Below are 72,089 nucleotides of genomic sequence, written 5' to 3' on the forward strand. Positions count from 1 at the left end.
AAAGTAAATTAGCAACATAATTGCTCATGTCAACCCTTTTGGGGAGTGACCAGACTACATTCTTAGCAAGTACAGGTGTAAGGAGACATGACTTGTAGCTCTAGCTCTCCCACTAGCTCTGTGTGGCTTTGGGCAGGCCACTTCACCTCTCTGGGTTTCAGGTACCCAATCTGTAAAATAGAGTTGGACCAGACATTTATAAGGTTCCTTCTGCCTCTTTAAATGTTATTGATTCTGTGAAAACATTGCATGACAGTGAAAGTCATGGTGGCATTAAACTTCAGAACGCTTTGAGAAAATATTTAGGAAATTAGAGAGCGTTATACCTAATATTTTTATTCTTTCTGGCAACAAGAAACTCATTTTGTTCAGCCTCATCAATAGTTTCCTCTCTTCTCTGAATTATGCATGATTTATGATGAAATGTGGAAAGCTAATTTCCCCCTGGTTTCTTGTTTTGTGTGAATAAATGATCCTCTCAGGATTTCCGTATTAATAACAAGTTCCCACTGACAAAGCATTCGCCATAAAATTTTCTTTATACCGTAACAACAGCTTGAGACAAAACAAAATAAAGATATACTTGGTATGTTTGTTTCAGAGAAGCAAGGGAGACATGGCCAAAAGCTACATGAACTATGAAAAAACACTGCCCCAATACGAATTTGCAAGTGCTCAACTTGAACTAAAAAGCAGACAACCAGCAAAAGAGCTTTTTCTTTTTCCTTGATAATTATTATATGGCTATAAGAAAATTCCTCTAATGTCAATTTAGTTTATTTCTTGGCATAGCTTTTGTGTTTGGTAACTCTCCATTGAACATAAATGAAAAAGGACACACTTAAAAAGTCACAAATAGCTGGCTTGTGACTTTGTGCTGAGAAAGGAAATATTTTAAAATTACATTATCCAGCAGAAGAACCTAATTACACTTTCCATTTCTAGCCTTGTTCTTCTGAAAGAAAGGGTTTAGTTTGCTTCCTTAACTGGACTTAGATGAAACTCTACAGGGGTTTACAGCAAGTCCTATTATTCTTGGATGATCTTTCCATAAGAGTGGGGAAGGTACTGAAGCCAGAATGTCAGGGCTGTCAAGGGAAGTTCAGCTAAAACTCCCTTCAACTTGATTTGGAATACATTCCCATGCCGCACTGATTAGCAAAGATTTTAAAAAACTTTATAATATATAAGGCTGACAAGAGTATGGGGAAAGGGATATTTGAATGTGCTGTGGTGGGTTCCTAATGCCCTTTCAGGAGGAAGTTAGATAATGTATATCAAAAACCTTCAAAAGGTACACCTCTTTTGATATAGCAATTCTTATGGGAATTTTTCTTAGGGAAAAATATGGAACAGGTTGAAAGGGATATTTATTGTAATGTTATTTGTAAATGTGAAAAAATTAATTGTGAAAAACCTGCTGTCTTCAACAAATGGTGCTGGGGCAACTGAATAGCCATATGCAAAATAATGAAGTTGGGCCAAAAAAAGGAATGACGTCCTGACACATGCTACAGCATGGGTGAATCATGAAACATTATGCTAAGTGAAAGAAGCCAGACACCAAAAGGACAAATATTATCTCACTTATATGAAATGTTTAGAATAGACAAATTCATAAAAGCAGAAAGACTGGTTACTGGGGCTGGGGGGAGGGAGGAGTGGGGAATTATTCTTAATAGGTACAAAGTTTCTGTTTGGGGTGATAAAAAAAAGTTTTGGAACTTGATAGTAGTGATGATTGCACAACATCGTGAGTGTAATGAATGCCACTGAATTGTATATTTAAAAATGGTTAAAATGGTAAGTTTTATGTAAACAACAACAATAAAAACGTAATGTCTGATTAGACTAACATCAGTTAGGCCAGTATTTCTCAGGGTGTTTTATCAAATGTGAATCAGTATGTGCCCTGAAGAATTAAAGAAGGGAGAGTCCAGGGGGAATCCATGGTTAAGTAAGTTTGGGAAACTCAGACTCATTTCTTTAACATTCTTGAAAGCCCAAGAGAGGGGATATGGTATGAAGTATTTTCAAACTGTTTAAGCTACATTCTCTTTTGTGAGTTACATCTTGTGGGATTGATGTTATGTAGAATAGCCTTTGGGAAACATTGGGTTAAACAAATTGCAGTACATTCTTTCCATGGAAATTTCGGCACCCATTAAGAATGATGACATGGTCGTATATCACTTGATGTGGAAAGATGTTTACACTATATTGTAAAGTTAAAAAGCAGTGTGATTAATGGGATCTCATTTTTGTTTTTAAAAAGTATATGTATATATTTTATATGGATATATAACAGAAAAAAGTCAGTAAGGTTATATGCCAAAATGTTTAAGTTACTGGGAGGTGGGAAGATGGATGATTTTTATATTTATTTGCTTTTCTCTTAGTTTGTCTGTATTTTCAGATTTTTCCACATGGAATATCTATCACTTGTGTCATCAAGAAATAATAGAAGTAGGCCAGGCGTGGTGGCTCACGCCTGTAATCCTAACACTCTGGGAGGCCGAGGCGGGAGGATCGCTCAAGGTCAGGGGTTCGAGGCCAGCCTGAGCAAGAGTGAGACCCTGTCTCCACTAAAAACAGAAAGAAATTAGCTGGACAACTAAAAATATATAGAAAAAATTAGCCGGGCATAGTGGCGCATGCCTGGAGTCCCAGCTACTTGGGAGGCTGAGGCAGGAGGATCGCTTGAACCCAGGAGTTTGAGGTTGTTGTGAGCTAGCCTGACGCCACAGCACTCTAGCCCAGGCAACAGAGCAAAACTCTGTCTCAAAAAAAAAAAAAGAAATAATAGAAGTTAAAATAAATATATTTTAGAAATTCATATGCAGTTATTAATTATGTGAGGGTGGGAGAGAGAGGATCAGGACTCCCTTACCTCTATTTGAACTTTTATTGGAGGAGAGCGTTTCAACTGTTGGAAAGTTCTACTTATTTAAAAATTCTTCCCGATATTGAACTAAAATCTACCTTCCATCCTTTGGTCCTAATTTGTTCTAGGGAATGCCATAAAATAAGCAAAACCCACCTTCCCTCCCATAGATGGACTTTAAAATATTTGGCAATGGCTACCATGTCTCCACAAATTTTTTCTCTTCTAGAGTTTCCATTCTAGTGTTTTTTCTCTGAGATGATTTCCAGACCTTGTTACTATCCTGGCCATTGGCTTCTGAACATTTTCTAGTTTATCAATATCCTTAAAGTGTGGCACCCAGAAATGACCATAATGCTCCACACTTTTTTTCACATCTCATTATCAGTTCCTATGAAATTGTGGTATTATTAGAGTCCCCTGATTAAAAAAGTGATTTCAGAATACTTCCCAGTTCAGTATGACTGTGCTCCGAATCCTATCCTAAGATTATAAGAGAGACATTCAATTATCTATTTGCCCCATCTTTTAATTTCTAAAGCTATATAGATGGATAAAACATTCCAGATTGATTCCTCATCCACTCTCCTGCATTTTAAAACATGTTAGTAGAACTTTTTACCAAACACTGAAAGGAAAGTGAGAGAGCTTCCATACCGATGGGGAGGGCAAGGAGTTCCTGTAGTCTGGGCTGAGGAATTTGGAGAAACTCTTGTCCTATCCCATTTTCTACTCTTTGTCCCAGTCATTGGTGCCAGCTTTTCTAACTGTTGATCAGTATCAGAGCTGAGTTAGACAAGGTCAAGGCACATGAAGCTTGATTGGCCTCTCAATCGAGAGGGACTTCACAAGATGACAGTAACAGGCCAGGGTTCATGGTGATGTGTAGAATGTCATTTCTTGTCCTTGATCAGCTCCCAGCTCTCTTGCCCAGTCCAATGTACGCATTGTTCTTCTTTCCAGCCTAATGAGTCCTTTGCTTTTGATTATTTTTGTCATTCCTCCCACTTAGTAGACACTTTTTAATAGAGCCTGATAAGCTGTATATACGAGCTCCAAATAGTACTGAGCCCAGTGATTTCTGCCATGCATACGTGCCTGCGTGCATAGTCTGTTTAAAAGAGTAATTGGTTAATAATAGGTACTGCATCTTGGCACACAGTTTATACAGGATGTTTAACATTTAATACTTGCTAAGGAGAAATAACTTTAAATCTTCAACTTCTGAGGAGTTTTACATTTATTCAGCTTTCAAAATCAATTTTATTGAGGTGTAATTTACGTTTTACAAATTGTACCCATTTTAAGCTTGCAGTCAAGATATAGGCCATTCCCATCACCACAGAAAATGTCCACTGCCCCTTTGCAGTTAATCCTCCTCCACTCCCACCACTGGCTCCAGTCTACCACTGATCTCCTCTTCACCACTGTAGATTAGATTTCCTTTTTATAGAATTTCATATACAAGTAATCATACAATATGTACTCTTTTGTGTCTGGTTATTTTTGCTTGAAATAATGTCTTCGAGATCCATCTGTGTTGCTTTCTTTATCGGTAGCTCATTACTTTTTATTTCTGAATCGTATTTCATTTTATGTATATGGTGCAGTTTGTTTATCCTTTCATGTGTTGATGGACGTAGTTTAGGTTGTTCCCATTTGAGGGCTATTACTAATAAAGCTGCTATCAACATTTGTGTTTAAGCCTTTGTGTGAATGTATATTTCAATTTCTCTTGAATAAATACCTAGTAGAATTGAAATATTATATGAGTGCATGTTTACCTTTATAAGAAATTTCCAGCCTGTTTTTCAAAGTTATTTTACTATTTTATGTTCCCACCAGTAGTGCATGCTCATTTATGTAGTTCGTATATGTACCTCATTTAAACAATATTTTGATTTTGAGATCCTACTTTTCAAAAGCATTTGTCGTGTTAAATGTTTTTTGAGAAAAGAAAGCCATCAATGAGGGTGAGGGAATATGTTTAAATATGTTTGTTTTATCAAAAATATTGATCAGATTATTGTGTTTTTGAAGAACTTAACATGTATATCTTGGGTTTTGGTATTTGTCCAAATGCAATTATTCATCACTGTTTCAAAAGATCAACTAAAGGGCATACTTCCTTCAATAGAAAATCTAATGCTGGCCGGGCGCAGTGGCTCGCGCCTGTAATCCTAGCTGTCTGGGAGGCTGAGGCGGGCGGATTGTTTGAGCTCAGGAGTTCGAAACCAGCCTGAGCAAGAGCGAGACCCCGTCTCTACTAAAAATAGAAAGAAATTAATTGGACAGCTAAAACTACATAGAAAAAAATTAGCCGGGCATGGTGGCGCATACCTGTAGTCCCAGCTACTCGGGAGGCTGAGGCAGAAGGATCACTTGAGCCCAGGAGTTTGAGGTTGCTATGAGCTAGGATGACGCCATGGCACTCTAGCCAGGGCAACACAGTGAGACTCTGTCTCAAAAAAAAAAAAAAAAAAAGAAAGAAAATCCAATGTAATTTAGAAAATGACCTGACTTCCTCTAGAGGCTCCTAAAATTCTTAGGAATAGCTCCATATGACTTTCCACTTCTTTTGGTTAACTTAGAAATTTAAGATAAATCATATTCAGTTAAAGAGAAGTTATGACTTCCCTATGTCCCAGTGACATACTAGACATGTATGTGGCCTCCCTAACTCCCTCGCTTACTGGCAGGAGAAGAATCTGACTTCATAGATACTTGCCAGTATCCTATTGGTTAGGGTCTATGGGTATCTGGAAAGCTATAAAACATGGTATCACCTTTTGGATCTTGGTGACAAGAAAGGAATAAAAAAATCAAAGTGAAATAGAATAGTAGATGTACTTGGTCTATTTCACCATACCAAAGATGTAAGGGTTTATAAGGGCACATGTTAGCAAGCAACAAGCTTTTTGCTAATCTCACTTTACCAAATCAGAACTCTAGCATAAGTGCCAGGGTTGTCTGAGTGTTAGCTGGGACTCCCCAAATGTGGGCAGGAGAAGGAAGTCATTTGTATACTAGATAATGTAGTCCCACATTCACCAGGCTATCAGCTAAAGGAATTTGGTATCTTCTTTCCTACACTGAGAAATCAGGCATAGTGGGCTTGCCATCCCATCATAGATGGTGAGAACCAAACAAATACAACATTGTTTTTCTTTGTGGCATAGGAGCTACATAGCACATCCCATCCATGGGCTATTTGGTGTCATTAGGCAATGCCTGCTCTGCACCAGAGATCTAACTAACCCCTTCTGCTCTTAGCTTTTTTGTTTCCATGAGAAGCTTTTCATTGGTCTCCAATTTCCTCTAGGCCATTTAAAAATCTTTACTCTACACAAAGGTTCATCTTCCCTTTATAAACCGAATATTGAAGGACTGCCCTGATGCTCACATTCCAGGGTTACTACATTATGTTGAATTTTTCTTGGTTGTAAACCTTTCAAGGGACTTGGGTTCATCTATGTGATTTTGTAGAATTTTCATTATTCAATGATAACTGAAACCAGGGAAAGACATATCTTGGTTTAAAGTCTTTGAGAAGATAAGAGTCCAACATTATTTCCTATGAATGAAAATGGCTTTTGGGTTCTTTTTTTAGATACAAAGCTGACTTCTGAGGAAGTTGGGATAGGCTTGAGAGACTAAGCAGGTTAATAGGACCTAGGCATTGTCTCTCTACTGCTGTATTATTTATTGTTAGTTATATTCTGCTTCTTTCACAAAAGGACTTGAATTAGAGACAACTGAAGTTGATAGGGCTTGTCTTTAGTTTCTTTCCACCTTGCTTTCTGCTGCTTCTTTCCCTCCAGGTGTGCCACCCCCCACTGGTATCTACCTGGTCTGCCCTCTTCCGAAAGGGGCCTGTGCTCCTGAGGCACATCATCTTCCCCTCTTCTAATCAAAACTCCCTTCCTAGCAAGTCTGAAATCAATCTGAACATTCTGATTAAAGTTATTCATAGGAAATTAAAGTGACCAATAAATTTAACTCTGGGGAGAGGTGTTTGTATTTTAAAGCAGTAATTTAGTTTTCATCTCAATCATTGGCATTGAAGGGGGTCAGGGAATGCTGTAACTGGGAGCCTCTGTCCCCTCTGTAAGTCTCCCTCAAGCATGACATGGAGTGGGCAGAAGCCAGTGGGCCCTTCTCTCCTATATCCTCATTATTGTCCCCATATATTTAGGAGGAAACTGAGGTTTGGGAAGGTTGATTTCTTTACCCAAGTTTCCTCCTAAACCAGTGGGGACAATAATGGTACCCACCTCACAGGGTTATTGTGAGGATGAAATTGTCTGCTGTACATAAAACACTAAGCTGCCTGGAAAATAATAAGTACACAATTTAGAAAGTGCTTGTTATTGTTTGTATTTACAAACTGATCTCAAAAAGGAAGGGAAGAGGCCAGTGCTAGGTATCCTCAGTGTCCCTTTCTAGACCTTTATGGCATGTGATACTGGGTTTCCATTAATGCTAGTGTTATGGACTTTCCTTTAAAATAAATTTAAGTAGGGAAGGTAAGTTGATGTGAAGAAAATCATTAGGTATCAGGTATGAGGTTGTATGTGGATATGGCAAAGTGGTGATAAATGTAAGTGAATGCCTACTTTAGTGATTCCTTATTGTACAATAAGTTCAAAGCCCATACTCGGGTGGCCACTCTATTTCATATTGCACCTGCCTTTCCCTACTCCCAGCACTCCTGACCCCCTTTGGCCTGTTCTACTTTTTCTTTTTTCTATAGGACTTAGCACCTTCTAACAAACTATATAGTTGTTATTTTTACTGTTTGCCTCTCTTTGCTAGAATATAAGTTTCTCCAGGACAGGAATCTTCTTCCATTATTGTTCAGTAAGTGAATAAAGTATCTATTAATAAAACAGTGCCTGGTCTGCAGTAGGTGGTCAATAAATATTTGGTGACCAACTGAATGAATAACTGTAGCATTCACAGTCCTTCATCATCTGGTCCCACTCTGTTTTCTAGCCTCACCTCTTGCCATTCTCCCCTCTGTGTCAACCATGCTAGCAGTCTCCCATGCGTACCATTTGAGCCCCCATCTCTGTGCCTTTTACTCATACTCTTTCCTCTGTCCTGGATAAATAATCATGGATCTATGCAAAGATCGAGTTATAAGAATGTTCTTCACAATCTGGGTTTGTATCAGTGAGAAATGTTAAACAGCCTCAATATCCATCAATAATTTATAAGTTAAAGAAATCATGCTAACGTACTTGGTGGAGGGAAGTTTTGCTATATATATCAAAATTACGAATCCACATAGCCTTTGACCCAGAAATTCTGCTTTTAGGAGTTTATCCCACAGAGATACTTGTTCATGCACCAAATGAATGTGTGTTGGTGAGTCATTGCAGTGCTTTAGTCACTCCTATTAGACACTGCAGTGACAGAACTCATTAAACTATTATGTAGAGCTATATTTATTGATGTGGGATGACCATAATAGCTAACATTAATTCAGCTTGCTATGTGTCAGGCACTGTGATAAGTGTTTCTATATATTTTTATCTCATTTAATCCTCATAACAACTCTGTGAGCTAGTTACTATAATAGTCATCATTTTACGGAAGAGGAAATGGACTCACTCAAAGAAGTTAATTTACTTAACCAGGGTCTGACAATAAATCAGTAGCAAAGTGAGATATCTGAAACATATTATGACAAAACAGTATGTATACTATTATTCAATTTTTTAAGAAACAAAAAAGATAGATAAATGTATATGTGTACATATAAAAAGATTGGAAAGAAATACATCAAAATGTTAGCAATTGGATGGTGGCATTGTGGGTGCTTTTTATTTTCTCCTTTTCACTTGTCAGTATTTTCTGATTTTTCTATCAAATGTTGAGGCCAACATGGAAGAAGGAAGTGAAGCCAGAAGGCACACGAATTACTAAATTTGAAAAGTCTAGTGGTAATGCGGAATGATGACACAGATATGAGGGAAGTGTTTTTAGGCTGAGAGGAAAAAACTAGTGGGGAGGGAAAGCTTGCCCAAAGGGCAAGAGGATGGCCCCTGGGGCCAAGTGCAGGAGAAGGCAAGAGAAGCTATTGCTAAGGGCACAAGTGGGAGGGGGATCCTGGAGGAGGATGTATGTCCTTGCCCTGAGGCTGGGGTGGGGGGATGGCCAGGCATGGACTCTTATGCAGAGAAGTGGGGAAGATGAGGGGGAGAGGGGAAAATTGAGGGAGTTCTTGCTTGGTAACCTAGATCCTGTCCTTGAAATCCAAAGCCAAGCTCTCTACTGAGGGGTCTGGGGCAAGGGCAGGGAGGATGTGAGGAAAGGGAGAGAATTTGGAACAATCGCTGAGAGAAATTTGATACAGATATATAAAAGGACTGCCTTGCAGCCCCTGGGGCCCAGCTGAGGCTGGCTGGCCTGGCTTTGTAGCAGTGCCAACTTCATGACCTTCTCCAGCAAGAGGTGGCAGCTCCGGAGCGGGCGACAGAGAGAATGCATGGTGGGGTTCTCACAGGGCTGGGGATTGGCAGAGCAGGTGCTGCCGAAGGTCAAGAGGAGAGTAGGTCCAGGCAATCAACGCTAGCAGAGCTAAAATGGCTGATGGCAGGCTGACTTGGAAGGAGAAAGGGAAGCCAGGTGGCTACTGATGGTCTGTGGGAAAGGAGAGGGGAAGAGGGACAGGCTGGTAGCTGTGGGGCCCTAAGAGTGGCAGAGGGGGACCAATGGGAGGCTGAGGTCGGAGTGCTGTTTCTGAGTTTGAGATGTTGAAGTAGTCCCGCATGGGACCCTGGAGCAAGTGGGAAGGAGCAGCAATGAAACTGCATGATAAAAGGATGTAGGTAGCATTCAAATAACTCTTACCTGATGGAGGGCCATTTGGCAATATCTATCATAATTACAAATACACATTGCCTTCCAGCCAGCAATTCTACTTTGAAGAATTTCTCCTGCAGATACACTTACTTGCTTTTGTGAAACATGCAATGTGTAAAGTGAGTCATTACAGTGTTATCTGCAGTGATTTGATTAGTTTAATAATGTTTCATAAAATGGAATGCTAGGTAGCTGTAAAAAAGGAGACTGCTCTTTACGTGCTGAGGTGGAATGATCTCCAGAATATGTTGTTAAGTGGAAGAAGCAAGATGTGGAACAGTGTGAGTAGTTTGCAATCTCTTTACTAACATATGTATAAAATATCTCTAGAAAATTATTAAAAAACTGTTAATATTGGTTGCCTCCAAGGAGGAAGAGCTGTTGGCAAGTGAGCAGGAGTTGGAAGGAGACTTTTAATTTGTCCTTTTTTTAATTTTGGTACCTTTTGAATTGTGAGCCATGTGTATATATCACTTACTGAGAAAATAATTAAAAACATATCATATATAATTTAATATCTTTTATAGATATTAAATCACTAAAACAAAAGTGTAACAAAAATTTCCACTGGAGATTTGCTTCATACCAGTCAGCTTGCTGGGGTAATGGGTGGGGATTTGGATGAAATGAAATTGATCATATGCTGATAATTGCTGAAGCTGGGTGATGGGTGTATGTGGGGGTTCATTTTCATTTAAAACATGAAATTGCCATTTTTATAGGTCAAAAATGGTGAAATTTCAGCAATTTCATGTGGTTTAAGCTAATGCTGTTCTCACTATTTTTGTAAATTTTTTATAACACAAAAGTTTAAAACAACACACACACAAAAAGAACTCCCACTAGGCCTTTGCAAAGAACATTGGTGTACTTTCTCATCCTGGCTCTTGTATCCCGTAATTGAGTGGAAATTCCCATTCCCACATCGACTTCTGAAACAGCAGTGCTGCCTTGCCAATTTCCCTTTATTATGGAACCCAGTACTGTTCTCAGGATTTTTCCTATTAACGACAATCTCTCCCTGTCCTGTTGTGTGTTAATTGGCTACTACCTTATCCTTATTGTTGGTAAAGCTCATCCTGTTCTCAAAAAATCACTTTTTGAGTTTCTTATGATCACTTGACATTCTCTTCCTGCCTTGAAGTCTATTATTAGCTACCCTAACTAATGTGGGGCCACGCCCTTATCCAGGTTACTTGTATTCATCCATCTGGGGGCTGGTGTCTCTCGGACATTCAGTATACATCACCGCAAAGGTCATCGGTAAGCACACTTGTGTTCAACCTTTCAGCCTCAAGCTATTTTGTTCATGTCTGTGCTTCTTACGTTACCTCAGAGGCTATAGCAACCTCAGCCTGTCCCCCGACACCTGCTAATCCGTGCCTTGTTGTCTGTCCTCAGGAGGCAGGTGGCTTCCTCTTGCTGCTTACAGGCCCAGGCTTCCTCGCTGTGTCCCACAGTCTGTCAGCCATCTCTGCTTGCGTGTCTCACTGGCACGCTGAACTGAATAAGTTTTGCCAACTCTAAGCCTCCTCTTTCCCTCCTCTGTAGAGAGCCCCTCCGACACCCTTCCCCAGGAAGTCTGGATTTAGCATACCTCCTCTGTGTGCTCACAGCATGCTTTATCACCTGGAATTGAACTTGACTATTTGTCCCTCTTGCCCTGGGCGGTGTGCTAAAGATAGAGACCATGTCCTGTTCTCCCTTGGATACCTCACACGCAGCACAGCGTTGGGCACATAGTTAAATGTTCAAAATAATATACTTTTTAAATTTTAATTTCAAATACTTTCAACTTACAGAAAATTGTATGCAAAAGTAGTAAAAAGAATTTTCACATGCCCTTTATCAAGATTCATCTGTTGTGAACATCTTGTTACGGTTGCTTTGTCATTCTTCTCTCTCTACGCACACACATACATGCACACACATTTTTTTCCTGAAACACTTGATAAAAAGTTGCAGACATCATGTCCCTTTGCCCCTGAATACTTTAAAGTGTGTTTCCTAAGAACAAAGACATTCTGTTATATAAACGCAGTAGAGTTATTGAATTTAGGAAAAATAACATTAATACAGTACACTATTGTATAATCTACAGTTCATATTCAAATTTTAATTGTCCCAATAATGTTCTGCATAGCTTTTTTTTTTTAAATACATGATCCAGTCTAGGATCACACATTGTATTTAGTTGTCATGTCTCTTAATTCTCGAGTCTCCTTAAATCTGGAACAGTCCTCAACCTTTCTTTGTCTTTCATGACATTGACATTTTAGAAGAATACAGACCAATTATTTTGTAGAATATAAATATCCCTAAATTTGGGTTTGCTTGATGTGTCCTCATGATGATAGTTGCAATACGCATTTTTGGCAGGAGTGAAACATCAAAGGCACATGATGGTTGTTGGTGATGTTAATGTTGATTACTTGGTCAAGGCGATGTCTGCCAGGTTTTTCCACTGTGAAGATACTATTTTCTTTTTGTATTTAATTACTAACATATGGGGAGGTACTTTGAGCCTATGTGAAGATTATATTCTCATAAAAATTTCACTTACTCATTTTAGGATCCATTGATGACTCTTTCCTGAATCAGTTATTACTTTGGACGTTGCCAAATAGTAATTTTTCTAAGCAATTCATACGTCATGCTTTTAAAAGGCTTATTGGGAAAAAAAAGTAATACCTATGCACTGATTAAATGAATCACCTATCTGTCCTACAGAAGGGATGCCTCCTTTGCAAGGACAGTAGCCTCTGGTTGGCTGCAGGGGTGGAAGAGTCTAGGCAGAGACAAACTGGCAACTTTGGCTCTGAAGCACGTGATACTTTATAGCTCTTAGAAACCTTGGATGAGGCTGGTTCTCCTGCGGCCACCCTGCCTTTATCAGGGCCCAGATGGACTTCATGGCTTTCCTAAGATAGTCTCCATTGCTGAGGGCTAGCAGCAGCCTGTGGGTCCCTGTGGGTCCCATGCCTGCCTGCCCTTGCTATTTTCCATCAAACTTGAGAGCAGAAAGGGTCAAGGGGGTACTCTTGCCTTTCATTTTGACTTATTTGAAAATATGAAATATAATTTGGAATTCCACACAAGCTCTTCTGTCATTCTGGAGACCCACATTTTGAGTCACTTGGATCAAGGCATCGTTTTCATGTGGATTCATGTACAAAAAGGGAAAGGGCACAATGACTACCTGGAGAGCAGAGCGAAATGCACAGCAGGGCTATTTCTGTTTGGGGACTCTATTAGTTTCCTGGGGCTGCCCTAACACAGTAACACAAACTGGGTAGCTTACAACAACAGAAATCTGTTTTCTCACAGTTCCAGAAGCTAGGAGTTTGAAATCAAGGTGTTAGCAGGGCTGTACTCCCACCAGGGCTTGTAGGGGCGGATGGTTCCTTGCCTCTTCCAGCTTCTGGTAGCCCCAGGCATTCCTTGACTTGTGGCTGCACAACTCTAATCTCTGCCTCCATCTTCACATGGCCCTCTTCCCTCTAAGTCTGTCCGTGTCTTTGCATGGCATTTTCCTCTGTGTGTGTGTGTGTGTGTCTCTGTTAAAACTTACCTCTTCTTATAAGGACACAAGTCATATTGGGTTAGGACCCACCCTAATGACCTTATCTTAACTTGATTACATCTGCAAAGACCCTATTTCCAAACAAGGTCACATTCACAGGTTCTAGAGGTTAGGACTTCAACATATCTTTTGGGGGAACATGATTCAATCCATAACAGGGACCATATCTGAAATCCAACTCACTTGAGAACACAAAGTGGAATGCTGTTCTGTATAATGCTTAGCTCAATATAGCAGAACTCTTTGTCTCCCCTGCTCACTTTGGTTTTGGTTGGCTTGCCAACATGTAAGGAAGGAAAATAAGATAGGCAGAACATGCTCAGCCCTCTTGAAATAGACTTAGGACATAATTTTCTAGTGATCACAAGCTATTCATGTAACCATTACATAGAGGACAATAATAAAGAGGAACCACAGTGTACAGAGCTCTGGCCCCTGCATTCCCTCATATAATTCTAATAATTGCTTTATGATATAAATATATTTGTCAACATTCGACAGATGGGAAGCATGAGACCCAGAGAGGCAAAGTTACTTCCCACAGGTCACACAGCTACTGACGTAGTACATTCTGTGCAAGGCAGGATCATGTCTGTGATACATAGAGCCTAGCCCTACGATAGACACTCAGTAATTATTCGTTGGCTGAATAAGTGAATGAATGAATAAATCTGGGACTACAGCTCTGCTCTTCATTGCTCTTTCCACTGTACCTCACAAATAACTGTAGACTGAGGTGTGGTCCCGAGACAGTGATTGGGTTATAGACCTTCTGAATTCTGTGGCAAAAAGCATGTCAGTCTGTAATTGCTTCTTGTTCCTGCTCCATGCCTGATAAACTGATCAAGAAGCTGTTTTGTCAAGATACTTAAACCACTGGCTTCTAATTTTACTTGAGCTGCATAACATTTGTCTAAAATTATGTGTGCACTAAAGGCAGGCCTTGTCACAGGAAGAGTTTTGCTATAACAATGTATCAAGGAAGTAAAGAATTTAGCATGTTACCTTCATATGTTTAAAATGGAATGATGGCACCCGAAGGATGGACATATTTGAAACTCGGACTTAGAGGGGGCGGGGGGGACAAGGGCAACATACGTAACCTAAACATCTGTACCCCCATAATATGCTGAAATAAAAAAAATGGAATGATGAAATTCTCATATGCCCATTTCGGGTCCCTATCAGCATCACTGAGGCAGCCAGGGAAGCTCCGTTTAGCCTAGCCAACAAGGACTCATTGACACACTACTCTGTGCCCAGCCCTAGGCTAGGTACTAGAGGGGGAGAAAGAAGAGAAAGAAGATCTCTCAAGGAGCTTCCAGTCTAGTGAGTGATGTTCCATCCACATGGCAAACAATGAGCAGAGCAAGGAGAAGGCTAACATCTGCTGAGCATCTGTTAGGTGCCAGACACTTTACAAACCTTGTAAGGCAGGTTTTACCCCCCCCCATTTAGCAGATGAGCAAACTGAGGGGCAGAGAGGTTTAGACAACTTGTCCAGGATCATGTATCGAGTAAGTAGTAGAACTGGGATTCAAACCCAGGCCCCTATAGCTCAAAATAAGAGAATACTGTAAGACAACTGATAGTCAAGTGCTAGCTTGCATGGGCCAGTTCAGATGTACTGAAGACATTTCAGGGAGATGCATGGAAAGTATGAAGGCCAAGATGTGGCCTCTGGGAGACAGGGTGTGTCAGGAATCTGACAGCCCGCGCCAGTGCTCCCATCCCAAATCCCTTTATAACCTGCCCTGTAACAACCACCTGTTCCCAGTGAAGGGCTCAGGCTTTGTCTACCTCCTCTTCTGGTGTACTTGGGGAGGGGAGGAGAGGAAGATGGTTTAGATTTCTACGTTCAACTCAAACTGCCCCCTCTCTGAGGCTAGCTGAACTGTTATTCTTTCAAGTGTCTGACCTCCTGGGCCAATTTCTCCATGTGTCTCAACCCCCAAAGCACCTCTCCCTCTGAACTGAGAAGTGCCTCTCATTTCAGAACTATAGGACCCCACACCCTCCTGGCCTGCCCCTCCCCACTTCCTATTGTTATCCTTCTATTCACATCAAAGGGGTGAAAGGAATTTAACATGTTTCTGCTTTTCTTCTGTCGCAGGGAGAAGAGCTGGCTTAGTCAGATATAGAAGTTTCTCAGTCTGCTCGAGCCACTACCAATGGATTAACTCCATCTGAAACATCAGATCCATAGATAAAATAAAAGAAAGGCACGTGCATTCTTTGACTTTTTTTCCCAGTGGAGAAGTTAAGATAAGGAAAAGTTTGTTCCTAAGTCTGTCATTCTAGTTCCCATGAGTCAAGGAGTTATGGTGTATGGGGTAGGCTTCTCTTGAAAGAAAAATCGGATAAATGAAGGGTTTTGTTGGGCCCTTAAAAGAAATACAGGATTGTGCTTGAGGGTTTTTTTAAACTTTTTATTTTGAAATAGTTATAGATTCACAGGAAGTTGCCCTTCACCCAGTCTCCCCAATGATTACATCTCACATGATTATAGTACAATATAAAGGCCAGAAAATTTGACATAGGTACGATACATGTGTCTGGAAGGCTCACAGAAAATTCCAGAAATCCCCTCGTAACTACAGATTCATAGTCTATCGTCTAGCAATTGGGGCCTTTCAAATGAAACTGGTTCATGTGTGGAATTTAGTTCCTGGTTTGATTAGGAATGTGTATCTATGTGATGTCTACAAGGCTCATTCCATGAGATCATCCAAATTGGAGCCTGACTCCCCAGGACTCCTTTGTGGATAGGAGAGCTTTACTGGGCACTCTATAGCCCACGTAATACCATCAAAAAGTAATGAGTCACAGTCATGCTAAGACTGGGAGGCGCTAGCAGAAGTGAAGCCATGGGCATGTCATGGCTAGGGTCAATTTGGATCCCCCATTCTCTCTCCCTTGGACTCTTGACATCTTTCCACTTTGCACGAGCTTTACTTGCTCTTCATTTCACAAAGAGCACCATGCTCTCCCTCAATTGGACAGCAGCACATTCTCAAAGCCAGGCTCAGACCCATTAGGATGGTACGCTTTAGAAGAAGTGACTTCAAACTAATGTCTCCCTCCGCGGCCGCCCCAGAGGTAGAGGTGGGATCAGGAATCTGCCTCTGAGCCAGGAGACACTGCAGTCTGGGCAATAGGGCCCCAGTTCCCTGCTTTCTGAGTAGGGACCCCTGCTTTCCCTGAGGAGAGGAGAATAGGAACAGCGAGGGAGGGAAGGAAGAGAGAATGCAGCTGGCTCTGTGCCCTCCAAGTGCCATTGCTCTGGGTCCACTTCACAGCCTACAACCAAAGGCCTTCAATATGCATGATGAATGCAGCTTCTTGTGTCTCAAGGTTTTCCTCCTCACTAAACAGCCCATCAGTGTGACTTCCAGTGTAGTATCCAAAGTGAAAGATACTTCCAACTAATTTAATAATCTTGATAATCTTGTACTCAGCTGCTTTGGGTTATTTTAAGGGCTCGTTTTTGTGACCACTTTTGTGCCATCTTTTTTTTCAACCTATGCAAAGTGGAAAGAACATAGGGCTAGTGCGTGGTCTGAATGCTGGTCTTGGCTCTGCCTCTGACTCGCTGGGAGGCCTTCTTGGAGAGGGCCAGTAACTTCATCTTTCAGAGCCTCAGTTTCCTCAGCTGGAAAAGAGGGATAAACAATAACTGCCCTTCTGATCTCACAGTGCTGGTCATTGAGATAAAAAGAAGGCCTAGAAAAGTCTTTGTAGGGAAAATATAGTAATTAATACATTATTAAAAGACCGCTAAAAATACTCTGTTTTAAAATGTTCTTCAATGTTTAGAAAAACATTCTTGGGGAGTGGAGGGGAACAAAAAAAAGTAAAACATTCTTAAAATAACTCTTAAAGCCTTATCTATAATATTTTACCTTAGGTGTTTTTTTGTTTTTGTTTTTTGCTTATTTTAACTCAATTCCTAGTATTGTTCATTACATTTTTCAGTACGAGGGCAAGGTTGGCCATAAAATATTATTAAATACATTAGAATGTGGGATAAAGTGATCCAGATAATTATTTACATGGCAGAAGAGATACACTAAGAATTTTATTTCATACATAAAGACAATTAGCTTTGTTGAGCCTGTAGGTTTATTACTTTTTAGTAGGATTACTATTTCACAACAGCAAGTTGTGTCTAGGTCATTTGGTCATAAAGTAGAAAGTCAGTCATAACCCCTGTGGTGGCCTATCACCAGGCCAGTTTGAGAAACTCTTCACCTGGTCTTTTTTTGAGAGGGCAGATTGCCCTGAACTGGATCCCTGGGGCTTTGAGCTGAGAACTTCATCAGATTCCTGCTAGAGGCTAATTAATCATCAAATCAGCTCATTGCAAAACCAAGTAGCCGTGCTGATCCATTAATGCAGGTCCCCAGAGTCATTAGGGCAGCAAAAGAGAAGGAAATGGTCTAATCCCCTCCCAGGACTAAAGGGGAGAAGTTCCTGAGATCTAATGAGTTCCTGCTAAACTGGGGGGTGTGCTCCAGGAATTATGCTTTTTCTACCTTTCCAGTAATATTCCTTTCAAAAAGCTACCCAGAAAACAAAAGGGCCTATTGTATTGCCCAGCAGCGCTCAAGCATTTAAGGCTCCCTTCTTGGTGTAAGCAATTCAGTACTCATGCAGAGCTACAGGCTAAGGCTGCCCACCAGGTTGGAAAGTGAAATAGCAGTCATCTACCTGCCCTTCCTGCCTATATGATGTCAAACTGGTCTAACTGATTTCTTTAAATGCATTTACCAGTTATTTCGGTCTATAGCAAATCTTCTCTTTGTTCAGGGAGAGCTGGTGGTTTGCAATTTGGTTCATATCTGGGTCAACAGTTACTGTCAAGAGGGAGTAACTTTGATAATTGCTCAATTTTTTTGCTGATTGCTCTGAAATATTTAGCTGTCCACATGATGCCATAATAACTGGTTGAAAAGTGAAAAGGCCTTTAAGTGGAGCAATTGATTGCTTGCATGGTAGCAAACAATCTGGTTTTCTGCTGTTGTTGCTGAGATGACTGGTTGTTTTTGTGTTGCGTATGCACATACAATGTCAGTTTCTTTTTTTACTGAGTTGCCCCAAAAGTTAACTCCCTAACCAGAAGGAAGCATGCTATAAATCGTAGACTGAAGCCAGACAGACCTAAGTTTATTAGCTGTAGAATCTTTGAAAAGCCAAATAATATCTCTCTGCTGCAGTTATCTCATCTATAAAGTGGGCATGGTGATATCTGCCTTGTAGTATTGTTGCAAGATTATTAGGAGGCTAGTCAGTGTCTACCCTATGCCAGGCAGTCAGTACTTCTTAATTTTAATACAATCTCTGGGGATCTTGTTAAACTGCAGACCCTGATGCAGTTGGTCTGGGGTGGAACCGGAGGCTCTCCATTGCTGGTAAGCTCCGAGGTGACACCCTTGCTGCTGGGCCACAGTCCACACTTGGAGCACCAAGGGTCTAGATATCATTTGGAAAGTGCCTAGCATAGTTAGTGCTTAATACTAATACCTTGCCACCCCAGAACAATTCAATCACTCATTTAAAAATGACTGAGAAGAAACCCCTTTTCCACAAAGTAACACCAGTCTACCAATAGCTATAATTCCCATAGCCTTAACAAAAGTCGTCTCATCACGATTGGCCATGGTTAGTAATTTCTGAAGGCAGGTAATGGATACATAGGAGGAGTTTATTATACTATTCTCTTGACTTTTATAAGTGTTTAAAATTTTCCATAATAAATTTTTTTTTTTTTTTTATTGAGACAGAGTCTCACTCTGTTGCCTGGGCTAGAGTGAGTGCCGTGGTGTCATCCTAGCTCACAGCAACCTCAAACTCCTGGGCTCAAGCAATCCTGCTGCCTCAGCCTCCCGAGTAGGGACTACAGACATGCGCCACCATGCCCGGCTAATTTTTTTTTTATCTATATATTTTTAGTTGTCCAGATAATTTCTTTCTATTTTTAGTAGAGACGGGGTCTCACTGTCACTCAGGCTGGTCTTGAACTCCTGACCTTGAGTGATCCACCCGCCTTGGCTTCCCAGAGTGCTAGGATTACAGGCGTGAGCCACCGCGCCCGGCCCATAATAAATTTTTTAAGTTAAAAAAGAAAACCCCAACGGAGGATTTTTAGGGCAGTGAAACCACTCTGTGTGAGACTGTAATGGTGGACACATGTCATCATACATTTGTCCAAACCCATAGAATGTACCACACCAAGAGTGAAACCTAGTATAAACTATGGGCTTTGGGTGATGATGTGTCAGTGTAGGTTCATCAAGTGTAACAAATGCACCACACTCTGGTGCAGGATGTTGATAGTGGGAGAGAATATATGGGAACTCTTTGTACTTTCTGCACAATTTTGCTGCAAATTCAAAACTGTCAAAAATAAAGTCTATTAAACAAAAACCACGAACAGAAAACATGTATTTCCCAACAGCCTGAGAAGATACAGGTAACCTAGTACAGAGATTAGCTCCAAAAACATGTTCATTAGGAGAGTGAGTACTTTCGTTTAAATTCTCCAAATAAATCCATTCCTAACCTTGTCTCCCATGACTTATGATTGTGCAAAAGTACTTTACTGTGGGATTTCATCTCTGTGTGTGTGTGCGTGTGTGGGTGTGTGTGTGCCATGTTTGCATTCTGTTTTCTATCCCAGGGGTTAGCACACTTTTTTTTAACATTAGCACAGCTCACACTTCATATTGTCAAGACAGATTTTGCGTTTTCTCTACCTTGGTAGACTAAAAATCTGTGTACATCCACATGACATCATTTCATTTCCTTTTTTCACTTTCCCCCACCTACTCAGATCACATTCTGAGCTACCTAGCTTACGTGTTCATTATGTCAGTGATTCACAAAGCAATCAGCCAGCTAATTGGAAAATGCATTTAGTGACCTGGACATCCCCCATCATCATCTTCCTTGAACTGGGCCCAGTTTTTATTAGGTGTTGAAACTGACATAGCCCAAGGTAGGTGTCACTTTAATTTGCTGAACATCTTTTGATTAACCAAGTGATGAGCAAATCACAGAAAAACTAAATGAACCAAATAAAGGAATCAGCCAGCTTGAGTTTAGTCCATTTGCATTTTTGTTCTCTTGGTCATATAAAGCCTCTCCAAACCAGTGTCCTAATTTATTCCTCCTTTTTCTGCCTATGGCTTGCTTAAAGGGTCTTTGATGTGGTAACTGGACAAGGCTTCATCTTAATGCCCAGTAGCTGGCTCAACCCTTTGTTATTCTGTTTGGTATTTAATCCTGGATACTAATGTTCTGCTCTGGTATGTTGTTTATCACTTCCAGATTATAGGTGTAGCAAATATTTTCCTCATGAAATAATCACCAACTTGACATTCTGCTGCTGGGATAATAGAGCAAGGCTCTCTAGGCCCCTCCATTTGAACCTTATGATGTAGCTATATGGCCCCAGTTCCCCCCACCTCCCAACTTCCTTTGGGTTTAAATTGTTCCTTTTAGGCATGCTTTCTCTAAATGCCTGGATTTTAGGAGCCACTTGAAATCTTCAATCTCTTTCATAATAGCAAAGTTTCAAAACCTTAGTGTCTATTTCCGTGTACATGTGGAAACCCTGTAGGTACCTCCTCAGCAGCTGCTATAGTCTTTCCACTTAATTGTTCAGTGAGTACTGAGGAGACATTTGTTTCCAGAATCCCTTCCAGAAACCTGAAACTTTACATGCTGATTTTGTACAACTCCTTTTGAAGTAAACCCGGGTGGCAGAACTGTGCTGGCCTAATGATTTTGAGGTGGCAGAAACACCTGCAGTGACAGATAATTACAACTATTGTCGTGTCTCTTGCTGTGTGTTTCCTGTTTGCTAGCTGCCTTCAGGATGAATCATATTTGTTTTCATGATGACAACTACTTCTTTACCTCTTCCCTGATTAAACTTTGTAAAACCTGTGGCCCCTTGGCTAGCTTGGTTCTTTCCTTAAGAGCCAGTGTTCATCCCTTTGAATCATGGCAGTAGTTTCCTTCACAGTAGGCAGGAAACAATGGCATACACATCATAGTCTCAAATATCTCCCTAGATATTGTCGCAAAACAATTCTCCTCACCTCTTGGCACACTCATCCTTGCCTTTTCCTGTGAACCCAACTCTTCTCTGTATGTGAATCAGTCACCCTTCCAGAGCCAGCTCAAGTCCCAGGTCTCCTACTACTCACAAAACTCTTATCATTTATATATAAAAGAAGCAAGTACAGGTTGAGCACCCCAATCCTAAAATCTAAAACTTTTTGAGCACCGACATGCCACCACAAGTGGAAATTCCACACATGACCTCATGTAATAGGTTGCAGTCAAAAGGCAGGTGCGCAAGTTTACTCTGTGTCCTCAAGGGAAAAACAAAATTACCTTCGGGCTCTATGTATAAGATGTATATGAAACATAAATGAACTTTGTGTTTCCATCCCCAAGGTACCTCATTACGTGTATGCAAACATCCCCAAATCCGAAACCCGAAACACTTCTGGCCCCAAGCATTTTGGATAATGGATACTCAATCTGTTTATGTTTTTGCATGAAGAAACACTAGAAGCATATTTAAATTAATAAAAGTGGCCACTTATAAGGGGCTGGGGTGGATAGGGATGGTGAGGAATGATTTTTCACTGTATACCTTTTTATAGTTTTTGATTTTTGAAGTATATGATTGTTACCTATTCGAAAAGTTAAATTAAAAAATGAATTAACTCCCTTGGTAAATTAAGAAACAAGACATTTCTAGCTGATATATTTCACTGTTCATTTTTTCTTGCTTAATTAACTACAGGAATAAGAGACAACTTTAGGAAACAGAGCTAAAACGTTGAGCTCCTTAGAGGTAACCCAAATAAAATGTTTAAATCAATACGAAACTCAGGTCTCCATTTTCTTTTATTTTTTTAAAGTAATTTCTGTTCTTTACAATGTGTTATCACACACACACACACGTGCACGTGCGCTTGCACACATGTGCACACACAGAGGACTTGAGATGGAGAAACAAGGATAGCCTCCAAACACAATTTTTTTTACAAAGTTTAAAGATTACATTTATGTGCTTTTCAGTCATTACACAATGTACAGACATGATCCATTTAATGATGTATGCTCCCCAAATGGTTAAACAATGAGGATTTTCTATGAAAGACTAGACATAAAAGTTTTTAGAAGCAGAGTACTGTTTCCTACAAAAACCAACCTTGGGCATACATTTAAGTTTACATATATTCCTTGAGAATACTACAGTAGCAGTGCATAAATTCATCCTGTAAAAAGATCTGAATGATTTTCAAGAAACTCTTAATAATTCATTGTGCTTTCAGATAAAAATCCTAAGACAAAAGATCGGTTACTATGACGATAACAGTTAAAACTGCATATATGTTAGAGATCAGAAGAGGCTATAAAGAAATGTAAATAAGTTGTGCTTAGGGGACTTTTTTGGCAAAGTTGTTTTAATAATAAATAAAAACTTAAAAAAAATGTCTCAGTGACTGATATAAAATAGACACAGCTATCAAGGGTTTTCTATACTTGGCTTACTGTTTAAAGGTGAAAAATCATCTCTATGTAAATCACCTGGTATCTGGTAATCCCAGTCTGGGCAAGTCACAGGCAGGCAGGCAAGGAGCTTGGGACAGAAGATAAAGGGATTTTTCCCCTATTAACATAAAGCATTAACCAGAGGTAAAGCCAGGGTGAACCAACTAACTAAATGCCTATCTTCCTTTAGAACTCTTAGACCAAACAGAGATGTCACTCTACTTCTCTGAGGTTTTTTAAAAAACCCATATACTTGGTGTCTGGACCACAACCCATTCTGTAGTTCACGAGATGAATTAAACATGTCCTGTTTTCTGTGGAACCCTGGGTAAGCATGATCCCTTAGTACCTTTTTTTTTAATCCTCCACACATTAACTATAAAACTCTTATTTTAGAAACACCATGGCAACTGTTTATAACGATAGAGGGCAAGGTATAATTTATGTAGTAACAGTGATGTTCTTAGGTAGGAAATAAATGTAATTTTATTTTTAGGCTGGTCAGTTTGCTGTTTTAGGTCTTTAACTTTGAAGGACACACGACCCTTAACAATCAAAGTAAATTAGAAAAAAAGATGAGAAAATAACAAGTGTTTTAATTAAAGTCTTTCATACAACTGGCATAAATATAAAAGGGATTTCTTCAAATAATTTCCTAGGTGTCACTCAGAAGCATCCTTGCTATCTGTAACATAATGTGCTGGAGTCCTTCAAATAAAATTATAGAGTAATTTAAAATATATTATACATTTGCAATCATTTGAAATCATTTAATAGCTCGTAGCATGTTAATGGAGTGAAAGAGATAAAAGGCAGTCCACATTCATATTTTCAAGATAAATTTACTTCAGAAGCCAAGTGAAATCCTTGCTCATGTTCTAAGTATAGCCATTGTAATAAGACCTGAAAGAAGAAAAATGGAGAACAGTTAAAGATATGCATTTTATACAATCTTCCATTCAATAAGCAATTGTTTGGACCTCAATGAGCAAATGAGGAGCCAGGAAAAAAAAGAGAGAGAAAAGAAAATGAGCAAATGAAACATAGCACATAGGCAGGCACCCTACCAAGAACTCAAAGTCAGTTTGAATTTAGTTGATATTATACAGAAGAAATCCAATTTACAGCAATGGGCAGTCACTGGATAGATTTAATTAAATCACTAATGTCTGGCCATAGCTAATCTATCCATCAAACATACCTCCTACTTTATCCAGTCACATCTACCATAATAATAGCAGTTGTGCCATTTGAAAGTGTGGATAAAGCCAGCAGACTTTGTCAATAGAAACATTAAGAGTCTATCTGCATCCCAGGGCCCTAGGGCCACAAAGAGACAGAAGCATAGTAGTCCTGCTTTGCTTTTCTCCTTTGAATAGACTCCATATATAAAACAAACAAAAAAAAAATAGCAAGAATATGCTCAGTCCTAAATGAGTGGTAACGACAAAGAAGTACACAGTAGGAGAATGATCATGTAGGAAGGAATGGAGCAGTCAGAAAAGTTGACCCCAATGGTAAAAGCTGAGATAAGCCTTAGAAGATGAGAAGGCATTTCAGGTGAAGGACCAGGGCTTTAGAGGAGCTTTTCTGGAATTAATGAATAATCTAACAGGCTGCATGCGTGGATTTATAGAGGCAAGCAGCTAGACAAGATTAGCTCAGATTGCAGAGAGTCTCAAATGCCAAACTATGGAGTTATACTTCATCCTGTGGACTGTGGGGAGCCCCTGAAGGCTTTGTAGTAGGAGGTGATTGTGAAACCAAAACAAAGGAAATCAATCTGACAGTAACGTGATGGATGGTTTTGGGGAAAAAAAATGGGGAAAGAAATAGGGAGAGAAGGAACACAGTCAGAAAGTAGGGATACAATTTAGAAGACAATTTTAAAATAGAAAAGAGAGAGTGTGAGAGAGCAAGAGAGAAAGCGTGAGCGCACACGCTGGGGAATACTGAGAGGGAATACAGAAAAGAATTGGCATCTAAGCAGAGGTGAGAGGAAAATATGAGGAAAGAGTCATTCATCACCAGACCCTAATCCTTAAAACATGGAAGGTACTGAATAATTGTTTGTTCAATTGAAATCATTAAGTATAATATTTCAAGCCAGGATGACTGAAAGAATGATTGAACAGGAAATAAGGGAACTGGCTTAAAAGAGAAAGGTTCATGATATTTAAAAAAGCAGCATTCTTTATCATTATCACTATATGCACTTTGTCTAAGTGTTTCCTAGGAGCAATTCCTAAAAGTAGAAATGCTGTATCACAGAATATATGCCTTTTATATTTTATACATGTTTTATACCATTTGAAGTCAGCAGAAGGAAAATAACTGAATACAGTATTCGGTACTAGATAAATAAGCTGAAAAGAACTAAATGTGAGCCAAAAATTAAATGTTCAAGTACACCTGACCTCAACATGCACTTGAGGCAATCTTTCATCTGTTCTTCCTTAAGAAGAAAAAAACCAACCTCCCCCCAACATAAAGCCCTACATATATGCCCCAAATGCACCTTTAAAACCCTTACCTAAGATATAAGCAGCCACTAATTTTTGATTCACACTTAAGTGGAGGTAGAGAGGCACCAGCGATTCCATATCCCCCAGCGTAGGCAGCATCAGGGCTGCAATGCACACCACTCCCAGGAAGATAGTTAGTAAACTAGGTCCTGAGGAGACAGTGCTGTTTTCTGTAAAAAGACAAAAATCTCTGAGCTTGCTTCTAAAAACGTTAAGACGAAAGTTCCTTCACATAAATTGGCCACCACTCACCAAGATTCTGATTTTGTCTAAGTTCTCTGACTCTTTCCCCATTGATCCCATTCCTTGGGTACTTATCTGCTCGACTAATCTGGAAGCCCATGACTTAACTTCTCTGAGTCATTACAGGATGGAATGTTGCGATGGCATTGTGAGGTAGCGAGTTCCTACTGAAAAGCAAAGTGGTCACCACCACCCCCATCCCACCCTAGTCAGTGGAAAGTATTTGAACATGTATCATCAATGCATGCATATTTATAAATTATATGCATGAGTTCTATACTATTACACTTTATATAAAACATACAAATAGAATTTTTTTTTTTTTTGAGGCAGAGTCTCACTCTGTTGCCCAGGCTACAGTGCCGTGGCATCAGCCTAGCTCACAGCAACCTCAAACTCCTGGGCTCAAGCGATCCAAACAGAATTTTTGTAAAATGTGCTAAAATACATATAAATAAAAGTTCTGATATTTTCATCCTGTGCCCCAATGGATTCTTTGTGTGTACTCCATTTGAGCCCACTACACAAGAGCTCTACTATCTCCTGGAAATATCTCAGGGAGGTCTCTAGATAGGTTTGAACCTAATAACTGCATCCTGCTACCAATTTTGAAAATGTTAGGGCACCAAAAAACAGCACTATTGGAACATTATAAAGCTGCCTATGAAAGTGTTTGCCCTCTGCTCTCCCATTTATAGCAAAGAAGAAAGCAGCAGAAACAATAGCTGGCAAATATGCTAAGGGAAATAAACCAGTCACAGAAGAACAAGTAACTGCATGATCTCACTGATAGGTGCAATCTAAAGTACTCAAACTTGGCTGGCCGTGGTGGCTCATGCCTGTAATCCTAGCACTCAGGGAGGCTGAGGCGGGAGGATGGCTTGAGGTCAGGAGTTTGAGACCAGCCTGGGCAAGAGTGAGACCACCGTCTCTACTAAATATAGGAAAAAATTAGCTGGGTGTGGTGGTATGTGTCTGTAGTCCCAGCTACTAGGGAGGCTGAGGGAGGAGGATCGCTTGAGCCCAGGAGTTTGAGGTTGCTGTGAGCTAGGCTGATGCCACGGCACTCTAGCCCAGGCAACAGAGCAAGACTCTGTCTCAAAAAAAAAAAAAAAAAAAAAAATCTGTCAGGGAATTCCGGAAGTAAAAATAAAGAAAAAACATAATAAAATAAAATACTCAAACTCATAGAATCAGTTTAAAATGGTGATGGCCAGGGGCTGGGGAAGGAGGATAATGCAAGTTGTTAATCATGGGCATAAGTCTCAATTATGCAAGATGAGTAAGTTCTAGAGATCTGCTCTACAACATTGTCCCTGTAGTTAACTAATACTGTATTATACACTTAAAATTTTAAGACAGTAGATCTCATGTTAAGTGTTCCTATAATAAAATAAAATTTTAAAAGATTTAAAATAAAATTCTGTAGTCAGGCCTGCTAGTCTACAGTTCTGGCTGCCTGTGTACCATACATACACCCGTATTTTTAAGAAACCAAATAATAGCATTTTCTATTATGTAGTGTTTCCCATACCCATCCTTTCATTAAAAGCAATAGCCAACAGCAACACAATCTTTGTGTTTTATTAATGAAATAATGCTGTTCATTCTATTATTAAATGGAGCTTTTCTAAATTATTAATATCTTAGCTGTTGTATGGAGTTTAATTGAACTTTTGCTAAAGCCAGATAGGTGAAAACAAATTCAGATTTTATAGTGATTATTGCTTGGGATGAAATAATAGCAGAAATATCTAAAAAAAAAAAAAACCTCAAGTCTTATTTTAGTTAATAAATGAAGTAACCTTATTTTTATATATTAATATGTTGCAAACTGTTCACTGTAAACCCACAATAAAGATAATTTCAAAGAATTTTTCGTATTTAGAGAAATTTCAAAAACATTTGCATAAAAGCTTGAAATTTTTGAAAATGGTAAGAGCTTTTTTCCCCTGGTACTAGATGACTGTTGTAAAAAAGGTTATAAAGAAATAGAAAACATAAAGGTGCCTCTGTAATCCCATCCTCCTAGAGATAACACTGTTACAGCTTAGTATATATCCTTTCAGATTTCATAAAGGCCCATATAAACATGTAAAAGAATTCTTTCACATAAATGAGGCCATTTTATACATACTGTTGTATGTTTTTTCCCCTCACTTAGAAATACATCTGAAGCTTTTTCTATGACAATATATAAATATCCATCATTCTATCAGATCCTTGTAAATGCCTGCCTGGCACGCCACCTCATAAATATTTATGATTTAATCAATTCCCAGTTGATGGGCTTTTAGGTCATTTTCAATTTTTTATTATTATAAACAATAATAAAGAGCATAATTTTCTTAAGCCAGAGGGCACAGATTCAAACAGCATAGTCATAGCAGTTTGTTAATAATGTAATTAAGATAAACCTACTAAGATTCAGCTGTATCTTTTTAAATGCCTTTTCAATAACTTGGGCTCTAGTAGTTTATGAAAGTATACTTTGTGGGTTTCTCTTAATTTAACAGTTAGATCTTTGTTAAATGAAAAAATCCACAAAATATAAAACTGAATTTATACACATAGGCAAGGTGTGGAAAATGACACAGAACACTTATATAAGATTTATTAAGTGCATGGAATTATAGGTGTTTTGTTTCTTGAATGTTACTGCTACATGTCTTTTATACAACAAACTTAAGAAAATATTTCTCATTTTTACTGACTTTTCAATACATTTTAAAATCCAAATTTCTCATGATGTAGTCATCAACCATTTTCCAGCTAATGGTGAGTCTCGCAACACTGTTGCATTTCTAATACTTCTAATGACACGATTTTGTTGAACTGTTTTCTAAGCTAAAGACTTGCAAAAACAATGATGTTGAAAAGCCTCCCAGAAAACAATCTCAATTTATTTCAACGTTTTAGTTCAGAGAAACTTAATGAAAAACCTGAATATTCTACATACTGGAGACCACACACAAATCACTATAAATGTAATAGACAGGTGAAGTTAAAAATATGACTTTGTCAACAGAGACTAAATCAGTCATCATTATGCTCTAGTAAAGAAGAAAACTTTACTCAACTTACTGGCAGATTATTAGACACACTGGGGTAAATACCCATAAACAGGACATGTTGGCCAGGACTGTGAATGGGGCTCTACTGTGGTATCATCCTTCCTCTACAGAGGGGCAATAGCCATAGAAACCTGGTAAGCCTAAGAAAACCAATCCCATAGACCCTCACCAGACCTGAAATCCAGCCTTCCTGACTCAGCTCATTCACACGTTTGTTGTGTAACTTACTCTGTGCCCGGCCCTGTGCTAGGTGCTGAGGACACAATGGGAACAAGACAAAAATAAGGTGCCTACCTTCATTGAGCTTCCTCACAGTAATGGCTTAGAGATCCTCCCCCCCAAAAAAAAGAGACCACCACATTGTTATGCCAATATCACCCATCCTCATTCATCTACCTACTCCAATTTTACAATTAGAAAAATTCTTTTTTTTCTTCTTTTCCTTTGGTTTTTTTGTTCCACTATAAGAAGTATAGAAAAATTCTCTAATATACTTTAGATACCAAGGTTCGCTATAAAAATGATTAATACATACTGTAATTATTGATTTTTACCTGAATTCTAATAAATTAAAAAAATAAAAGAAATAAAGTTCTCCTTACACATACATATACAAATAGACACACAGACATATACACCCCTAAACCTTAACCCTTATTATTTTGGCTCTTATACCAGTCTGTTAAATATAAAACTGAGCTCCAATGACCACTTTAAATTATGAATTTAACATCAAAAGACAAATACCCATTAAATGGTCTTTCTTGTTCTAGAGGAATCATTTTAAAAGGGGAAACTTGCATTTCATAAATAAGTCAACTTTACAATATTGATCTGACAAGGTGACATTTGACAGAGGTTCTCTTTCAGCTTCAAAGGATGAAAAGCTGGTCCTGTCACTTAGTAATAGTTGCTGAGAAGATAATAGTATTTTAACTACTGTCTAGTCCCTAGTCCTGCTATCACCAGAAAATCTGGGCCCTCCCTACATGGCCCGAGAAGAGATAGCTGGCAACAGTAAATTAAAGAGGCACCACTCTCTATCTTATTGAAATAAACATTCTATCCTGGAGAACGTTTAGGAGATTAAAAAATAAATAAAAGAATCAACCATTCTAAAATGAACAAATCGATATGGATCTATGGATTAATGTAATGACAAGTAGATTTTTAGAAAATCCCTCATATATCATGTTGCAATTTCAAGGACAGCTGCTATCACATTCATATATCATTATCAAAACGTTTCCGTGTTTTTCTATGGAAAATTTTATCTTCCTCCTCTTATAACAGGTTTGTAGGAAGATAATGAGAAGTCAAGAAGAAAGGGGAATAACATCCAAAGAGTTGAATACGAGGATAGTGTCAATGTTGAAAGAATATATCATAACACTTTTGAGTATCTAAGCTGGAAGGAAATGAGGACTGGAGAGGGATTCAATTAATAGCCCACAGGGGATATTATAATCTACTTAGTTTAATTAACTTCAACTTTAATGAGATTTTTTTTTTCAAAATAATATGAACAGTGCACTAAGCTTGGCCTATTGCCAAACACAATATCTCTCCTCCTTTGAACTAATTAAATGAGAAAGGATATAGGAAAGTCATAGAAACAAAAGTATAGAATTGCCAGATTGTACTAGCATCATAAAGTATGGTGCATACAGTCTCAGATTTATATTTATAGATTTAAATCTAGATATATGTAAAAGGCTACAGCAACATTTGCCCTCTCCTTGCAGCCTAGTCCAGGGAGGGGCATTCTCTCCTCTGAAAGTCCAGCTCTAGACTTCTTGCTCTATTTCAGGCACTCGATTCTCTAGGTTCAGTTTTGAAGTAGTTGACTGGGTTTAAAGTGGCAGATTATTTTTCTAGTAATTCTTCTTAGCTCCACTATTTAAAATAATTATTATAAATAAATAGCTAAAAATATGTAAGACCTCAAAAGGGCTTTAAAGACAACCCAAAACTACCTGGTTGAAACGACTGCTCAAAAAATAAACCTTCAGTTAAATGTTCCTTTATTCTTTTATCCTCTTCTTCCTTTTGTTGTTCTTTTGCAGATGGAAGAAGAGTAGCAACCACCTCTTTCCTTCCCAAAGCTTTCCTCTGGCTTTGCTCGGAGACTTGGAGACGGAATTTGTCTATTACACCATAGTGACAGGATCGAACATCTCTATGACGAACCACACTGAAAACAGCAAAAAAATAGCAAATGCTCTTTAGGTTTCTGGGGCCTGTCAAACAGAATGCAGCAAGATATTTCAATACAGTAAAACAATATTAACTGACTATAACCAAACAGTCAAAAACAGAAATTTGTTAAGATACCAAAAAAAGAAAGAAAGAAATCATAGTATAATCCCAAACAAAATAGGTAATTCTGAAATATCTGATGAAAGCACATACTCCAAAACATAGAATAAAAGTCTTAAGAATGATAGGTAAAGAAAACTCTCTTTAGCTATGATTTTTTTCTAAGTATCTGTGTACAGCAATATTTACCAAATAGGAATATATGAAATTGTTTCTTCTCCACAAACATCTCATAAATTTCTATTGCCACTTACTTATTGTTCATGTAACAAACCTCACTCTAGACTTAAAATTGAATTCCATGCATGCATGCAGGTAAAAATAAGCAATTGAATAAGTAAGTAATCCACCATGACCAATGCAACAGAAGGCTAACAATATACTTCTGTATTTCTCTAAAGAGAAAAGAGTATAAAGCACTGTAATTTTTGTTTTTTGTTTTTTTTGCAATTCCATTTATTTCACTTCATTCTTACTAGGGAACACAAAACAATTAGGTCGAAGGTAACATTTATTTGGCAAGAGACTACATTTCTTTGGAATAGTCCTTGCATATTGTGTACTGAATGAAAATCAAAAGAAATGTGCAAAAACATGTTCTCAAAGGTAAATCATTTTATGGCTTTGAGCTGATGAAAATGTATTCAAGAAAAGAATTCTGCTCATTCTCGCAGAAGATTTAAACAAATACAGTGTATTTGGTAGCTTAAATTAAGGCTGGTCAATGGATCCATCTGGCCACCACTAGTTCTAAAGTGAAAATTAAACATGAACAGCTTGAACAAACAATCATTTTTTCTGTTACTCTAAAATGAAATTATCTGGAAGAGCTCAGATAACCTTTTACAGATGAGTAGTTACACACTTGCTTCCTGTTTATATAGAGTACATTCCAGGCTTATTAGCTGAGTCATTTCAGATGAACTTATATTACTATTGTTCCTAGACTATAGTACTATTAGTTTTCCAAATGTCACTATCATAGCAAGATGATCCAAAAAAGCTAAATTCCCTATTATAGATGGAGAAATTTAAAGGAATAAGTCAGAACTTTACCTTCATAAACATCCCTGCTATGACTAAAACCACAACAATGAGAAAATGTTCATCAAACTAACACATACTTTAGCTCCAACATGAAATATTATTAAAATATTTGGTTGACCTGTTTTGACTCTTAGAAACTTCTTAATAGGAATTTTGACAGACAAACTTTCAGCAAAAATTCAAAATATAATAAATGCCTATGTGGAAACAGCTTCAATAAAAAGATTTTTTTTCAAGTTAAAAACATAAACATTAACACACTGAAAACGTGTTGCCAGGAGGCGATCTTGACTTACATGTCCACACAGCACTGAGGCTTCACTGCGCCTGCAGCATCAACGACAACATACTTATTTGGAGTAGTGCACAAGACTGAAAGAAAAAGTCACAATGGCCATTAGCATTTTTTAAAAAAATTAGTTTCTACAAGTAAAAAATTAGTAGGGACCATTTAAAAATCCATAAAATAGACCTGGGAGACTCACCTTTGAACTTTAAGGCAAACTCATAGGGATTATACAGAGTCAACACTTGCTTATGCGTTGACTGATCATCTGCATAAAATATTAGCTCCGTGGGAAACACAAAAACAGGAAGATTTCCTTCCACTAACTCTGGTTGTCTTTTTTGTTGATGCATTGACACTGAATCCCCCTTGCTGCGGCTTCTGTCTTTACAGTCTCAAATCTATTTTGGACTTTTCTTAGATTCAGTTAAAAACTCCAAAGCATTTTGGCAATCTAGAAATAGAAGGAGAAAGAAAGAAAACTGAATGATACCTGTTTTCATTAATCTATAGTCCCTCCACAAAAAGCATGTTTAACATGCATTAAAACAGGTCTCCAAATCATTTACATATGCCTTTTGACTTTTTCTCTTACTTATATAACTTTTACCAAATTATCCAAGAAGTTTATACATGTTCCTTTCACATTCAGGATCTCAACCTATGATAAATTATATAAATACTCAAAGGAATAAAGAAGTATTTCTCAAATTAATCATCCCCTTTCAAAGAGGTGAGATCCAAGGGGACATCAGTCCTTTTAAACCCCATATATATTTTTGTGAGACAAGGTATCATTCTGTCAGCCAGGCTAGAGTCAGTGGCATCATGATAGCTCAACACAACCTCAAACTCCTGGGCTCAAGCGATCCTCCTGCCTCAGCCTTCCAAGCAGCTGGGACTGCAGGAGTGCACCACCACGCTCAGCTAATTTTTCTATTTTTTGTAGAGACAGGGTCTCACTCTTGCTCAGATGGTCTCAAACTCCTGGCCTCAGGCAATCCTCCCGCCTTGGCCTCGCAAAGTGCTAGGATTACAGGTGTAAGCCACCAAGCCTGGCCAGATTTTTTTTTTTTTTAAGAGACAGGGTCTCACTCTGTTATACAGGCTGGAGTGAAGTGGCGTCATCATAGCTCACTGCAACCTCCAACTCCTGGGCTTACGCAATCCTCTCCTGCCTCAGCCTCACGAATAGCTGGGACTACAGGCATGTGCCATCATGCCCAGCTGATTTTTTAAAAAAATGTTTTAAGAGATGGGGTCTTGCCATGTTGTCCAGGCTGGTCTCAAACTCCTGGGCTCAAGGGATCCTCCGGCCTCGGCCTCTTAAAGTGCTGGGACTACAGGCGTGAACCACCATGGCTGGCCAAACCTCAGGTTTTTTTAAAAAGTAGAATAAATTAATTATCATCACAACTGATTTTACGTGAGTCAATCAGAATTCCTAGAGACTGAAAAATAAAACACAAAGTTTCCATGATTTCTAGGAGAAAAACATGAGAATCACTTTTACACTCACGTCAACAATGCTTTATTTAGTGCCGTCTTGACAGCATGGGTGGGAGAGTTACTCTTTTTTCTACTGAAACCTAAGACAAGCTAAAATGCCTTGGAAACAGGACGAATAGCCACATTTGCAAAGCAGTCCTTGGAGTTTTCTATGAAAATTCAAACTCAGTATTGAGTAGGCTTTGGCATGCCAGTGGCAATGTGCCTCCGCTCCTACATCAAGTACACATGTTTTGTGCGAGCTATTTTCTTCCAACTTCAGAGGCCTTTTTGGATTCCCTCTGGGGTTCTTGAGTATGTTCCAGATAGTTGTGGCTGACGTAAGTCTGTCTGACTGATAAGTGTGATGTTTCTGTATTTCCCAATCTTATTTTAGCCAATATTCTTATTTAGCAAGCACCCTAAGTGTGGCTTTTGAAAATAAAATGCAAAAGCTGAAACATACAATTAGAGAAAATATCTGATTTTCACCCTGTAGATCACACCTTTAAAATAGGCTGTAAACCGCTGAAGTTCAGGTCCTCATACATTCAAAGAGAAATAAATGAATAAATTATTTGGTTTTACCAGCTTTCAGGACTCATTATGCTCTGATTCTGTTAGTGGCCTTTCCAACGTCTACCAAATAGGATCTGTATAATCATGTATGCAAATTTTCATTCTTTTCTTTCAGCTGGACATCTATTATATGCCAGGAACTACGTCAGAAGCCGAGCAGAGATACAAAGATAAACGATGTACAGGCCTTGCCCTCAAGAAGTTCAAGTGTAATTGACGACAAAAATACTGAGGCAACCTCTATTATAATGCATTCCATGGTATATGAAATGCTAGGGAATCAGAAGACAACACAAGTAATTCTACCCGGGAGAGAGGCCAGGAGATGAATTTGAGGTGGTCTTTAAAGAAAAGAAGGGTACATGGTTATATGTTGGGGGGTGGGCATTCAGACCAAAGGAACAGCATACGCAAGGCATAGAAATTTGAAGGTGAAAGGGAAGGCATTTAGTCCATTGGCTGTCTCAGATAATGACTTGGCTTGATAGCCATATATAGCATGCATGTAATTCAGAACAGTGTTGGATTTTTGTGGGTTTTTTTTTGACTGAGCTGAAAGTGCCTATCAACATTTTTATTAGTAATGATCTGTAACATTTGTATAATTCATAACAGATGACAAACTTTTTATTAATTACATAGACCAAATGGATTAATATACTGTATGTAAAGCTCTTAGATAGGACTTTCTATAAGCAAGGCAATGTTCTAAGTGTTTGTTGTTACTATTATTTAATTATAAAGAGACCAGATAGATAAAAAAAAAACAAGGTCGGAAGGCCTCCAACCTCCTCGTCTGGTATTCTTACCACTATACCAAACTGTTCGTTTCAATAAAGTAAAACTAAGATTATTCTGAAAAGCATCTGATTAAATAATTCTAATTTTGCATTTTTAATTTCTTTCTTTTGCTCAAAGCCATACACATTTCTATTTGGATAATGTGCCCTCAGAAGTTTGGCATATCGTTTTTTTCAATAGAAAATAATAAGCCCTATAATTACTTTTTTAGGAAGCTTGGCTATTAGGAAGAAAACAATCAAGTTTGATATCACTAAATAATATGTACCATCTAATTCTAAAATTATCAAGATGAGAATTTAGCTTAGGATAAAAGGTGGCATCTCTAATTTGTGGGGGATAGGTTAATCAATAAATGTTGGTTAAACCAGGTATCCATCTAGAAAAAAATAAAGTTGGATTTATCCTTTACTCCTTATATCAGGGTAAATTCCAAACACATCAAAGCTTTAAATGTAAAAATAAATAAATAAAACCATAGGAATTTTTTTAATAATCTCAGGCTATCTAACAATGACATAAAACCAGAAACCAAAAAATACTGATAAATTCAACTACATAACTTTTAAAATTCTGCATGGCAAAAAACTGTATAAGAACATTTGCAAATCACATCACAGGCAATGTCTAATTTCCCTACTAGATGGAGGACCTACAAATTAAGAAAAAGACAACTCAATTTAAAAGTACATACAATTATTGTCAAAAATAAAACTTAAAAAATGAGAAAACTATATTTCATAGAAAAGGGACATAAAAATTGTTCTTAAACTTACAAGAGGATGTTTAAACTCATTTACAAGGGAAATGCAAACTAAAGCCATACTGCAATAAAACTTTTTACCTGTCAGATTAGCAAAAATCAACATTTTGATAGCACATGGTGGGAGAAATCAGGCACATGCTTACATTGCTGGTGGGGATGTGAATTGGCATAACCACTCTACCTGCCAAAATCAAATGCACACATTCTCAGAGCCAGAGATTCTACTTCTAGGGAATTATCTAGTATACATATTCCCCTTATGTGAAAGGTTTTCTTTATAGCACTGAGGATTAAATAAAATGATTTATGTGAAACACACAGAACAGAGCTTGGCACTCAATAAGAGCTAGTTGTTGTTAGTAGCAAACGACTGGAAACAGTCCAACTGTCCATTAATAGGGGATTCATTAAATAAAGTGTGGCCTATCCATTTGCTGGGATACTAGATATCTGTCAAAAAGAAAGACAAAGCTCTTTGTGTAGTTGGACATGGACTTATCTTCAAGACGTAGTGTTTACTAAGAAAAGCAAGGAGCAGCGTGCAGTGTGCAGCATATGCTACCATTTGTATGAAAAAGGGAGAAAAATGAATGTGTAAACCTATTGTCCTGGATATGGATGAAATCTTTGGAAGGATACCGACGTCTGTTCCTGAGTGTCTAGGGAAGGGAGGAAGTTTTGTCTGGATATCTCTTTGTGTCTTTTGAATTCTGAACCCTGTGAATATTTTTGAAAAAATAAAAAAGATCGAATTACACAACAACTCTAGTAGGGCCGAATTTGAAAAAGGTGCCAATTTTGAAACACAAGAGAGAATTTAGAAACAATGTGTGAAAAATCTGTCACTGCATTTTCTAATTTATGATCCTCTAATAATATATTGAAAACCTTAAACTGTATGTTAAATAGAATAATTTCGATTATTTTAAATAATTTTACACACAACAGAAACTCATAATGAGGAAAAACAGAGGTTTATTTAAGATGACTTGCAAACTTAAGAACATGTACAACTCTAATATAAAACTATCTATTATAAAAGAGTATGAGATGGTTCATAAATCTGACCAGGAACTCAAAATTAACCACACAGACAAGTGCTAAACTCTTGGTTCTAACTTTAAGGAGAGGTTAGTTGGCGCGGGTCAGAGTAGAAATTTTGCTAACTTTGAATAATGGCACAGAAATTCTTACTCGTTTAATTTTTAAGCTCTCTTTTTGAGCTGAATATGTATACATTTTCCCATGAATCATGAATAAGCTATCTCCTTGTCACTATTTTTATTTCTTTTCTCTTTTTTCTTTTTTGTAAGTTCTTAGCGTCTTCCTTCTCTGCTTTAATCCTTGTCACTATTTCTTTGAGACAGTGTCTCACTCTGTCACCCAGGCTGGAGTGCAGTGTCACAATCGTAGCTCACTGGAACCTCGAATTCCAGGGCTCAAGGGATCCTCCTACCTCAGCTTCCCAAGTAGCTAGGACTACAGGTGTGCGCCACCACGTCTGGTTACTTTTTAAATTAGGGTCTCACTATGTTGCCCAGGCTGGTCTCAAACTCCCAGCCTTAAGTTATGCTCCCACCTGCTGGGATTACAGGCATGAGCCACTGTGCCCAGCACCTTGTCACTATTAAACAAGTGTTTAATCATTTTTGAGCAGTTTACTATTATTTCTTTTCATATCCCTGTTCCCACTTATCAGTTATCTTGGCTAGGATACTGGCTAGGATATAAGTTGCCTCCTAAACTCCAACCAGTGGGAATTAGGGAAGAATTAGCACCAGGCCACCAGAGCAATATTAGCCACTGTCAACAAACATAATGAAGCATAACACCTGCCTTTAATTGATGGTTTTCTGGAGACTAACACTTTCTCTTTGCTCCAGTCCATATTACAAAATGATAAAGTGCAAAAATCCTGGGGAGAGATTATATACTAAGCCGGTAAAACCGTACTGCAAATCGGTTTATGAAGTTGCTTTCCAAAAGTCAAGTGCACACCAAGTCAAAGAATGTTAGCTCTCAATCTTTCTCATTTGACAGATGAGGAAAGCAGGCCCAGCAGGATGGTTAAGAGACTTACCCAAGGTTGCACAGGGTGTTGGTGGCAGAACTCTGGTGTCCAGGCTCACACTTCCTTATACAGTCATCATCTCCTCTGTGTCTCAATTCAAAAGTCCTGCCCTCCTGATGCTGACTACCACACATGCCTTCGTCTCTAGAAAATTTCTCTGCTTTTCAAGATCAGAGTTCTCAAAGGATGATCCAAAATTCAAGTTACAATTAAGTCTGTATTGCCTTGTAGTATTTCATTTTCAGTTTTATAAAGAAAAATCAAGAGACAATTTCACCTACTGAGTTGCACACACTTTCTTTTCCTGATTATGAAACAGCTATGGCTGTCAGTAACTATTCATTAAGGCATTAATAACCATGGTTTGCCCCATTCTTCCTCTCTGGACAGCAAAATTTTACTCATTCTTCAAAGCCTAGTTCAAATTCCCCCTCCTTGCACTGTCCCCCTACTACTCTGATCTACACGGATCTCACCAATTTTATGATATTTTTAATGTACTTACTGTACAGGTTGAATATTTCGACATTTGTTTTGTGTGCACTGACTCCTCAATCAGATTTCAGGTATAATGCCATATTGGTTTTTGTAGGGTGGTTTTGTTTGTTTTTGTACCCCTCATAGACCCAAGCTCAGTGCTGGGCACTTAGCAGATAGAGAGCTTATCAGTTATCCTACAGATGTCGACTAATAACTGTCTCCTCCATCAGGGAACATGCCTCCCCCTCATAGCTGAACACATTTTGTCCATAAAAGACAGGCAAAGGATCCTAATTAGAGGAACAGTAAATCTTAGGTGGCTGCTTGCCATGGGTTGGGGTAAGAGGAGAGCAGAGAGAATCAGCACTCCCAGCTGCCTCTCCTCCCCCCTTCCCTCCTCCTGTTTCCCTCTCATTTCCCCTGGCTCTTCAGAGCTGCAGGCCAGCAGCTTTTAGAAATCTGAGGCTCCAACATACCCCTGACCTTACAAGCAGACAGTGCAGCAGGGAGCTGGTGATACAGGAAACTGCGTTGGCCTCCTCCCCTGTATCAAAGGCACAGAAAATCAATCCTGAATGAAATTTGAAAGAAAACCTATGTGTGTACACCACCTTGTGACCAGTTTGCAAACTACTCTCCCGCAAAAAGAAGCATAAACACTGAAATCTCCACACGCGCTTCTCCCCATCGGTCCAAAGAGACCAGTACCCCAAAGTGTTGTGATTACATTCTGTTTTCCTCCCTTTGCATTGACCAGAAGAAGGAAAAATAAGGCTTTGACATAAACCTATCAATTCGATTTTATCACCACGGATTCAAAACTTAGAGACTGTTCGGGAGCACAGAAACCACCTTCACAGCATATTCTCATTTGCACCCCCCCACACACCTTTTTCTGGAAAGAGAAGGCTGCAAGAAGAATCAAATGAAATAAGTGGTCCTTGGGGATTCTTGTCCTGACGTGGTCCAAAGTTTGAAAACAGCTAAGGATGATTCAAAGTAGAACCTTCCCCAGAAACTAGTGACCCATCTGCTTGGCCACAATGTACCAAGCTACTTAACTACCTGTCTCTGGCTCTTGCTGTTTACTCCCTTTTATCTGGGCACAGGGACTATCTGTTTCCACCATACTTGGTGCAGTCCTTGCCAATGGCCAACTAAATTCTAAAAAGTTAAGAATAAATTCCTTTCCATTAGTCCCATTTGTATTAAAACCTCTTTCCCTCCTATTTAATAAACTCAGCTCTCTTCCTCTTTGAATTTACAGTATTGTCTATTAGGGTTTTTAATGGGTGGTATGTCCTTAAAGTCATAACAAATGATGTTATAATGTTCATTTTATATTTTAATGTGCATTGCTCAATAATAGGCAATTTTGTTTTTATATACTTTGTAGGTTTTTGGTATAATTTGCTACCTTACTAATGGGATTGACTGCTACCTATAAATGATAGGTAGTGATAGGCTAGTCCATATTCAAGATGTAAAAGTTGAGTAGTATATGTCTTAAGATTAAAAAGAAATACCCTACAGTAATGTCTTTTTGAAAACACTTCATTTTTTAAAAATGTGTTATTTCCAACCTGGTTATAATTAATGTTATTTCCATGTTAAAACATCCCAATATGTCTTCAGTTATTTCAAGGTGTGCAATTCTGAAAGCAAAATCCATATTGATTCACTATATGAAATATATATGTTGCTACATGTAGCACTCTCAGAAATTTTAGAATCGCAAATTCATTCAACAAACATTTACTGAGCACTTATTATATACCAGGCACTGTGCTAGGGAATATGGAGAAAAGGTGAAAACACTGTCTCAGCCCTCCAGAAACTCAGTCTAGCTGGAAAAAGAGATATAGAGCAGTAATTAGGAGATGTGAGAAGTGTTAAACTGCTGATATATACAAGCACTCTGGGAGCCTAAAGAAAGTTATCTGCCTTAACAAACAGGAGTTTGTAGTAGAAGTGGAGAGGGGTAAATTCCAGGAAGAACATGTGTAGAGGCATGAAAGGCATGCTTAAAATGAGCTTTGGCATTGCATATGGTTAAAAAATAGCATATATGGGGAGAGTGGCAAGAGATGAGGCTGGAAAGGTAAGTTAGAGCCAGATTGTAAAAGATTTTCTAAGCCAAGTTTGGGGGTTTAGACTTGATTCCCCATGCTGGTTGTTCTCAAAGTGCGGTGCAGGGGCAGCAGCAGCTGCTTCACCTGGGAGCTTGTTAGAAATGCAAATTCTTGGTTCTCACCCTAGACTTGCTGAATCAGAAATTCTGGGATTGGGGCCCAGCCATCTGTGTTTTAACAAGTCCTCCAGGTAATTCTGATCCACATTAAATTTTGCAAACTGCCGCAGGCAATGGGAAACCTCTGAAGGATTTTAGGCAGGGAATTGACCCAGTAAGATTTGAAGTAGGAGTGGCTGCTATTGACCAATCAAGCACAACAGCTGACTCCTGAGTAGTTACAATAAAAAATAAATAACTGTTGAATGAATGTGGCATAAAGAGATGATGAAGGCCTAGACTAAGGCAGTAAGAATGGAGAGGAAACAGCTTTTAGAGATGTTTTAGAGGTGACCCAAGTTCAATCAGGTGACTAGGATATATCCATGGAAAGGTGTGACTGAAATAAATGGTTTTTATATAAAAGAAAGTTATACTCTTGTCAAATATATATATCAACCTCTATGTTTGAAAGAAGTAGACTGCAGAGCCTCTAGAAAAAGGGGAGTTCAAGAGCAAGTTCTAGTGTTTCCACATAGCCAAGAGCAAAGGGTGCCTTGGTTCATATATGAGTCTTCTGGTTTGCTTGGCAGTTCTACTTCTCACTGTAAGTTAGTCAATTGGCATTCATGTTAACAGAAGTCTTTTGTGAGTTTGGTTAGTGTGAATCAATCCCTGAGAATGACTGATAATTTCTGGACGCGCAGACAAAATTCAATTTTGAACCCGGACAAAATGAAAACCAGACGTTCATTCTGGTGATCTAACCAAGCTACTGCAAAAGTGAGATACTGCTACAGCCTTCCTTTTTTATTCTAATTTCATCACTAATCACATAGTCTGCTTAATTTAGGAACAAGCTGGAATGAGTGAAAGAATCAGACTTTGTACTATGCCCTGAAGGTCAAGAAAGTCAAGTAGAGCTGTTATTTCTAATTTTGGAGACAGGATTTAGCCAAGGCCATCTTCAATTTCCTGATGAAGAGAGAGAGAGAGAGGTACAGGTCAACCTATATAGTTAATTTACCTAATGAGAATTTTGCAGGGTGTAATTCCTATTTCTATTAGGACTCTGGATATCTGGGCTTATTTGACCAACTTATTTTGTCCAAGAATAGTTCCCAATCAAAAAATGTACTGTTCTATGGAATTTGAAATCTATAGGGGACCCTGGAGAATAAAAAAACCTTCATATTACAGATGAAGAAATTAAGGGCCTCAAAGAGTCAATCACTTAAAATATTTATTGTAGGGCAAGATTCTCCAGAATGCTACAAGGTGGCAAAACAAGATTCAGAATAACACTGGTAATTTGCTCCTCTGTTAAGTTTTAAGCAAAATTTAAAATGCCTCTCCCATTTTAAGGTCCAGTCTACAAAAATAGTTTACTTTCTTAGACTTCGTTAAGAACAGAAAAAGAACAGTAGCAAATTATTTATTTTATTGGGTTATTAGGGAATGATTTTTTCTTGTAATTTCTTGTTTTATGCTTTCAGAAAATGGGGTTAAATGTAAAAGCCCTCTGAGAAAAAAATTAAAAACATTTGGATAGAAAATGTGGGTGAACAATTTAAGAAACATGCATTATCTTATAAGCTATTTGTTCTATTTTCTATCTTTGCTTATAAAGGGATAGCTTTCCACTGAATACTGTCCATTATATTTAATTATACATTACATGTATAGGGAATCCATCACAAGTGCCCCTCAGATTTGAAAAATTCCTGAAGTTCAAATATCCTGGTATTTGATTAAACCTCTGTTGTTTTGAGAGTTCTAGAAATGCTTCAGAAACTAGTTTGATCTCGAGTCCTATTTGGGTAAGTAGACGTGAACAACTTGAAAGACACATTTGGCCCTGTTTCCTGTTTTCCAAACTTCCCACTGCTTTATACCAAATATATGTGTAATGTAAAAATTGGTGTCTACTCCCTATTCAGTATTCTGCATACGATATTTTCTAGGCAAAGACATTTTCCAGTACTCAGGGGGAAGTGTGGACAAGATCATCATCAAGAATGTATTAAATCCCATGTGTGCCTTGCCTGAAAAAGTAGACTTTTCCGCTACTGTCTGGAATTCACATTAAGAACGCAATGCCTTCCAAAAGCACAGGACTGCTTTTTAGGCACGATCCAAAGGACCCTATTTTTCAGGTTTGTATCCTCTTCTCATTTCCCTCAAAAATAAAAAATCTGAGACCGTTTTTACTTAATATTTGCCCTCTTGTTCCCCGACGTGAGATCTCTTCCATTCTACTGGAGCAGAAATGCTACTTCAGCCCAGAGAGGGCAGATGTCAGTTACTTTCCCGAAGGGGAAAACCACACAGAACATTGATTAAGGGCTGGAGGGCTGGGGAGGGAGGATAAAACGGTCTGTCCGAGGACTTCAGCTCCACCTGATTGGGGCCCAGCCTTCCAGCCCTCGTCCCCACACCGGCCGGCTCCATGTGAAACCGGTCATGTGAGCATGTTTACAGCCGAGCAGCTGGTGCAACCATCAGGATCCGTGCGGAGGTCCAGGGAGGGGGAAGGATTCAGGCCACGTACCCCTGCCCCCTCCCCCATTATTCCAGGGAGGCGTTCGCTCTCCCTCGCTGCCTCTCCACCCTACTTTCATCTCCCTCCAGGCAAAGAGAGCAGAGCTGAAGCCATCCCGGGACGCTTGGGTCCAGCCCTGCTGATTTCCTTCCAGTTGCTCGCCGGGGGCACCGGCTGGGCTGGAGGAAGGGCGAGACGGTGTCACCCCGAACAGGGAGTCAACCTCCCTCCCCCAGCCCTCCACACTACCTCCACCGAAGAGTTGTCCCGGGAGCTGCATCCCTGGGGCAACCGAACTCCGCCGGGCAGGCACCGGGAGGCTCCCGAGCCTGCCTTCACTCAGGCAGGAGCGAGCCACACGCCGGCTGGCCAGACCCCAGGGCCGGGAGTCGCGGGCAGCGGGGCCACTGACAGTCAGAGACGGGGCAGAAAAGACACCCCTCCGCCTCCTCCCCACCGCCCACCCGCATCCCGGCGCCGCGGAGCCCCGCTGTCAGTCACAGAGCCAAGCTCGGGCTTCGAGTATGGGTCATTCTTTGGGCGGGGGCGCCCGCTCGGCCACGTAACTTCCACGTTTCCCCGAAGTCGGAGGAAGTGGGTGACGGGATGGTGGGGGACTCTCACCTCGGAAACACCGGCTCCTCGGAAAGCAGCTGCGACTGCTCCTCCGCTCCTTTGTCAGTGTCTCTAGGCTGCACTGCCTGCTGGGATACCGGAGGACTCAAATGCCACCTCTCTCCGCCCTCGAGGATGAGCCGCGGCTGGGGGGAAGGGAGAGGAAGAAGAGGTGGAGCCGGGGGCGGGGCCGGAGCCCGGGGCGGAGCTTCGGAATTGCCACCTGGCTTCTTGGGCTTCCCTCCTTTGTGCTCCAAACTTCTTCTTTCTCTGGCTTCTGACCTGGCCCTCCCCTCCCGCCACCCCTTGAGGAGACTGGAGACACAGAGGGCCGTCTTTCTGCACCTGTTAGGCAGTCACCCTTGCCTCCTGCCGTCACTCCCTTACATACATTCACCCAATGAGGTACCCAGGGCTAGTTGATTCCACTTCTGAGACATATCTTAGTGACCACCTCTTTCTCCACTGTATCCTCAGCATTACAGACCCTGTTTAGACACCATGACTTTTTGCTTGTATTAATACCTCTGCAGTAGCCTCCTGTTTGGACTCTCTCCTTCCACTCTTACCTCTGTCTAACCATCTCCCAGACAGCAGCCAGAGGGATCTATCTAAGATGTATACATGTGACATCTGCTTCAAACCTTTCAGTCTCAGGAGTACCTACAACCCCTTAGCATGATGTACAAGGTCCTCTGGGCCCACCCAATGGCTCACAGCTGTAATCCCAGCACTTTGGGAGGATTCCTTGAACACAGGAGTTTGAGACCAGCCTGCAACATAGCGATATCCTATCTCTACAAAAATGTAAAACATTAGCTGTGCGTGGTGGTGCAGGCCTGTAGTCCCAGCTACTCCGGAGGCTGAGGCTGGGCGATCACTTGAGCCCAGGAGTCAGAAGTTGCAGCGAGCTATGATCATGCCACTGAATTCATCTGGGCAAAAGAGCGAGACTCCATGTCTTAAAAAAAAAAAAAAAAGTCCTCTGCAATCCTCTTTTTTTAATTGATGAATAATAGTTGTACATATTTTCAGGGTTCACATGATATTTTGATAAATTCGTATAATGTGTAATGATCGAATCAGGGTAATTGGGGTACCCATCACCTCAAACATTTATTTTTTTCTTTATGCTGGGAATATTTGAATTCTTCTCTTCTAGCTATTTTGAAATATACGACAAATTACAAGGACTCCCCAGGTTATGGATGACCTGGCTTATGGTGTTCTGTATAAATGAAGGGAATTCAGGAACCACTTTCTTCCGTGCATGTAAACAAACCCACATAGCATTAGCAGTTCTCTGGGGCAGCATCTTTACACTAGCGGCTAGTCTCATAGATAGATAGAGAAGCAGCCGATAGAAACACAAGAACACAAAGAATCAATAGATCTAGAATCAAGAAAGTTCACGACAAAAGAATTAGCTGAAGCTTTTCCTCTCATTGAAGCAGGATTTGCTAAGCTTGAGGAGCAAGATTCTAACATTGAGCAGTTTGCAAAGGTTTACCATGCAGTTAGTGAGAACATCAGCTGCTACAAGGCCATTTATGATGAAAAAAAGAAAAAGGCTATGCAAACAACCCTAGATACCTTTTTCAAGAAACTGGTTTCAGTGGCAAACTCCCCTCCTCAAGCAACAGAATCCAATCCTGCTTCTCCAGCATCTACTCCATCCTCTCCAGCACCATCTCTATCATCATCTTCTGATTAATGTCAGCTGCCTTCTTGCCTCAAAAATGCCCCTGCCAATGAGCAAGATGTTGATGCAACATTAGGGGAGTGTTAATCTTTAATATTCTTTTTTTGAAATTTCTACTATATCCTATGTAAACTTTTTGTCGGACTTTGTTTTTATGTTTTGTTTGAATTATAAGAAAGAGCACAATAGTTTCTGTGACTTATTATTACAGTACAGGGGTATTGTTATTACAGTGTTATACTGTATTACTATTACCACATATGAGCCATTATAGTATTATTATTATTATTACTGTATATGTGCTGTTCATCAGGGATCTGAGTTACATACAAATCCAACCTAAAGATATTCTTAGGAATATATCTTCTCCATAACCCAAGGACCACCCATATTGTTAACTATAGTCCCCTACTGAACACTAGATCTTTACGTGGTAGCTTAATTCTTTCTTCTATCTAACTGTATTTTTGTACCCATTAATCAACCTCTCTTCATTCTCCCTTTGCCTCTACCTTTCCCAGCCTCTGGTAACCACCAATCTACTCTCCATCTTCATGAGATCCACTTTTGTTGCTCCCACATATGAGTGAGAACATTTCGATGTTTGTCTTTCTGTGCCTAGCTTATTTCACTTAACATAATGACCTCCAGTTTCATCCATGTTGCTGCAAATGAGAAGATTTCATTCTCTTTTTATGGTTGAATAATATTCCATTGTGTGGCAGGGTTGGGGGTGCATGTGTATACACATATCACATTTTATTTATCCAGTTATCTGTTGATGAGCACCTAGGTTGATTCCATATCTTAGCGATTGTCAATAGTACTGTAGTAAACATGGGAGTACAGATTTTCTTCAATATATTGATTTCCTTTCTTTTGGATATATACCCAGTAGTGGGATGGCTGGATCATATGGTATATCTATTTTTATTTTTATTTTTTTGGAGGCTTCATACTGCTTTCCATTGTGGCTATACTAATTTCCATTCCCATGAACAATGTATGAATATTTCTCTTTCTTTGCATCCTTGCCAGCATCTGTTAATTTTTGTCTTTTTGATAAAAAGCCATTTTGACAGGGGTGAGCTGACACCTCATTGTGGTTTTGATTTGCATTTCTCAGGTGACTAATGATGTTGAGCATATTTTCATATACCTGTTGGCCATTTGAATGTCTTCTTTTGAGAAATATATATTCAGATCTTTTGCTCATTTTTAAATCAGATTATTTGTTTTGGTTTTGTTTTTTTCTACTGTGTTGAGTTCCTTATATATTCTGGTTGTTAATCCCTTATCAGATGGATAGTTTGCAAATATTTCCTCCCATTCTGTAGGTTGTCTTTTCACTTTGTCGATTGTTTCCTTTGCTGTGCAGAAGCTTTTAAACTTGATATAATCCCATTTGTGTACTTTTGCTTTTGTTTTTAACTTTTTTTTTTGAGACAGAGTCTCACTCTGTTGCCCAGGCGGAGTGCTGTGGCATCAGCCTAGCTCACAGCAACCTCAAACTCCTGAGCTCAAGGGATCCTCCTGCCTCAGCCTCCCGAGTAGCTGGGACTATAGATGCACACCACCACACCCAGCTAATTTTTTCCTATATTTAGTAGAGATGGGTCTTGCTCTTGCTCAGCCTGGTCTTGAACTCCTGACCTCAAGCTGTCTTCCCGCCTCAGCCTCCCAGAGTGCTAGGATTACAGGCGGGAGCCACCACGCCTGGCCTACTTTTTCTTTTTTTTGTTGGCTGTGCTTTTCAGGTCTTACCCCCCCGAAAAATCTTTGCCCAGATGTCCTGAAGCATTTCTCCAATGTTTTTTGTTTGTTTGTTTTCTCTCCATTTCCACAGGTATCAACTCAATGTTTTCTTCTAGTAGTTTCATAGTTTCAGGTCTTAGATTTAAGTCTTTGATCCATTTTTATTTTGTTTTTGTATATGGTAAGAGATAGGGATCTAGTTTCATACTTCTGCCTATGGTTATCTGGTTTTCCCAGCACCATTTATTAAAGAGACTATCCTCTCCCCAATGTATGTTCTTGGCACCTATTTTGAAAATCAAGTGGCTGTAAATACTTGGATTTATTTCTGGGTTCTCTATTCTGTTCCATTGGTCTATGTGTCTTTTTTATGTCGGTACCATGTTCTTTTGGTTACTATGGCTTTGTAGTATATTTTGAAATCAGGTAGTATGATGCCTCCAGCTTTGTTCTCTTTGCTCAGGATCTCCACAATCCTCTTCTGATGTGCCCAGTACTCTAGCCCAATAAACTTGGCCATCCATGGAAGACAGCCGGGCCTGGAACAACTCAACCGGCACTGGTTGCCCCAAATACTCCCCCTTTAAGGGAGGCCACACTGTCAGTAACTTCCATAGGCCCTGTGGAGTATCATTAAAGAAAGAATTTTCAAAATTAAATTTTAATAATGTTCAGAAAGGAAGAGTAAGGTGCAATGGCTATGGATCCCCTGTACACATGAAAAAGGGCCAAAGAATTCTCCCCAATTGCCCCACCTCAGCAATGGGCTGCCTGTAGATCTCCCTTAGACTCGGGCCTCTGATGCCTTTGCTCACAGATTCCTTCAGTTTATAATGCCATTCTCTTTCTTTGGAATACCTATCTATCTTTCAAGGCCTAGTAGAAATGCCTATTCCTCCACCAACATTCCAGGATCTTCCATGAGAACTATTAACTCCTGCTCCATCACCATAGAATGTTGCTTATTCTGCCTTGCAATTCTTTTTGACTTAGGTAATCACTAGTCATGTATATGTCTTCCTTTCTCTCCTACCTAGACTATGAATTCCTCAGATCCAGCACATAGCTGCCAACACAACACCTGATTCAAAAAAGATATTAATACAATTTGGTGAAATGAAATCCTTTGTCTTCACTGTATCTGAAGCCCTAAGTAGGCCCAGAAAGGATCCTAGGCAATGCCTCATACAACAACCATCTTCCCTGTACCGGAACACCTCCATCCTGACCTGGCCACGTGTCACTTTTGCAAATACAAACTGGTTAGGCAACAGGGCATTGCAAAAGGACCAAGGCTTCTACTTCCCTTGCAGGTCAGACTGGTTTGTGGTATAATATGTGATTGTGGAAAATGTAACTGGTATGGTTCACATGAGAATCCAGTGTAGAAAAATTGTATGGTGCCATAGAAAATAGCTGAGTTTCCAAATGCAGACGTATCTCCTGGCTTTGGGAGGCTTTTGATTCCTATTGGCTTCAGGTTTCCCTTGGGCTCCACATCCCTTCAGCCCTTGTAAATTGTCTGTGTTATAAGGTATTCTTTTGTGAAAGTTAGCATCTTGCTTTGTGGTGTTCTTGCATCATTAAAGATGCATTTCCTTTCTCTCCAATTATATGACTACACTCTGGCAGGGTTTTCTCATTCCTAAAATGGGGACAAGAATCCTTGGCCTACCCAGTTTACCAGGCTCTTGGGAGGTTCTAATGTGGGAAGGTATATGATATATGTGATAATGTAAACTATAAGGTATTCTTCAAATATAAGGTCTATTTTATTATTGCATTTTTAAAAATCTTGACACTCTACTATTTAGGTATGTGTGTTTGAGATTCCACACAGGGGTGGGGAACCTGCAGTCCCAAGGCCACATGTGGCCCTCCAGATCCCCAAGTGCAGCCCCTCGACTGGATCCAAACTTCACAAACCAAATCCCTTTATTAAAAGGTTTTGCTCTGTAAAACTTGGATTCAGTCAAAAGGCTGCACTCAAGGATCCAGAAGGCCACATATGGCCCCACGGCTGCAGATTCCCCACTCCTGCATGGTTTCCCAAATTTACCTGAAGATAAGAATTACCTGGAGCCCTTATTATAAACAGATTCCCAGATCCTACCCCAGACCTACAGAATAGAAATTTCCACGAGAAAGACAAATCAACAGTATAATTAGGAATGAGACCAGGTGATCTTATCCTCAGGGAAGTCTGGGAAACACTTCTCTTACCAGTTATTCACATATCAGAATGGATTAGTTTAGGATTCTTTCTGGAAAAGGCCTTTCAGATAAGGAGAAATCTAAACTATGGAATAGAACTTGGAAGGAAGCTCTAGCAGGACAGAAAAACTTCAGTCACACCCTTTTGTGCCCTTCCTTTTGCTTTCCCTTTGCTGCAACATGGGTCCGGTTGTCATCTGTGGCCTATTTATCACAATCTGTAAACCTATATCTTGCTCTTGCTCTATAATCCTATCTTTCCCTCCTCAGTAAACCTCATTTTCATGCTTGCTTTAAAAAAAAAAAAAAAAAAAGAAAAACTTCAGTCACAATTGTGCCTGTGGCTAGTATAGGCAAAACCTTCCTCTCAAATGTCCTTGTCCTTGACCCAAGCTCTTAAAACCTGGCTTGAGGGACTATGTGCCTTGTAGCTAATCTCATTTACCAGCTGAAGCCAAAGCGTTAAACAGGGGCCTTTACTGCCTTGACTAATTGGTGATGTTCCAGAACTTTCTTAGTGCCACAGTGGCTTTGACCAACCAATGCTCCCATTAGATCCCTCTCTCCAGAGTTCTCCCGGCTCCCTGGGGCAGACCTCTTTCATAGCAGTTAAATACTGTGCTGTCATTGTTTTCCTGTTTGTTTCTTAGGTGGTGAGGGCTGGACTTGGTCTTATCCACCTTTGAATCCCCTGGGCCTTGCATTGTGCCAGATATGTTGTGATGCTTATCCTGAGTTTACCCCTGAAACTGTCTGTTTACTGTCTGCCTCACCTAGTTGACTGGAAACTTACTGAGGGCAGTCACTGTTCAACTGTGTATCCTAATGTCATAGCCATGCCACGCGCAGCAGTCAGGAAATATTTGTTGAAGAGTAAAAGATCTCCCTTTTTATAAAGCCTATGTTAGCTACTTGAGGAAAGATGCAGAGGCTGCTAGGCATTGGAACTGACAATTTTGGGACTGGTACCCCCAAGTGAGAGCCTACTGCTCATAGCCTTTATATAGATGTGCTACTTTTGAGCTGAGATTAGTTTCTGGGCCTTATAAGAGGAGTGGGGAATATTGCCTAGTTCTCCTATTACCTTGAGGCAAGGGCTGGGGACAAGAAGATGTGGCTGAAACAGATTGAACACCAACAAGGCTTCAGCTGCATTCTCATCCACTGACAATCCTGACACATGGTCAATCCAGCCATATAAAGATATTAAAGGCCATACATTTAAATCTAGACTGTTCAGACATGTTGGTTTGCTAGTCCATTTTGGTAGCCTTTGCCCAGAGCTCCTCTCCTATTCATTCTTGCCATAGCTCATTTTGGAAAACTTAAAGAATAAGAATCATAATTGCAGTCATTTGGTGGCAGAGCAGAGAATAAAGACTTTTAACTTGCCTAGAGTATTTTTTGCAAAAGTAGATACCAATTTCCATTGTTATCTCTAACTAGCTGTATGGCCTCAGGCAAATCCTTTCTTCTTTCCAGGCCTTGGTTGCTGGGCTAGAACGAGTCTGTGCCAGGCCTGGCCAGAAATTTCTGTTCAACTTCCTGGAATTAGACTTTCTTCTGTCCTGATTCCTTGTCCAAACTTATAGAATTGAACTGCAGAGAAACTGTCCTGTATTTCTCATCTCCTCCACCCCAGGGCCCATATTAATTTAAATAAAAATTACTAAATTATCAGTTAGGCAAGGTCACACATTGAATTGCCTGCTAGATGTCAACACTATGTATGAATGATTTTATTTTGTTCTTTAAATTGTGGGAGCGTTTTCCATGCTCCAGGAGCTGGGGTTTGCCTCAGGGACACAAAGGGGGGTTTGATGCAGGACAGAACAAAAATGGCATGCATGAATGCCCAAGAACATGGAGATACCAAGTGTAAAGCACAGCCTCAAAATCCCTGGAGGGTGCTGAGATATGATCTGGAATGGGGACGGGGGATGACCCAAGTCAGTATCTGGACTATCACATCATTAGGTAGTATGGACTACTCTTGATTTTTTCTTAAAGACTTTATTGTTTTAGAGCAGTTTTAGGCTCACAGCAAAATTAAGAGGACGGTACAAAGATATCCCATTTAGCACCTGCACCCTCATATCCACAGCATCCCCATTATCAACAGCCCCTTGAATTTTTACAACAAAGTTGACTAGCCTCAGTGGCCATGGCCTTTGTTTCTTTCTTCATCAAACCCCAGATTCTTTATAATGCTGACATCTATTGAATGCCTTCTAAGTTCTAGTCTCTTTGCAAACATGCATTATTTCCTCTACCCAGGCCACCCTATGAAGGAAGGTTTTACAGATGAAGGATCTGCGTTCAGAGATTTTAAGCAATTTACTCCAGTTTTCACAGCTTGTGACTCTGCTTCTTCCAGTAAACCACACTGCCTAACATGCCTAGTTCCACAGTCATCTTCTATATTCACAAAGAATTCCTGGCTTTTGCTTCTTTTTCCTTAATACTACGCCTAAGACTGTTTCCTTGTCTTGGTCAACTTTCTCTAGCATGGCGACTAGAGAACCTTGTGTAACAGTGTTGTAACCTGACAGGTGCAAAGACTACAGGTGCCCTGATTGCCACAACAGAAGGTAAAAAACCATCTTTGGCTCTGCCTACAGGCTCACTAAGTCATAGCTCCTCATGGCTTTGCTGTTTTCCACGAGAAATCCAGACACATTCAGCATTTTCTTAATTTGGTAACTTTCCTGAAATTTTTATGGATTGTGGGGGAGGTCCCACATCTCACCCTGAGTAGCTTTCTACTATCTTACTGTCTCTATGTAGCAGAGAAAATGGCCTGAAGAGGGGTAAAAATGTTTTCTGTCTCTTCAAAACCCCCTCACCATTTTCTGAGAACTAAAACTTCCATCCTAGCGGCTGGGCATGGTAGCTCATGCCTGTAATCCTAGCACTTTGGGAGGCTGAGGCGGGAGGATTTGCTTGAGGTTAGGAGTTCTAGACCAGCCTGAGAAAGAGTGAGATCCTGTCTCTACTAAAAAAAAAAATTAGCCAGGCGTGGTGGCACATGGCTGTAGTCCCAGCTACTTAGGAGGCTGAGGCAGGAGGATCCCTTGAGCCCAGGAGTTTGAGGTTGCTGTGAACTAGGCTGATGCCACGACACTCTAGCCCAGGCAACAGAGTGAGACTCTGCCTCAGTAAATAAATAAATAAATAGATAAATAAATAAATAAATAAATCAGTCCTACATCCCTGCCTCAGGCCAGTGGTTGGGAGGGGCAGGAGGGTGTCCTTTGTTCTTTGTGCCACAAGAGATGGCTGAAGGGAATTGTCCCAGCAGAAGTCAGGAGATTGTCTTAGGTGAAGATGGGATTAGGGGATTAATCAAAACCTTTAAAAGCTCTGTACTTTTACTCAAAAACAGTATGTTGGTACTTTGAGACGCGAGTCTGCCAATCTCCTTATCTGCCAGCAAGTTAATAAACTCCTCTTTCCTTCTCCTTAAACCATTTGTCCTCGTTCTTCTGATGTGGCTTCGGGCACAAGCGCCAAACTTTCAGTAACATCTACCCTTTGACTCTATTCCTTTCCAAAGTTTGTACTTTCTGTGGCCCTACCCTTCATGCTTAGTTCCTTGGCTTCTCTCATAAATGGCAGGCCCACCAGGCTCATCTGGAATTTTCTATCTATTAATCTTATAGGTGTTCAATAAAATATATTTATATTTAAAGCTTAAAATTGCACTAAGACTTTTGGGACACCCTGTTGCAAAGGGAAAATGCCAAAGGGCAACACTAAAATTTCATTAAGCATTTAAGATGTATAACTTATCACATCCACCTACTTACCTATTTTCTTCACGGGAAAACTTGGGAGGCAGACTGAACTGTTATAATAACCTGAAAAAAAAACAAACATGTTTTAAGCACGTATGCCACAGCACATCTGGGACTGTTTCCTCCCGAGGCACACATGATTTCAATGATTGGGATGAGTAAGCCATGACAGGGAGATCTTGCAGTAACACATACTTAAGATGTAGCTTGTATATAATTATATTCTGCTTTGGACCATGTGATTTTGTACTTCAAAAGTGACCAGCTCTATAATCCAGTTGTAAATATTTTCCCAAGTGCCCACTGCAGGAGGCAGGTGTACTCTACTGCAGTGCAGTGGTTAAGAGCATGGATAAGAGGCATTCATATTTGGGTTAAAAACTCAACTTTGACACTTACTGTGTGTCACCTTGGGCAAATTTGCCTCTTGTAACCCCAGTTTTTTTATTTGTAAAATATGGGTGACTATATCAATGTCGAGGCTCTCTATATAACTCCACAAAATATATTTTTAATGTTGGCATTTGGAGTAAAATCAGTGTCTAGATATATATTTAGAATTAGTAACTTTACTATGTAAATGAAATCCAACATTTAAAATACCTAAACTACATTTTAAGAAGCCAGTTCTAGTTTAATCTGGTTACATCACACCCAAAAAAATTCTAGTCTTGAAGCAATAAATAAATAAATAAGAATATATTTAGCCAATAAAAACTAAGTTGCAAATGTTTATGCCACCACCAAAATACACTTCGGCTAGTCGGACTTTAAATCTGGGATGCTTACGCTTGATTAACTGTATATTCTCAGCTGTGATAGAGAGCCCACGATTGCCTGTCCCCTTGTGATTGTAAAGGACCAATGAGTTTTGGGACCAGTGATACTCTTGAAGCCACATTAGCAAGCTTCTGAAAATAGGCAAGAAAAAACTGCCATGGCAGTTTACCTGTTAGCAACTCAAACTACTTCCTCACCTTTAGTCATCTTCTAGAGCTGCAGCATTTTAGGTAAAGTTGGCCACAATAGAAGTCAGATTGCCTAAAAGACAGCAAGACAAACCAAGGGACTTTCTTCAGATTAAAACTGTAGAGATTGTTTAGGTATAGGTAATAAATCCCTTACTTTGGGTGGGGCAATATCTTAAAATATTTAAACCAAGGACAATCCTGGCCCTTCTTGGTCCTATTGATGATAACAACCCCATAGCCTTTTTTAAACAAATTTTTGTTCTGTTTATAGCACTTAATAGTGATTTGCTGTAATTGCTCCTACAATTTTTAATAATTTAAATGTGATTGTTAGAAACTAGAGAAGTTCGTTTCAAAGCTGCAAGCATTTTCTATCTCTTAAGAGATGTGAATTTGCACACTTCTTTGAGGCAGGTGTTCCTTTGTTCTGAAAAAATATATCTGAAGTGTTCTGTAGTCTAACAAAATACAAGACCATCAACTCCCACCCACCCACCTCACCCCATCCCCAGTATCCTCAGGAAATGATAATCTCATGTCCTTTTCCCCACCCTAAACCTTAGCTGAATTCTGGAGGGATGAGTATGTCCCTCCCAGAGGAAGTAAGGACTAAATCTAGGGTAGCTTAAGCCCCTTTGGTTATATATTACCTCCCCTCCCATCTCTCAGTTATGCTTCTTGTCATAATACTCTGCTTCTCCTGTTTCTCAAAATTCTATTCTTCTCTTATCAACCAAAAACTTCCATTGTGCCTTTTCTAGAATGGCTGCTATATAACCATCACACACCTTTATATCCTCAACAACTTTTCTGGGCATTTTTTTCCACCTCCTTACCTCAAAGGAAATCTGATTTTCCTCCAAGAACACCATTTTCTTTGCAGCCCTGTTCAATGGTGACTACTTAGTCTGTCTATACCCAACATTCCATGGTCTGGGGGTGGGTTGGTGTCCCCCACATTGGGGAACAACACTTTCAAGCCTTTATTCCTTCCTTGGAGTTCCATACTGTTTGGCTATGTTAATGCTTCCCCATCTTGGTCCTTGTTGTCTACTGAACTCCTCCTGGCCACTCTTCTGGACTCACTGTAGCCTTTAGCAAGTGGCTTTTAGTCTTCTTCTCTATCGCAAGTGCTACTGTCATCATCCTGGGGGACTTCAGTGTCCCTCGTGGTCAACCCACCCATTACCCTGATCATTCTATCCCTTGACTTCCTCGTTTCCAATGACCTTCTCCTCCACACAGCCACCCAGCAGAAACTTACTATAATTCAAAATTCTATTTTATGATCAAATCTCCCATTTTGCCATTTTCCCCTTAATTACCCCACCACACCTGGTTTTTTTCAATGAAGAGACATTTGGCAGGCTATCAACACTGATTCTGTTCATCTTTGATGCAAACAGAACCCCATTTTTGTCCACTATCCATCTCTCAGGAAATGTGACTGTATTCGCCAGCTTTGGAATAAATCCTGATTAATCTAAAATGATAATTTTCAAATTGTGATCCATGGAGGTCCCTTTCCAAGGTTCTACATAGTCAAAACTATTTGCATAGTAATAGTCATTATTTTCCTGTGTTTTTTTTTTTTTGTGGTTTTTGTTTGTTCGTTTGTTTGTTTTTGGTATGTGGACATTTTCAATGATGGCACAAAAGCAATGGTGGGTAAAACTGCTGGTGCACTGGCACATACATCAAGGCAGTGGCATCAGACTGTACTAACAGTCATTGTACTTTTCATCACCACATATTTGAAGAAAGAAATAAAATCCAATTTTACCTGATGAAGCAGTAAAAAATATTGATTTTATTAAATCTCAACCTTAGAGTACAGGTCTTATTAATATTCTGTGTGACAAAATAAGAAGTATGCATAAGGCACACTGCATACAAGAGTACGATGGTCATCTCAAAAATAAAAACAACTTGCTTAGTTGAGTTACAAACTGAACTAACTGCTTTTTTCATGGAACTTCATTTTTACTTGAAAGAATAACTGGCAGACAAACTATGGTTATTCAGCTTTGAATATTTGGCAGATTTTTTTTCATAAACTAATGAAGTGTGATTATCACTTTAAGAGATCAACCTTTGTTCTTCACCGTTGTCAACCACTATAAATGCTCCTGAGATCTCAATCAAGATGAGAATCTAAACAACTCCCATTAGATTTAGAGACATGAACATCCTGCTCACTTTCTTGAAAGATTTCAGTGGAATGGTGGGGGTGGAATACAGATTAAGATAGATTGGGAAATGAGTGGGAAGTGAAAAGATAGAGGCAGTAAGAATAGACAACTCTTGGGAGAGGTTTAACAATGAAGGGAAAAAACATAGAATGATAGCTGGAGGGAAAGTGGGAGCAAGGAAAATTGTCTTAAAGATGTGAGAGACTCGAGCATGTATGAATGATGGTGGGGTAGAGAAAGTAAGCAGGGAGCAACCAAAGACACGTAAGAGAGAGGGAATAGTGGGCAAGATTCAAGAGAAGAGATTGCGAACTGGAACTCAGCTGATGATGGTGGTGGTGGTGGTCCCGGTGGGTATTTGTGTGTTGGTTGAGTAGGAGTGGTAGAAGTTTTGAAGAGGGCGGGAAAGGTGTGAAATTGTCATTGTAGGAAATGGGAGAGCAAACAGACGAGAGAAACTAAGTAGTCTTGCCAGACAGTGTTGATCTCATCCACTCCCTTTGCTTCTCCCATCAATATGTTGCTGGTTCCCAGATCTATGTGTCAAGTCGCTCATGTCTAACTGGCCATTGCATAGCTCCACTTGGGTGTCACACATGCATTTCACTCACCACATCCAAAATCAAACTCATGATCTTCTCTCCCAAACCAGGTCCTCTCTTAGCCAGGTCCTCATCCCAGTGAATGACCGTCATCCCCTTTGTCAGGCAAGATAGCGCCCTAGGAGTCATCCTTGTTTTGTCAATTTTCCTCCCCCTCTATATTAAATCATCAAATCCAATTGATTCAACTTCCTTAGCATATATATGTTAGATTGATCCACAGCATCCATCCCCCTACTACCGCTCTAGTTCTAGCCAGTATTATCTTTCATCTGGACTATTGCTAATCTTCCTATCTGCCTCTCCCACCCTCTATTCTGCTTTCTATAAGCAGTCTGAGTAATCTTTTTCAAAAGCAAATATGTCACACCTCTGTTTAAAACCTGCCAATAGCTTTTCATTGCCCTTAGGATAGAGAGAAATCTGTAGCTCCTCCTCTTTCCTTCCATCTCCACCCCCTCCCTCTGTCACACATCTCAAATTCCCAACCCCCACATCCTGCCCTACATTTTTTTCCCATAGCACCTACCACCTTCTAACAGTCTATATAATTTATTGTTTATTATCTGTCTCCCTCCTCTAGAATGTAAGCTCCATGAGACCATGGACTTTTTTTTTTTTTTTTTTTGCAGAGCAGGGTCTCACTATTGCCCAGGCTGATCTCAAACTCCTGGCCTCAAGGGATCCTCCTCAGACTCCCAAAGTGCTGGGATTACAGGCATGAGCCACCACGCCTGGCCTGGACCATGGATCTTTGTTTTTCACACAGCTATATTCCTATTTTGGGCTAAATTATTCCCCCGCACCCTCCCCATACCAAAATTTATATGTTCAAGTCCTAACCCCCAGTACCCTAGAATGTGACTATGTTTGACATAGGGTCTTTAAAAAAGGTAATGAAGGTAAAATGAGGTCATATGGGTGGGTCCTAATCCAATCTGACTGGTATCCTTATAAGAAGCGGAGATTAGGACACAGGTACATAGAGAGGGAAGGCCATGCAAAGACACGGGGAGAAGGTGGCCATCTGCAAGCCAAGGAGAGAGGGCTCAGAAGAAACCAACGCTGCTAATGTCTTGATCTCAGACTTCTAGTCTCCGGGACTGTGAGAAAATAAATTTCTGTTGTTTAAGCCACACAGTCTATGGTACCTTGTTATTGGGCAACCCTGACAAACCAACATAATCCCAAACACCTAGAACAGCTCCTAGAACATGGTGAGCATTCAGCAAATATTTGAAAAAAGACTAGATAAATGTGAGGTCCTACTTGATCTGGCCCCTGCCAACCTTTCTGACCTCATCCCCTGCAATTTTTCCCTTTGATCTCTCTACTCTATCCAAACAGGACTTACGCTCTTACCCCACTCAGGACCTTTGTACACTGTTCTCTCTGCCCGGAGTGCTCTCCTCCCAATCCCATCACCCCTCCTCCACGCCAGCACCACAGTTTCCCACTATTCATACTTCATGTATCAAATTAAATTAAAAAAAATTAAACAGATTAATTGCAGTATAATGGGCGTACAACAAACTGCATATATTTAAAGTGTACAATTTGATAAGTTTTGACATATGTATACACCCATGAACCATTACCATAATCAAGAGAGTGAACATATCCATCACCCCCAAAAGTTTCCTGGTGCCACTTTGTGATCCCTCCCATTGGCTCCCCCCTCCCACCCTCATGCAGGCAAATGCTGATCTGCTTTTTGTGAATATGGATTAGTTTGCATCTCCTAAAGTTTTATGTAAATGTAGTCATGCACTATGCCCTTTTTATTGTGGTCTGGCTCCTTTGACTCAACATAATTCTTCTGAGATTTATCTATATTGTTGTATCATTAGTTCATTCCCTTTTATTACTGAGTAGTAGTCCAGTAGTAGTCAATAGCAGAGCTACGCCACAGTTTGTTTACCCATTCACCAGTTGATGGACATTTGTGCTGTTTGCAGTTTGCAGCTATTACAAATAAAACTTCTATGGGACTGGGCACAGTGGCTCACGCCTATAATCCCAGCACTTTGGGAGGCCAAGGCAGAAGGATTGCTTGAGCCCAGGAGTTTAGGACCAGCCTGGGTGAAGTAGAGAGACTCCATTTCTACACACTTTTTAAAAAAATAGCCAGGTGTGGTGGCAGGCACCTGTAGTCCTAGCTACTCCCGGGCTGAGGTGGGAGAATCACTTGAGCCCAGGAGTTCAAGGCTTCAGTGAGCTATGATTGGACGACTGTACTTCAGCCTGTGCAATAGAGTGAGAACCTGTCCGTAAAAAAAAAAAAAAAAGAAAGAAAGTAAATAAATAAACTGCACGAGCATTTGTGTATAATTAGCTTAAATCCTATTATTTTCTCAGGGAAATGTTTTCTGGCTCCTAGATTAGGTTAGGTCCTCCTGTTGTGCTCTCTCATCTATTCATCTGTTCTGTGTGTGTGTGTGTGTGTGTGTGTGTTCCGCTTAGAAGGGATGTTGTGTTGTTTTGGAAGAACAACTTTGATAAATCATTTAGGAGAGAGTGAAACCCACAGTGAGACAAGAAGAACAATTTATTTTTCTCTTGAGTGGGGCGGGGATAAGAGGAAGGAGAGAACAAAAGCTTTGGATTCATCTGTTATCATTTGACAAACACCTGGTATTTGGACAATTTCAAGCGTATTGGATTTTTCTTGAGAGATTGATAGGAGATAATAAGATCAATTTTAACTACGCTGTTTTCAAAAAACAGAGAAAGGGTCTAGTGTGATTTCTGCTTGTTGTGGAGTCCTCCACTTATGCAACTTTCCTATATCCTTTAACCCAATATTCACTAGCAACGACCTTTGTATTGACCCTCCTCCCCAAACACACCCCACCTCCTTCCACTGTTCCAGTCTGCTCCTCTCACAGCTCTCTCTCCTCTTCGGTGACTGGCTGCTGAATTGGATCCAGCAGCTCAGGACCTAGCAACCCAATGGAGGTGAGAGACCCACCCAGCAGTCTGGCTCAAGTTCCAGACACACAGAGCCCTGTTTCCAATCCTGCTTGTCCTAAAAATATACCAACCATTGGCAGGTGGTTGGGCTATTTTCAACCTTGGGGGCCTCAGGAATCAAGGGATTCATGCCAGGCCAGGAAGCAAAAAAGCAAGCTTTTATTGGTGGGCTTCAGATACAAACAGCTGCCTTGTGGCATGGGTTCAACTGATTCTCAATTGCCTACTTACTGGCATTGCCGTTTTACCGTTTCTCTTTTTAAGCTCAATCATATTTTCTAGGTCCACCCTAAAATATGAACCTGGGATGACATATGCAGATATTGGGAGGAGAAGGTGGGAGCCCAGAGAAACTTCTTTTTTCAGCTTGCCCAACTCCATGTAATTCTGGATTTACAGAACTCTGAAGTACTACCAAGTGACTTTTAGCTTCTCAGCAGTTTTAGGCTTAAACATCATGCATGTCTAGAAAGTGGATCGTGGTGCCTGTTTCTGTTGGCAAAATTAAAGTACTATTATTATCATCCCCATTTTATAGAGGAGAAAACCTGAGGAACAGAGAGGTTAAATAACTTGTCCAAGCTCACACATCTAGAAAAGTGGCAAAGCCTGAGCCAGGATACAAACTCAGATCTTTCAGATTCGAAAGCTTATGCTCTTAATCATCATTGTTTCTGAAACTGTGGTCCTTAAGTTGTCTCCCAGAATTGCATTAAGTGAATGACCACCTTATAAGCAAGTTCTATCTCGCAATTTCAACATCAGAATTTGTGTTTCTGTTTACAATCATAATACTACCCACCACACAGTACTGCTTTAATCGTTTTGGATGCAAGTGAAAAGAACAGAGGTAGACCTAATGTATAAATGATGTATTTGCTCCAAACCAAGGCAGATAATATCAAAGTTAATTCAGAGGAAGTGTTTTAATAATGCACATACTGATATTCACATTGGGGAAAGTGATTTTGTTTCAGCAAAATAACACCATCCATTATATTAAACTGATATTAGTGATTTGAGTCGTATTGATTTTAGTTTTGTTTGCATTGAATATGCAAAATCATTCTTCTTCTATAGTTGTTTAACTGCTATAAACATAAGGAATTTATGTCTTATTTTATGTTATCATATATTTAAGTAATATCATAATAAAAGATCAACAGAGAGGGTCTGAAAGAATTATTTTCTGATGGAAAATGCCCACGCATTGTTCATACTCGAGAAACTACTGTACAAGGCATTGAACACTGTAAAGAGCTGCACGACTGTCCTGGGATTCTTGTTAGAATTTTGTTTTTGTTGCTGTTATTACCTTGGAGCTATCTCAAGGATTTAAAGTGACCCTAGCCTCCCTTCAACCAATGGTGCATGCATGCAATAAAACAATGAGTCTTCGGCATTTCTTGACTATTCAGTCTAGTTACTGTAGCTTAGCAGTTTGTGTTTTAACCTATTTCTAAAAGATTGTATCATGTTCTCAGTTGTTTCTCCAAGCAAAAATGATGCAGTGGCAGGACCTAAGATGAGGAAAGAGAGAAAGAGAGTAATAGTTCTTATTTTCTTTCACTTCCTCTAAATTACATGTCACTTCCTTTCTGTCTACTTCCATCTCCTTTCAAACCCGGATATAGCTCTGAAATTGGGCAGAAGGTGGTTCAGAGTGATTGTCCACTCTCTTCCCTCCCCAAAAAGAAAGAAATGGAATGAAATCAAAGCTCCTCACTCCATCCTAAGAGTGAAGGGAAATGTTTGGGTCAATGCAGACTGGGACTCCAATTCTGGCTTTGCAATTTATAAGCTCAGTTTCCTTACATGCAAAATGGGGATAAGATAATAATATTTCCAACCTCATAGGGCTGTAGTGAAGATTAATGTAAATGAGGTAATGTATGTATATTATCCAGACAGTGCTTATCACAAAGGAGTTGCTCAAAAAATAGTCATTATTATCATCTTCAAATCTCTCCCTCAGTAGCACTGCACAAATGTTTTAGTAACTTACTAATTCCCTCTGGCCACAGAGCCTGTTTTATTCTTTCTGTCCACATTCTTTCAGGTAGACACATGGAAAAATCTTTAAGATACAATGTTAAGCCAACAAGAAAAAAAGGTGAGGGGAAATAAAAGTACGTGTACATGGGGCTTATAACCAGGGCTCGGCCTTTGCCTTACTGCTGTATATCCAGTCCCTAGAACAGTGAGTGCAACCCGGTACATGATACAACTTCATAAATACCTGTGGAATGAATGAATGAACTGTGAAGAAAATCTGGAAGCAGCTGAACAAGGACTAAAGGAAGCATCCGGGAGTGAAAAATACTGGGATTGGATCAGAGTGGAGACTTACGGGTGACTCACTCTTTCTCTTTTTCTTTCTTTCTTTCTTTCTTTCTTTCTTTCTTTCTTTCTTTCTTTCTTTCTTTCTTTCTTTCTTTCTTTCTTTCTTTCTTTCTTCTTTCCTTCTTTCTTCTTTCTTTCTTTCTTTTTTCTTTTCTTTTTTTCTTTCCTTCCTCCCTTCCTTCCTTCCTCTCTCTCTTTCTCTTTCTTTCCTCCCATTCTCCCTCCTTCCCTCTCTCCCATTCTTCTTTCTAAAAAATTTTATTGTTATAATATATTTACAATTAAAACATGGGGCCGGGCGCGGTGGCTCATGCCTGTAATCCTAGCTCTCTGGGAGGCCGAGGCGGGTGGATTGTTTGAGCTCAGGAGTTCGAAACCAGCCTGAGCAAGAGCGAGACCCCGTCTCTACTAAAAATAGAAAGAAATTAATTGGACAACTAAAAATATATAGAAAAAATTAGCCGGGCATGGCCGTGCATGCCTGTAGTCCCAGCTACCCGGGAGGCTGAGGCAGAAGGATCGCTTGAGCCCAGGAGTTTGAGGTTGCTGTGAGCTAGGATGACGCCATGGCACTCTAGCCCGGGCAACAGAGTGAGACTCTGTCTCAAAAAAAAAAAAAAAAAAAAAAAAAAAACATGGGAAAATAAACATACTCTGTTTGCCTTACAGAAAAAATGCACATTAAATATTTCAGTCAGACCAAAGGAGGCACAATGTATTATTAAATTATAATCCTGTATTAAGCAGGCTTTACTGGGAATGTTCCTTGGTCCTTTTATTACGCTGTAAGGAGGAAATATTCAGAACACTTTGAAGCATTCATGCTTGTTAAATAAACATAAAAGAAAGGGGCGACTTGGCAATGGGCGAAATGTCATGCAGGCTTCAACATGTGAACCTAATAGAGCTTCTGTAGAGAGCTTGACAAGTGAATTCATTAGAATTTGTTTTTGAAATAGTTTACTTTATCTTTAGTATATAAACAAAGGACTACACTGTAAGCTTTTGTATTTAGACTCTTGAAGTTTTGGATGTACCTTGAAAGAGTTCAGCCTTTTCATTTTACAGATCAGAAAACTAGCCCCAGTTTGGGGATGTGACTGCCCAAGGTCACATTTGTATTTCTATTCCTCAACATCCTCATCCCAATCATTCTCCATATTTGTTTAGGGCTTGAGTTTTCAAAGTGCTTTGACACACCTTCTAGTGTCTCAAGTTTTCCATGTGAAAATTGGGAATAATTATGGAAACTACCTCATTCGAGAGTGTTGTAAGAATTAAATGAGATAACTTATTCTTCAGTAAAAATTAGCTGTTATTACTATATTCTTAAATAAAAATTATAGGAGCCCATTGTTTTGAACTGAGCTCCTGCACTAGTTCCAATTGAACAGACCAAATCAGAATGGAGTCTCTAGCGCTAGGTGCCACGTAATCAGAAGGAACTTTCAAATGGGCCGAGTTGGGCACTGTGGAATGGGCCTGTAATCCCAACTACATATGGAGTTTGAGACCAGCCTAGGGTGATATAGTGAGACCCTATCTCTATAAAACACTAAAATTAAAAGAAAATGGGCCAGTTTTAAAAAAAAAAACAAAAACAAGAGATTCACAGCAACCAATCAGAAGGGGCCTAGTTTACCTGATCTAGCATAATAAGGAAGTCCCCTCTGTTTTAACACTATAAGGAAAGTAACTTTGAAATAAACAATCTGAGCTGGACGTGGTGGCTCACGCCTGTAATCCTAGTACTTTGGGAGGCTGAGGCGGGAGGATTGCTTGAGGTCAGGAGTCTGAGGCCAGCGTGAGCAAGAGCAACACGCCGTCTCTACTAAAAAAAAAAAATGATAAAAAATAAAAAGAAATTAGCCAGATAACTAAAATAGAAAAAATTAGCCAGGCATGGTAGTGGCACGCACCTGTAGTCCCAGCTATTTGGGAGGCTGAGGCAGAAGAATTGCTGGAGCCCAGGAGTTTAAGGTTGCTGTGAGCTAGGCTGACGCCACAGCGCTCTAGCCGGAGCAACAGAGCAAGACTCTGTCTCAAAAATAAATAAATAAATAATAAGAAAGAAATGAACAATCTGCTTTTTGTTCCCTATTTCTGCTTCTTCAGCACTTTTCCTCCTAAAATGCCAATCTCCTTGCTCAGCTCTTTGGAGCTCCTTGTATTTTATCAATGAGATGCTGCCCAATTCATGAATCAGTAATAAAAGTCATTTAGATCTTTAAAACTCAATTTGTTGAAATTTTGTTTTCTAACATCTTTATTGTAATAATTATTATTTCCTGGAATCTTCTCCACAGCCTTGGAAGTCAGGCAGCATAGACCTTCCCATCATTTTACCTGTGAGGATATGAAACGCAGAGAGGTTAAGTGGCTCACCTGGCTTGTAAGTAGCACAGTCACATCTGGAACTCTGACATCCTGCCACCCAGTGCATTGGTCAACACCCTCAAGATCATTTCCGACTTTAAAATTCTGTGGTTTCTATATGAAGGCATCTTGTGGTCAGCCTTTTAAAAACTTTCAGTCTTTTGTCTCAGAGAACAAGGAAGTAGCAAAGGGTAGGATCATACTAGATGACACTGCTTCTTAATACAGTTGTCCATCAGTATCCACAGGGGTTGGTTCCAGGACCCCTGTGGATACCCAAATCCTCGGATGCTCAAATCCCTGATATACAGTGGCATACTATTTGCATTTAACCTACGCACATCCTCCCTCATACTTTACATCATCTCTAGATTACTTATAATACCTGATACAATGTAAATGCTATATAAATAGTTGTTATGCTCTATTGTTTAGGGAATAATGACAAGAAAAAAAGTCTGTACATGTGCAGAACACAGGCAACTTTTTAAATATCTTTGATCTGTGGTTGATTGAATCCATGGATGCAGAACCCACAGTTACAGTGGTGCCCCATCTACTACTTTTAATTTATGCAAATTTAACTATGAGTGCATGCCCTCCACCCAATACAGAAAAATAAAAGAAATAGAAAAAGTGGCTGGGCGTGGTGGCTCACGCCTGTAATTCTAGCACTCTGGGAGGCACAGGTGGGTGGATCACTCAAGGTCAGGAGTTCCAGACCAGCCTGAACAAGAGCAAGACCCCGTCTCTACTAAAAAATAGAAAGAAATGATCTGGACAACTAAAAATCTATATATAGAGAAAAAATTAGCCGGGCATGGTGGCGCATGCTTGTAGTCCCAGCTACTCGGGAGGCTGAGGCAGGAGGATCGCTTGAGCCCAGGAGTTTGAGGTTGCTGTGAGCTAGGCTGACGCCACGGCACTCTAGCCCAGGCAACAGAGCCAGACTCTGTCCAAAAAAAAAAAAAAAAAAAGAAATAGAAAAAGCAATTCCATTTGCCATTGCATTCAGTAGGTGTATGCCACAGAATGATCATGAAATAGAAGTAAATCAGCTGGACAGGATATATGCAAAAGCATGGATAGTGTATTTTATGGGAAATTCATAGGACTTGTCAAGAATAATTTAATGCGATTTTGGCTTGACATGCTGACTTTATAACTTAACCTTCACATTAGATGTAACACCGCATCTGCTACCGCTAATAGCTACGACTTACAGATTACATGTCAAAATGCCAAGTGCTTTGTAAAGTGCGTTATCTCATTTAATTACCATGACAATCCTATGAGGCAGGTACTTAATTATCCCCATTTTAAGTGGGAATTGATAATACTAATAATGGTAATAGTATAGTAATAATAGCTGCAACTTCTTAAAAATCTAACAGCTCAGAGAGGTCACTTGTCCAAAGTCTTAACAGCTCTTAAATATTTAATAACAGACCCAGAGTTAGAGCCCACATTGGTGAAGCTACACAAACATCACTCATAAAATGTGATAGGCACTGGGAAATGATTTCTTATTGTTCATCATATCTCTAGGGAACTCATGTCTGAAAACTCTAGAATGTCACTTGGATTGGGCAGATTTGAGAACAGGCATTTAAATCCTGGTCAAGACCAGAATAGCTTTGATGTCACCTTGGCAGCAGTTGAGCTGAATTATTTGTGTTTCTCTAAAACTAGTTGTATAGGCTCCCTTTTTAAAACTTATTTTGTAAGGTACCTATAGTTTTTTCTACTAATGGAAATATTTTCAACAGAAGCGATGCCTGAAGTTTCAAAAATCATATAACTTTAGAAACTCTGGTAAGAGTTTGTCCACAAGCTTTAACTGATTTCCATTCTGCAGTGGGCTAGACATCTGAGGGCCAGTTTCTGCCCTAATGCTCTGGGTGACCAAGGGCAACCCACTTCCTTTCTATGGTTTTCAGTTTTCTTTTCCTAAAATTGAGACATTTTAAGACTACATCCAGCTCAGGCTAGGTGTGGCTGAGGCTTGTAATCCCAGCACTTTGGGAGGATGAATTGGGAGGATTGTTTGAGGCTACCGAGTTTGAGACCAGGCTGGACAATGTGGTGAGATCACATCTCTCCAAAAAAAAAAATAAATAAATAAGAAAAGCTATCCAGGTGTGGTGGCATACATCTGTAGTCCCAGCTACCAGAGAGGTTGAGGCTGGAGGATTGTTTGAGCCCAGGAGGTTGAGGTCGCAGTGACTTATGATCATGCCACTACATTCCAGCCTGGGCAACAGAGCAAGACCTTGCCTCAAAAAAAAAAGATTCCATCCATCTCTAATGATATGAATGGAAATATTCCTAGATTTTCTTAAATACTTGGATAATTCTAGTTCTTATAAGTGGCTAATTTTTTTTTTTTTTGAGACAGAGTCTCACTGTGTTGCCTGGACTAGAGTGCCATGGCATCATCCTAGCTCACAGCAACCTCAAACTCCTGGGCTCAAGCGATCCTTCTGCCTCAGCCTCCCGAGTAGCTGGGACTACAGGCATGCGCCACCATGCCCGGCTAATTTTTTCTATGTACTTTTAGTTGTCCAATTAATTTCTTTGTATTTTTAGTAGAGACGGGGTCTCGCTCTTGCTCAGGCTGGTTTCGAACTCCTGAGCTCAAACAATCCGCCTGCCTCGGCCTCCCAGAGAGCTAGGATTACAGGCGTGAGCCACCGCGCCCGGCCAAGTGCCTAATTTTTATTTTATCAGTTACTAAGTGTAAATCTGCCTAGGATATGAAGAGCAAAACTTTCAAAGAGTTCTTCCAAATTTGAGAGAGGCCATTTTCACAATGATGTTTGTGTCGCCAAATATGGAAACAAGTTGTGAGTATATAGACTACCTGTAAGAACACATCAACACTGAATGCAAAAGCAGGGATTTTTCTGAGCAACTGTGGAAACCACTTTGAAAATAAATATTTTTCCCTTTTACAAGCTTGGTGCTAAAGACAAAATTTATTTCATACTTCCTATGCCTTCCTGAGACTCCAATTTAACTCTTGGGCTGTCTCCTTAATATTTGCTATATTTTCAAATCTTACCTTTATTTTTTCTAAGAACTTTATCATTTTCTCATTGCTTTTTTGGTTTTATGTATACAATATATTCTCTAATCTTTCTGGAGGTCATTTTTGATCCTTTCATTATCTATTTCCTTCAGGATCAGCTGTTTCTTTGTTCATCTTGGATTCTTTTATGTTATTTTCCCTCAAATACTTGGTGTTCTTTGGTTGGCCACTTATGTTTATGATTGGAGGACTTTGATGAATAGGAGAAATAGCTTTGCCTTTGTATAAATCTATTTACCCCAAGGTCATCTTTCCTGTGAGGACTGTCTGATTGCAGCCTCTGTAAAAGCAGATGGGTCCCTCAATAAGCAGGCTTCCCCCTCTGGGGACCGGGCAGAGAAGCCAGCTCAGGTCATCCTTCTAACATCTTCATTGCCAAAGCAAGGGGGACTTTATTCTTGGTGTATTTTACCCTTGAATGCTGCTTCCTTTCCTTTTTTCCCTTCGAGTCTGCTGTGGAGACCAGAAGTAACCCCAGGCTCTCTCTGCCTCTCTCCTTTGTCCCAATATCAATTCCTGGGGCCCACTCAAGGTAAATTATATACTCTGTTAAGGAAGCAGTTATTGGAGTGGGTGCCGGTTACAAATGCTCTTCTTAGGAAACATGGAGAGTCCTTCTGTTCCAGCTCTTCTACCCTGACTTCTGTCCCTCCACCCACTCTGCTGTCTGTACCTATCAACTTCAGTACCTCATTCACTGTTATATCTCTGGAATCTAGAACAATACCTGCCACAGAGTAGCTGTTCATGAAGGGCTTATTTCATGATCAAATGATGGGGACCAAATTATGCAGACCCTTAGTTGTCTCCTTTGCCCTAAACTTAGTACCAAGTTATTTTTTCCTGAAGAAAATGAGGAGCCATTGAAGTCTTTTTGAGCAAGGGAATGTCATGATTGTATCTGTGGTTTTGAAAAATCATTTTTGGCTGCAGAATAGGCAGTTAGAGGAAGCCTAGAGACCAGTTAGAAGACTATTTCAATTATCCAAATGAGCGATGATGGAAGAATACTTAAACTAAATTTCTGGCAATGGGGATAGAGGGAAAGGGATTGATTCAAACAAATATTTATTGAGCACTTAGTAGGTGGCAGGCTTAGTCCTAGATGCTGGGGATATAGCAGTGAATAAAACAAAGTTCTATTCTCAAGGAGCTCAAATTCTAGTGGTGGAAGAAATAAAAACAAACACAGTGCTTTCAGATATGATCTATGTGAGGTCATGATAAATGCTAAGAAGAAAAATAAATCAGAATAAGGAGATAGAAAGAAACAAATTGAGTGGGGCAGAGACATGCCATTTATGATTTGGTGCTCTGTGAAGCAGTGAAGCACAGGATAAAGGAAGTGAGGAAGCCACAAGAAAATTTGGGGAAAGAGCATTCCAAGTAGAGGGAACAATAGGTACAAAGGCCCTGAAGGATATAGAAACTAATTAGAATTTAGGTTCAATGTGCCATTCAGTAATGAGAAGCTGACCTCAGGTTGGTTGGTTGGTTTTGGTTTGGTAATCCGGGCCCAAAGAGCAAGGACCACTTTCCAGGCAGGACAACCAATAAAAGAAGAAATGCTGAGAAGATAATGCTGGCTAAGTAGGGTAAGGCCATATTGTAGCGGGGCCTGGATGCCTGAAAGTGACCCTGAGCCAGGGAGCCAATGCCCCTCTGGAAACAGGTCAGCAGCGTGAAAAGAGAGCTCTATTAGATGTCTCTGGCAGTAGAATTGTGGTAGGCAGAAGAATGGACCCCCAGAGAAGTTCATTCCCAGCATCTGTGAATATGTTACATGGCAAGGAGGAATTAAGGTTGTAGGTGGAGTTAAGTCGCTAATCAGCTGACTTTGAGATGGGGAGAGTGTCCTGGACTCTCCAAGTGGGCCCAACATAATCACAAGGGTACTTATAAGTGAAAGAGGGAGGGAGGAGAGTCTGTGTCAGAGTGGTTTGATATGAGAAAGGCTCAACCTATGCCTTTGAAGGTAGAGGAAGAGGGTCACAAGCCAAGGAATGTAGTGGCCTCTAGCAGTAGGACAAAGCAAGGAAATGGATTCTCCCTTGGAGCCTCCAGAAGGGAGAGAAGCCTTGTACCTAAACTGGATGAGCAAAAATAAATCCAGTAAGGAAGATCACAAAATCAAGGGCCTTCCTTTCTGTGTCTCCACACTTCTCATCAGTACAATGGAGGATGTTTACTAGATCAGTGATGTTCAAACCTTTTTTAGGCACTGTGATGGTTAATTTTGTGTGCCAACTTGATTGGGCCACAGGGTCAAGAATGTTTGGTCAAATGTTATTCTAGGTGTGTCTGTGAGGGTGTTTTTTCATGCAATTAATATTGAAATGGGTAGACTGAGTAAAGCAGACTGCCCTCCATAATGTGGGTGGGCCTCATCCAACAGTTGAAGGCTTAAATAGAACAAAAAGGCTGACCCTCTCTGAGTAAGACAGAATTCTTCCTGACTGAAGATCTCCCAACTGGGAAATCAGCTTTTTTTCTGCCTTTGGACTGAAATATCAGCTCTCCTGGGTCTCAAGCCTGCCGACCTTTGAACTGGAACTAAGTCATTGGCTTATCTGGGTCTCCCGGTTGCCTACTCGTCCTGCAGATCTTGGGACTTTCCAGACTCTATAATTGTGTGAGCCAATTCATTATAATAAATCTCTTTGTCTATATATTTATATCCTATTGTTTTGTTTCTCTGGAGAACCCTGACTAATACAGCCACCAAAGCCCCAATATAAATAAATAATAGATAAAAGTGAAACTACTTCAGCTGTAACAGGGTCGGGTGGGCCAGGAGTTCCAACCACTCCGAGCTGCTCTCTCCCTCTGGGCCCCAGACTTACTATGAAAACTTTTTATCTATGGTCACCACTTATCTCTTAAATTTAATGAGTTTGTTTCCTTCTCTGTTAAAGAAGAGTGTACCTTGGAAAGTGTTAGGGTGGAAAGCTTAGTAGCTGCCCAAGGTGGCAAGGGTGGAGAAAGGGCTTGTTGCTTTTATGGGGACAAAGAGAAAAATAGTAATTGTTGGGAAGTAATTAGCAGGCAGTCGGGAGAGGTCAAGTTGTCTGTCTTTCTTGTTTATTCTGTTCCTGGAGACTTGGTTATCTCTGAAATGTAGTCAGGCCTATCACAGGAGATGTGATTTTGCCCTTGAGATACGGTTTTGGGCAGAAAAGAAGGCCTGGAGTTTACCCTCCTGCTGTCTGTCCGGGAGCTCCTCAGGAACTCCTTGAGGCTACAGAAACAAATTCTAAAGGCTGCCGAGCTAGTGAATGTCAAGAGAAAGATGTACATTTCCTTTCTTTTGGCTCTTGTCTGACGTTTATGAAAATGGAGTCCCTGCAGAGTGCCTGCTAGTTTGGGAGAGAAATAGCAAAGAAAAGGGAGAGCTCAAGATTGATCCTTAGCTGTTATTAGAAAATTGGGAGATTCAAGGCTGCCCTAACAAAAAGTACAAGTATTCTAGTGTATCCTCTTACCTTCATTACCATTTATATTAGTTTCAAATTACCACGAACTTAGTGGCTTAAAACAACACAGATTTGGCTGGGTGTGGTGGCTCACCCCTGTAATCCTAGCACTTTGGAAGGCTGAGGAAGGAGGACCACTTGAGTCCAGGAGTTTGAGATCAGCCTGGGCAACACAGCAAGACCCAGTCTCTACAAAGCGTAAGAAAAATTAGCTGGGTGTGGTGGCACGTGCCTGTAGTCACAGGTGCTTGGGTGGCTGAGGTGGGGGGATCGCTTGAGCCCAGGAGTTCCAGGCTGCAGTGAGCTATGATTGCACCACTGCACTCCAGCCTGGGCAACAGAGCAAGATCGCCATCTCTAAAAAAACAAAGAACCCACAAAAAATCCACATTATTGCTCTGTAACTTTATTTTTCTTCAATTAAAAATACATTTATATATATATTTATTTCAATAGATTTAGGGAGTATAAGTGGTTTTTTGTTACATGGATGAATCGGACAGTGGTAAAGTCAGGGCTTTTTGAACAAACATAGGCATGTCCTTCAGGGACAATTCTTCTCGGCAGAGGCAGTGCACTAGAAGACGGGGTGAAACATGAGCTCACTGGAGGTACAGTTTT

General features: G+C 39.9%; 1 protein-coding gene across 2 annotated transcripts; it reads right to left on the reverse strand.

Moving 5' to 3' along the window:
• Window positions 1–22,239: 22,239 nt before the first annotated feature.
• MOSPD1 (motile sperm domain containing 1) lies at window positions 22,240–44,146 on the reverse strand. Of its 2 annotated transcripts, XM_012653469.1 has the most exons (6): window positions 43,989–44,146; window positions 32,607–32,861; window positions 32,418–32,493; window positions 30,732–30,949; window positions 25,447–25,608; window positions 22,240–23,816 (listed from the first exon to the last, which is right to left on the reverse strand). In XM_012653469.1, exons 2-6 carry the CDS (start codon window positions 32,758–32,760, stop codon window positions 23,785–23,787), a joined length of 642 nt encoding a protein of 213 aa, XP_012508923.1. In that variant the 5' UTR covers window positions 32,761–32,861; window positions 43,989–44,146; the 3' UTR covers window positions 22,240–23,784. The 2 variants fall into 2 exon arrangements, with proteins under 2 accessions (XP_012508923.1, XP_012508924.1); XM_012653470.1 differs by lacking the exon at window positions 25,447–25,608.
• Window positions 44,147–72,089: the final 27,943 nt, after the last annotated feature.

The sequence above is a fragment of the Propithecus coquereli genome, unplaced genomic scaffold (genome assembly GCF_000956105.1).
Source record: "Propithecus coquereli isolate 6110/MARCELLA unplaced genomic scaffold, Pcoq_1.0 Scaffold42, whole genome shotgun sequence".
Taxonomy (NCBI): domain Eukaryota; kingdom Metazoa; phylum Chordata; class Mammalia; order Primates; family Indriidae; genus Propithecus; species Propithecus coquereli.

Excerpts from the sequence above, each read along its gene's own strand:
- MOSPD1 (XM_012653469.1), bottom strand. The coding sequence starts at position 32,760 with ATGCATCAACAAAAAAGACAACCAGAGTTAGTGGAAGGAAATCTTCCT. Across the intron at positions 30,950-32,417 it reads CCTCAGTGCTGTGTGGACAT|TGTGGTTCGTCATAGAGATG; the intron begins GTAAGTCAAGAT and ends TGCTGTTTTCAG. Across the intron at positions 25,609-30,731 it reads TGAGCAGTCGTTTCAACCAG|AAAACAGCACTGTCTCCTCA; the intron begins GTAGTTTTGGGT and ends GTCTTTTTACAG.